The sequence below is a fragment of the Melanotaenia boesemani genome, chromosome 22, assembly GCF_017639745.1.
Source record: "Melanotaenia boesemani isolate fMelBoe1 chromosome 22, fMelBoe1.pri, whole genome shotgun sequence".
NCBI lineage: Eukaryota > Metazoa > Chordata > Actinopteri > Atheriniformes > Melanotaeniidae > Melanotaenia > Melanotaenia boesemani.
Window position 1 is genome coordinate 12,560,344 of NC_055703.1, and position 60,948 is coordinate 12,621,291.

Genomic DNA, 60,948 nt, shown 5'->3' on the forward strand with positions numbered 1-60,948 from the left:
TTGTTCAGACTGCAGGCAAATCAAATTTCTCTCTCAAATCAAATCTTTAGGACAGTGTCTGCACCCTTATTTGAAAGTGATCAGATTGAATTTATGTTTTCAGACACAACCGAATTATCAGCTAAGGTTGTTGAAGACAGGAATCAGTAAACAAGGACAGAGACATTTCCTTTTTAATCCATGACTCATCGCAAAACCTCATCTAAGATTAATTTACTTGATGTAAATAGCTTTTAAAATACATTATGTAATATATATGGCATTATATTGTTAGGGATTTTGTCAATAAATTCAGATAAACAAAGAAAAATGATACAACTACAAATGGCTCTGAAGTAAAAGGATTCACAAAATTTATGGCAATTTATGGCATGATTATGTTTGTTGCAGGATTCTGCCGACACTCTGCCTGTTATGTAACGTGAGAAATAAAGAAAAGTGAAATGACCATAAATAAATAAAATAATCCATTATAGTCTATAATCTAATGAGGTAATTGGCTGGCCCATTTAATTTTTTTTCACTAAAAATACCAACAAATAATAATAGATGCACATAGAAAAATAGAGAGATATCATGGTGGGGATAATCAACATTTGTCTACTTCTTCTTCTTCTTCTTCTTCTTCTTCTTCTTCTTCATGATATTTTCTTATTGGTTGGAAAAAGCTAATTAGTGCATTACTGCCACCTGTTGGTTTAAGTGTGTGGACCAGAATGTTTCCAAGAGTTCGAGTTGGTAAAACGTTAGTTCCTCTGCTTCATCTTCTCAATACCACACTATATATCCTAAAATGAAAGCATTTTGGAATAAAATATTACAATAGAGAATATTTGAAAACGAGTATGGTGTTATCAGTTGCTCCTCCAGAGCTGACCATGACACCTGCACGTCAGTCTGAAACCAGGTTGATAAAGCTCAGTTATAAATTTTGAAATTTTGTAGGGACATCCCACCAGCCTGGCTTTCCCACTGCATGGTGTTGAGTTTGATGTGAGGGCATTTACTTCAAAGAAATTTTGATAATGTTGACTAGTTTGTCCCAATAACCAACTGTTCATATTTTATGAAGAAGTAAAAGTCATAAAACTAAATGATGTGATGATTGTGCAAAGTTAAACAGCCAGTTACGCTTTTTACCACTGTCTTTCTGTGCCTATGTCATGTATTGATCCTTCTGCATATTTATATTGATGCCCAATAGCAGCATCCATGCTGTGGAGAGGCAGGTTATCGTCCCATAATGTCCCATGGGGACTGGATGGGACTGTTCCCTTCTGGGGATGTTTCAGAATCAAGACTGTTCATCTCTTGGCCATACTCAGGCACAGCATGAGGTTGGTTACCTTGTTCTCTCTCCTCCCTTAATTGTACCTCCCAGGTGTACTCTCTCAGCGCTGACAATGGGGAGGAGCAAGGCCAGTATATTAGACAGGATCTCGCTAGTCAGGCTGCATTCCTTCACCCTGGGGGGCATTGATAAACCTCAGAGCCATCAAGGTGATCTAGCATTTCAGTTGAATATATCCGTGGAGTGCAGCAGCGCCCTGCAAGCAGGTTGCTGTCATTGGCAGCAGGGGGTTTCACAATTTGTGGATCAGTTGCTGAGTAGCTTGGTGGCTGTTGGAGCTGAAGCCATTGTTGGAATTATTTGTCAGTATACTACCTGTATACTGATTGTCTACTCCAATAGTATCCGAGTCTCATGGGTGCACTAAGACCTGGCTATCACTAGGGAATGCAACCTGTTTTGATTTGTTGATGTAGAGGGCATTATTGTGTGGGTTTGTTTTATTTGTGCTTTTGTTGCATGTATTAATCCTTCTTTTTGTTTCCAGGATTGTAACCCCAGGTGGAAACCTAGCCATTGCACTTTGGTTCTATTTAAGAGTGATGTGCCAGTTTTTATTTTAGTTTTAACCTATGCATTATTTTATTATTTAAAATATGTTTTTCTTTTTGCTTGTGAGTCCAGGTGCATAATTTGAACCTTCGTTTTGTTGAAGATTACTGGAGGGTAGCTTTCCACCCCTCCAGCTGGCGTTGTCACCTGTTAAGTTTAAACATAACCTTAATCACCTTGCCCTTGCCACACACGGTTCATTTGTGCCACTAGGCACTCGTGGAGTGAAGCCAGCTCCTGTAATCAGTAGGCGTGGATCATGTCTGGGCCAGGTGCTGTCCGGTTCTTCACACCTGAGATTCTTTGTTAAATGTCTGCCACTGTGATGGTTACTGGACCCAGTTCAGAGAGGGTGGTGTGGTCTGCTTTTAAATCCTTTAACCACTGTGCTTCACTGTTATGTGATACTTCCTTCTCCCATATGCCTTTCCAGTATTGTTCCATCTCCAGCCTTGGTGGGTGAGCTTGTGTGGTATTACCTTGCAACTCGAAGTCCACTTTAGCTGGTTCAGTGGAGAAGAGCCAGTTTATTTTCCTGGTTTCTATATTTTATCACTTTTTTTTCTAAAAAGATATCATTTACATGTGTCACCCTTTTCATGTCCTGTTCCCCTGCCTCTCCCATCAAAAACTTTCTAGATCCATCCCTGAGCAAAGTATGCAGAAAGGAGGTGTGGCTCAATACTCATGCACATCACTCTAAATTATTAAATATTAAAATTTTGGCTGGGACTCAATAAAAAATCTAATTAACGAGATGCTTTGTAATTATTTAATCACATTTTAATTGCATAACAATGTTTGCCCCAAAAAGCAGCATTTTTCAATTTAAGTGGATTTTAGTGGATGACTGAAACATAGACATTAATATTGATCTAGATCTAGATCTAGAAATGTCTGGAGAAATCCATTTTAACTGCATTTAATTTCAAAACAGAAAAAGAAATAGAAAATATCCTTGGCTAAAATTGAACAGACCTAAAGTTAAAGTGTGATTTTAAGTAATTTAACTAAATTAGTATAATTAGAGTCTCGACCTGTTACAGTATTTTTAACTGTTTAAATGTTTTCCTCCACACTTTTCAGTAATAGGCATTAATATCTGAAGGTAAACTGGAGACACATCAGCCAGTGGCAACTTTGCATGTTTCATTTTCAGTAGCACCACCCTCAGCTCATTGAGAAGAGTAAACTATAGGTATTTTTGCATCATGTCATTGCACTGTGCGTCACTATTTTTGGGTCAAACGGTCTAAAAGAATGATAGCCTAGGATAGCGATTGCCCGCTGATAGCACATCATTGTGTTCAGTTCATGAGGAATGTTAAAAATGGTTCATAGCTGTGTTGTGAATGGATGTAGAAGTTGTTCCACTGACCACAAACAGCCAAAGTTCTTGTCAGTTCTAGTTGTATGCTTGACTGAGGGCAAGCAGACAGACACTTTCCAGCCTTCTAAACAATCAAAAGTGTGTTCAGATGATTATGATCATGGGGGTCCTCAAGGAAAATAGGTTGGGAACCACTGTGATAAGACACCCTTGACACCCAAGGTGACCTACAAAATGGTGGAAATGGGCAGGGACCAATATATGAAACAAACACATTCTAAATTTGCTTTTACATCAGTCTCCAAAAGCCTCCAATAAAACAAGAAAAAGTTGATAGATTTGTCAGTATTTGCTTTTTAAAAAATAAAGTCAGTGGAAAGGTCTGAAAACTTGCTAAATATAGTGCCAAAGCAGCTAAAGGCCTATTTATGTTCCTCTATGTCTGTAAATACGCCCATTTCAAATGTTGTCATATGTCAACGTCCTCATACTACCTTGAATCTGTTAAATTGCCATCGTTGTTAAGTCAATTTCTTCACTAGTGGGCAGTGCTGAGTTCGGCAGCGGTAACGTACAGCTATAAAGTTGTTTCCAACAACACAACATGCCCTAAACATTTGCATATCCTTTCTTCAAAAACTTGCGCAACCTCAGCAGTTCTTTTTTTTTTTTTTTTTTTTTTTTTTTTTTTTTTTATGCTGGTGGCATGTCAGCTATTCTGCTCAGCACTGTTCTCGCAATTTCCAGCTCTCTTTCTCGCTTTCTGGGTCAAGCAATGGATTGCTAAGCTCTGAGAAAACGAACCAAATTACATGAGTAGCCAACGCAGGAGACAGACGAAACTGTCCATTTGTCTGTGTGTCTGTCCATCTGCATATCCGCCTTCTGCATCAAGCATAAATGGACCTTAAGTTGGGAACACAGTGTTATCCGAGCTCTGACGTGTGCATTAATATAATCGTGTATCAGGAAATTGTAAACTGACAAACGTTCTGCGTCGTTTGGAACGCAAACTGCGATTAAACACGTCCATTTTTTTATAGCGTTAATTTTTCTGTACAGTGGTGGACGCATTAAAGTCCCACCCTTAATTAAAACACTAAAAACTGTTCAAATTCATTTCAAATCAAAATCTAACTTCAGCTTCAAGTCTGCTTTGTGTTTCTTTTTTATTTGAGGACACTACAGTACATGATGAACTCAATACAGTTTAGGTGCTACATCTCCATGTTAGCATGCTGTCATCAGCATTTAGCTCAAAGCATCACTGCGCCCAGCTGAGTGGCTACAGGCTCTATAGTCTTATTTCTCTAACTTTCAGGGGATGTTTTCCAGACAGACAATTGAGACCTGACAGGAAACAAGAGGAGACAGATGGGGGGGGTGGCATGGACCTAACATGCAGAGATGAATTCAAACCAGGGATGTCGAGGTTACACGGTCACTCTCTTAAACCCTGTGGTCACCCCAGTCTTGTTTTTCTGAAGTGCATATAAACAGAACTCTGTATACACCAATTTGACCCACAGACCTTTTCCCAGCAGTTTAAAAATGGATCATGGCATGGAAATACCACAATTACTAATTTCATAAGGATAAAATATAGAGTTGTGGCAAAAATTAAAGCCCATATAACAGCCCACTGAATTTTCTTCCAGGTTATTCGGTATACAGTGTGACATTGCTTCAATAGAGTTGTCTATATAAATAACTGCATCTTCAAATACTGGAGAGGCGTAAAATGTTCTTCTGTCTCCATGTGGTTGCCCTCTGTCCAAAAAGCAGAGGTGGATTAGTAAATGCCACATGGGTACTCAGGAAGAGTGGTGACACGATTTACTGGAATTGGAAAATGGCTTCTGCTGGTGTTTCCAGAGTACCTGCCAGTAACTGCAGCCAGTTAAGTACTCTCCAGTTCAGGGAACTGATTTGCTAAGTTTACTGATCAAATATCTCAAACCTAACATCTTTTTTTGGTTGATTTTTTTCTGTAAAGCAGCTGTCTAATAGTAGAGAACAGTATGAAGCAAAGCAGGATGTTCAAATGTAGATTTGAGACGAAGAGCAAGGAAGCAAATTCTTCGAAAAAAAGTCCATTCATTTACTTCAGTGTGTGTGTGTTTATGTTTGCACCGTTAAGCCTTGTTTAGGTTCACTGGCTGTTCAGGATCCCCCCCACTCCCCCATTTCTGTTTATAAATGCTTATGTGTATTGCCTCATGCAGAAGGCGCAGGAGGACATCTTTGAACTGTCTGCAGTACTTCCTACTTTTCACAAGTTGCACGCCTCAGTCTGTCAGCAAAAGCAACATAAGCAGCGTTTTTCATTGTTAAAAACTGCAATGTTGCAGTGAGAGATTTTAGATTTTTTTTTTTTTTTTAAATGGGGGTACAATGAATTTGTCAGGCATGTTTTAATCAACATCAGCTAAGTGTGCAATCAACAGCATTCACAAACAAGCCCCTAACAGATTATTGTTGTATGTGTACTTTAACTTGCTTGCCAAAATTTGGCCAAAAGAGTTTGTTTTTGACCCCGCAATGGACTGGTAAGTCTGTTTTTGATGAAAAGGAATCCAAAGGAAAGTAAGTTTCTTTAGGCTCCAATGTTTACATGTTTACAGACTTATTTTAATAAATAAATAAATTGGCATTTGTAGCAAGACACTTGTACAAAGGATGATTGTTAATATACAATATCACTATTGTTTCAATGGCAGAAAAGCTTAAAGATATGTAAAATGAATATTAGTTATTTTGGATTGCAGATGGATGCAATGATTGCAAGTGACTTCTGGTTTTCAGTAAGTTCCATCCATTTTCATCTATGGAGGTTTCAAAATGGTAGCCCACCAACCAGTATGTGGCATAACAGTTGCCTTTGTATATTGTACTATGCTAACTTGCTGTCTGATTGGAATTATGTTAGCACTCACTTTGAACTTTCATGTATCTTATTCATTTCACAAATCTGGAAACAGCCTTTAGAATGAAAAAATCTGATTTAAATCATAATTTCTTTGCCAGATAATCTCATATCCTTGTCAACTTTTGCATCTCTATAGCTCTAAAAAGGTCTGTGTACAGATCAATATTCGGCCCTAGTATTTATTATAGTAAAATGTATAAGTAAATGTTTTTGTTTGTTTTGTTTTTTAATTTTGTCTTATGATTCAGGGATGTAAAATTTTATCACAATCAGGAAGGATCACCATTTAAAGTAAGGTAAACCTGGGCTCCATTCACACTGCAGCTCAATTCTGTTTTGTTTTTTTTTTTTTTTGTTTTTTTTTTACATTTATTTATTTATTTTGCCATTAAGGGACTCAGAGTTTGTAATGACAGTCTGAACGGAGCCAATCCAATTAATTTAAATCCGACCCAGGCCCCGTCGCATTTCATCCGGCTTTGGCGTCACATAAGTCAGACAAACATCAAAATTCTACTGTTTTACAATATTTACTGTGTTGTTGTCTTCCTCTTTTTTATTGTAAATGAAAAAGACGACAAAACAACACTATCACTTTAAATATATGAATGAATAAAGCACAGTAAGTAGGAGCCACTGTTCCACAAAAGGCCATTGTTAACACTTGTGTTCTCCTTTTTCTCAGTCTCCTTATTTCATTCATTGATTGGGCATAATTTTATCGATTCAGAGTGGGCAAGTACTTCAAAATGGATAAACAGACATGAAGACGCCATTACATCTGTAAATACTACACACTGCATGACGCTGTGTTATCCTTCAGCGTGATGAAGGGCACATTGATATGATGATGTAAAAGACCACGTAAAAAAATAAATTAATTAATTTAATTAAATAAATACAATTTCAATAATAAATCGGGTTTGAAAATTAAGACCTGCAGTGCGAGCGTAGCCTTAATAGCCTTTGCTTACATAATTAGTTGGTTCATGTGAAACTACCGTTTCCTGTTGCCTCACTAATAGCAGTGGAGTGATATTTTCGCATGCAAACGTTACCCAGAATAACTCCACTTCATTGTAGGTGCAGTAACATTCTCAAGCATCCTGTCTATATGTTTGTAGTTACTGTAGTATACATGTACGTCCGCTCAGTTCCCACATACACTTGCTTGTGTTGTAATGGAAAACCTGAGGGTGATGCTACTGTACAACAACAAATGGAAATGTTCACATACAGACTGCTGATGTAACTTCCAGGCTAAAATATTGACTTTGACGTTTTATTTATTATTACAATAATCACAACATTTACTCTATAATATTTATATTTTAGTTTGTATGTGACATTGATCAGATCATCACTCCACTATGTTATTAACTACAGCCCTGTTTGAAACACCATTTGACTCAATGAATAGTTATTTGCTGGGATCTCTTTATGGTTAGTGAACCATATTTCTGTATGAAGAGGAAATAAACAATTAAATGAGTCACAGACTGTTAATATACTTGTAACATGCTGTAATAACCTGTTAGAGACATTCAATTTTTAGTCATACTTTCCAGACCCAGGTTTGTTGTCCTGAACGATGATGTCCTGATGAAAATAGATTCTGCAGAACAGAAAATCATACAATTTTCACACCTCGTAACAGAGTTAATAAAATAAAAAGTTTAAATTATTTGGACTCCCTGCGATAGACTTGTAACGTACTCCACCCCAATCTTAACCAAGTTTTTTTTTTTAAACAAATGATGCTGCTTCCTTAACCAAACTAGCGAGCGAGAAAAGTAAAACCACAGTTTTTTTTTTTTTTTTTTTTTTTTCCATGAGTAAGCCACTTCGTGGTCTAAAATTGACGTCTTAAAGTGACGTTACTTTGGAGACGCTCACATGATTCAGATTTTCCTTCTTCTGCTTGTAAGGATGCTCTTAGAGGACGCTGCTGTGAGTCATGGATTATGAACAAAATGCCTATGTGGTCAGTTCCACTGGAAAAAAAATCACAAATATTCAAATTCTGTTCCAATAATTGGGTTTAGACCAAACCTATTTGTGCAAATGCAAATATCTACAGTACATTTCCATCTTTCATCTTCCATTCATCTTCCACTTCAATGACTGGGAGTATTAATGGCACCATGAACCACAGTCTGCACGTCCAGCATTTCCTCCATAAAAACTCTGCAGATACAGTTTAGTATTTCTCAGAAAGAGTGGAAAATATGCAGATTAATTTGCTTTTTTTAAAACTAAACAGAAGCCTGTGTAACCGAGAGCTCGATATAGCCTCCGGTGGGCCAACTCTAGGTTTGTGAGGCAGTGTAACGAGTGATAAAGAACTGGTGGGAGACAGACGACTTGGAGAGAACGCTCTATATTAATAAAGGCAAAATACAAAAATATAACAATACAGTTAACAAATAACAGCCGGTAAGAAAAAAAAAGAAAGATTTGAGTGGTAACTGGTACCATCCCAGGTAACCTGGTTCACTGTATTCCGCATCCAGTCAAGTCAATGGTCCAAGTGTCTCGAGTCCAAAGAGTCCAAAAAACAACGTCTCATCGGATACTTGCTCTCCGACAAGAAAAAAAAAAAAATATATATATATATATATATACATATATGTCTCAGGTGCACCCTTAATTTTCCTTTAGTCAGTGTTTGTGTTGTCCAGGAAAACCCTACCACATCGTGGATCTTGAGGGAAAGGTAGTGTCTTTCTCTTCTTGGCAGATGAATCCTAGATTCTGGGGTGGCTTGCCATCTCCTAAAAGAGGAGAACCTCCAAAATCATGAAGTCCATCCGGATCAACACCAACAGGAAGGGGGTAAAAAAAAAAAACCCAGCCAGGACAGTCAGATGTAACAAACTTAGGACCTAACAATCCCTGGTTGTCTTGCACGTTCCCTTTTTCTCCTCCTGAACCAAATCCTCGGTTACAGGACACCCTAGTTTCCTCTGGACAACTTTTTTTCTCAAAAATCAGCGAGTGCGACTTCCCCATCCAATTGGATGAGAGTAACCATAGTTTTTAACCAATAAGTGAAAGAATGGCAAAACATACTTGACAAGCAAATAAGAAAAATGGCTCTGTAAAACAGAGCAAATAAATTAAATATACAAAAATAAATTCTGCAGAAAGGAAGAAAGAAAAAAAACTTAAATCAGGAAGCTTAGTTTCACTGGGCTACACCTGCTTGATGTTTCTCGATCCAAAATTATTAAATTTTATTTGTTTAACATGCTTCCTTGGAAAATAGTTTGTCGTTTTTATTTCCCTTTGGTTAAGTTCATGTGGTCCTTATGTCCAACTGCAGTACCAATATAATGTTAGAAATATATCTTTCAACCCAATTATATAGAAAATTAGTATTGTTCTCACTCCAAGTCATAAATTTGTGAATATACGTCATTATTCTCATGTCTGCAGTGTTTAATAACCTCAGTGGGTGTTGTCAGCTTTGTCAGCACTGTATCGTTTGTGTCAAAGGCATGTAGGTATTACGCATGGCTTGTATGGAACTACAACAACACTAACATTTCACAACACGGCAGCCTGACGTGGTCTGGAATCATATTTCTGCATTTAATTCCTACTAAATTATGTTCATTTGTACTTTCTTTAAAGAAACTTTGAAGTAAAGATGACAGAATTTACACAAGACTGACATCCCCTGTTGGCTACTGGCAGGGGTTGAATTTACATGTCTCACTCAATTCATTTCACCCCATTTCATTACAGTTCCACTTCAGTTATTGAGGTAATTCTGGAAAACTTTAGCCTTTCTCTGGCTTTCTTTAAAGGCAGCTTTCCACCAATGCAGAGTGAATCCAAGACAACATCATAATTTCATGGCAGCACTAATGCATGCAAGGATTAATGCTATGTTCTGCTGATGTTGTGAAGTCATTACCCTCCTTTCTTTGTTGGTAAATTACTTGGCCACTTTATTATTTGATCATTTCATAACTAAAAGTTGTATAATCCGAAATTGTTCTTTAAACTATGCTTAGTGGAAATGGTGACAGTTGGTGCTCTTCCAGACTGGTTTGGCTTTACCATTTGCACAGACCACGAAAAAATGAGTTATAAGTAGTTAGCCTCTGCACTGAAGAGGAAACAAGCAGGTAAGTTTGGTTAGTTGGTTTTGAATCTGTTTGCAATGTGAGAGGCCTCATCACCAGCTGCAGTTCATCTTCAATCAGTCCAAGCATTTACACAAAATGCTCCACTCATCTACTTTCAAGTGCCTCCCATTTAATTTCTAAAACATTTTACTGAACCACGAGAATTGTTTGAAAAGAAAAAAAAAGTTAATGAATGCAGAGCATGAGGAAAAAGCCCATCAGGTGTAAACACGTGTGAATCAGAGAGACAGACATAGAAAGACAGAGAGCTTCATCCACTTTATAAAGCTTTGATCTCCTTAATGGGGTGCTGGCCCTGCTCCAGGTGGGATGTGTCACCATGGGCAACGGGACAAGAGGAGGCTGATAAGGCAGCCAGCTCAGACAAAACACACTTCCAGTGCCCCCCTTACTGTACATCGCTCACTGCACTTAAGAAAGTTAAACATGAAACAGTAAGGTTTAAAACTATGACGAAAAAGGATTCCATGTGCTTTTTTTTTTTTATTTTATTTTATTTTTTTTGCATGCAGTCAGCATTATTTGGAAAACGGTCCAGTCACTGACAATAAAATAACCTTTATAATAAAAAGCCTGTGTTAATCTGGAAAAAAGGCTTGCATAAGAAAAGCAGCAAGCTATGCACAAATTAGAAGCTGTGCTGGTAGTAACACATTACAAAGGGATTTTACTCCCTTAATTTTTTTCTTCACTTGAAGTCCCTCCTGGATCCTCCTTTTCTTTTTCTGCATCTTTGAACTCTCCGCCTATTTCCTGACCTCTTTCCTGCTATGTGTCATGTCTGTCATGGTCAACCCCTTCATTTCTTAGGAGTCTGCACTTTCTTTGATATTCTGCAGGATTAGTTCAGAGCTGTCTGTCGGCATGTGCGGGTGTTTCCGATACAAGGCCTCTTCCATTGACTCAAATCACGAGCTATGACTGAACACACACATTCATACATAAGCAAATGCTGAATAAATTCCTTGGTAGATTTCCTATGGAACAGTTCCATTTCATTAAGTTTTCAATGGAAGTCTTTGCTTCAGCTGTTTTCAGACAGAATCTCAACGTTTTTGACAGATCCACCTTGTAAATCTTTTAGTATTCTGTATTTTTAAATGTAGATTAAAGGAACTTTTTTCAATATGACAAAAAGGACATATGTTATTAAGGTATTTCTGAGCAACAGAAAGTACAGCTAATTCTGATGCAAGTGCTTATCTTCCGATAAACTCAATCTAACTTAACTTGTTGAAGCATCTTTAAGAGTTGGGCAAGAACCCTCTACAATGCATTTTTTCCAAAATAATTCAGCAGAAGTCTATCCTTATGTGATATAAACACCAAGATCTTCATGTTATGTCTGTTTCCTGATGAGTCAAGGTAAACCAGAATGCATTAGCAAGTTAATGGATTTGGTTGTCACTGCTGTCATGTGTACTTTAACCCCAACTGTGTTTACTGGACCATAACTAAACATCTTTAAATCCTGTAATTAAATACAAAATCTGATAAGATTTTGTGTTACTCATTCCTCTATCATCCAGATGCAGACTTTGTTGATCTTGCAAAATCCTAATGTGTTATAGACGCACTACAGAACTTTTGCAGATTTTCTCAGTGACACGCCCCCTATCAGTGGCTAATTTGGCATCTATCTTGCGTCTAACCTGTATTGTAAGCTCTCTCCACCCAGACTTTTATCCTGACTCTTGTCTTATCTCTTGCTCTGTCTCTATCTCTCTTTCTTTCCCTCTCTTCCTCTGATAATATCCTCTTGCATTTCTTTGCAGAATCACTAGCGATCTGTGGTCAAAACAGCCGCTATGTTTATATCTGCTTGCCAACATGTGACTCAGTGTGTAAAGCAAAACCTGGCTGCAGCGTCATGATGAAAAAGTTGTTTAGTGTGGTTTGTCAGCAGTGGGATGCCACTGGGTGGCGATTGCTCCAGAAATGCACATAATAGATGTCACTGTGCCATTGAATCGGGAACATGGAGTTTTAAGGTCAGAAAGTTGCATAATGTGTCTTTAAGTCGACAAATCTCTTCATTCCTCTATTAATCTTGTCAAATTCCCATTGGAATCAGTTTGTTTCATTCAGTTTAAGTAAAACCAACAGAAGTAATCTCAAGACATTTTACGGGTAAAGTGAACAGGTTTAATGTAATATAACCCAATTCACTTCATTCATCTTTTTTCTTTAACCATTTTATTTAATTCCGGATTGCAGGAAGAGGGAGCTTACTCCAAATTTGTATCATGCAACAGGCAGTGTACACCTGTCTTGACAGGTTACTAGCCTGTAACAGGGCCAAAGTAAGCAACACAGTGACAAGTAATCAAAGTCCATTTCACTCCAGTTCATCAAGATTGATTCAAATTATGCGATTTATTTTTACAGTTTAATTTTACTCCTTTAATTTCTCTTTCTCTGACATTTATGCTGCTGTAACACTGACATTTCCCAGTCTGGGATTAATAAAGTACACCTGATATAGATTCTCATTCTGATTCTGAAAATATGAACTTTAAAAGTGGTTCTTGGAGAGTCCACACTGTGTGTCTGGAACTTAAAAAAGCAAATTAGTTAACAAGAATGACAAACTGATCCCTATCTGCTTAATGCATTTGCAAGTAAATAGTTCAAAGTCCTATCAAGCTAATATTGGTGATGAATCAATAGGTTCAAAACTTTGTATTGTACTGTGCATGCGTAATTGTTGATATATCTGTTAAGAACATTTTACAAAAACAGATTTACCCAATTTTTCTAAATTGGTTAGCCAGAATCCTTGCTTATTTCTCACCATGTATCAGTTGTGTTGAGATGTATTTACTCATTACAGATTACATGAATTGAAAAAGAAGAAGAAACAGATTCTCTTCTTTAGCTATAATGACCTTTCTAAAAAAAAATTCTTCATTGAATTCTTTCTTGATCAATTAATTACATGCAAACTGAAGCATATTTAAGCCTCTGTGGAAACACGGCACAAAAGTAAAGTGAACTGAATAAAATGTGGCACTAAAGGCCCTTTTATCCTCCCATACATGGGTAAATAGTGACGTCTGTTTCAAAGTTGTCATATGTTGCCATCCTCAAACTTCAATTTCTCTAGAAAATTGTTTCTAACCACTTAATACACCCTAAAGACTCTCATATAGTCATTCTTCAAAAGCTCACACAATACAGTTGTTGTTCTGGCTTTTTGTTCCCTTCCTGATCCTTGTCTTTCTGTCTGGTTTGTTTCTTTCGTATATCAGTTATTCAGCACTGCCCCCGGGATTTCTAGTGGTGTTGATCCATCTTCTGCATGAAGATGGACAAAAGTAAGAATGTAACTGACACAGGAGACGAAACTGTCCGTCCTGTCTGCGTATCAGTCTTTTGCGTCCAGCATAAATGGGCCTTGCTAGAGCATCTACAGTGGGGTGGGTTGGTGCATGCCCTGGTGTTTAGTTGGGGCCTCGGGACCCAGGGTGTGGCCTGGGGGCATGGGGTTGTAGGTGTTTGAAGGGGGGTTCAGGGGGGGGTTCAGGGAATCGTAGGGGGAGGTACTGGGGTGTGTTTAGGGGTGAAAAAAAAAAAAAACATAAATGTGCCTTTAAGCCTCATTTCCACCAATGGCTGTGGGTCAAAATGGTACGGTTTTCAGGTGTGATCTAACACACCTGAATAAAATCAAATGGATCCAACAGCTTCTTGTCAACTTCTTCACAATAACCCATTGATTTCAGTCAGGTGTGTAATATCAGGGAAACAATGAAAACCTGCAGCATACCGGCCCTCAAGGACCGGTGTTTGACACCCCTGGATTAGGGTGTATATATTATAAACTGTATAATTATTTGAGAGGCGAAGTATGAGCCAGATAGCGATAGATGCCTCAGCTACATAGTAGCATGACGCCAGCCCAGTACCATTCACACCAAAACATGACTCAGTTACAAATGAGAATGGCAATCATCTAGGGGGGTATTTTTCTATCTTCAATCAAGAGCATAATTGTTTGATTTGAGAGAAAGATTTCTTGTTTTCACGCTCAAATAGCATATTGTTTTCTCTCTCAAAACTCTGCTCTCACACACAATAAGTCCCTTCTTGCGCTCAGATATAAAATTTTGCTCCTCTTTTCTGTTTAGTATTGCAGGTTCAAATCTCCAGCACTCAAGCTTGGTCTTGTTCCCTCACACTCAGACACATTCTCTGCTCTCAAAACCTCTGCTCTTGGATATTTTTTCCTCTCTCTTGGGTTGTTAAATGAGCTCATCCTCCAGCTAAAAGAATACAAGATAAATCGAGAAAATAGTCCCCACCTTCTTCAGGGTGCACTTGTTTTACTTGACACAATCCACTCAGTAAATCGATACTTAACTGGGTATAGATAACCCAAAGCAGCAATCTTTAGTAAGCATTATGTTTTTATTATACTTTTCTTTTAATATAAGCATGTGAGTTTTTTTCACTGAAAGAAAAACGCAGTTACTTGCTAACTCACAGTAAATGTACTTATTTAAAATCTATCTGTATCTATACAAACGTATTGTATGGGTTAGGGTTAGGGTTAGTATTCATTTGATCATGAACTAAAGTACTAAAACAAATTTCATTCTGACCTGATGGTGCTTAATGGAAAGAGAAGGGATAATTGAAATCATCTAGAGGTTATTGCTGTCTGCACCCATAAAAAAAGAAAAAAAAACAAAACATTTATTTGACTCTGAATCAATTTTTTTACATTGCAGTCCCTACTGTCATACTGTATTCAGTTTTATCATCATTATCAAACCAACGTTGTCATCCTTTAGACGGGCACAACCTCTCTTGTCCTGTTAGATCTTTGCCAACCACTCTCTCACTAAAATGTTTTTTCTGTTCTCTGAAAATATTATTTTGTTTTCCAAAAAGATTCCTAAGAACACAGAGTAACAGTGCGGGATGTTGCAGAGAAGGGTTAATGGGCCACATGTTAAAGCTCATGGGAAACATATTGCCAGCGCGACAGGAGGCTTTCCTCACATTGATGGAGAGGGGCATGAGAGGAGGAGGGGTGGGAGGGTAGAGCATGGTTCACTGGTTCCCAAACTCCTGTGGAGCTTCAGTAGCCTTCACTGCCACCCTGAGCCTCCTCTCACCCCCTCCTGTCTTGCCTCCTTCTTCCCCTTCACTGCCCTCCACCACCACTCTCAAGCTTTTTGCCTTTCTTTTGTCCATCTGCACTAAACCCCTTACCTACTGGCCTTTAACACCTCCTTCAGGCCTCTTGATGTTGTTTTATTGTCCTCCTCTATCCTTTCTATTTCTTCTATCACTCCTATTCACTCCACTCACATCTTTTTCATGTCATGCTTTTTTTCATTATATAACCATGTGTAATCTTTCCATATACCCTCATATAACCTCCATGTGTGTCTGCTTGTCCATATGGAGTTCTCTCTCTTACATCTCTGGATTTTACTGTACACAGTAAATTACATTAGATCTAAGACTCTGCTTTATGACTGAAGGTCAATATTGACTTTCTACAAACCCAGCAAGGTGGGAGACGGAGACAGAAAGAGCCAGAGAGGGAAAGTTGTGTCTCTAAGGCTTTCTTCTTGCTTTTTCGTTTGGGTGCCTCTCGCCTTTACATTATTGAATCTGGCTAGTTCTCAAAGTCAACATAGTTAGAAATTTCCTCCCTTCAGAAGAAGCTTTTTGCTGCTATCTGTGTGACGCACATGACAAAACAAACAAAAGAAAGAAAAAGAGAAAATGGAAAAAGAATAGTTGAAAAATGATTCAGCTACAGTTGGATTACAGATTCAGAGACCACCAGTAAATCCAGAAAGTAATTTGCAGATGAGTAAGAACACTGCTCATCCATCAGTATGCTCTCTTATACACCTAAATGCTATCTTATCTGAAGTGCTACATCTTTTATCTGGAAATGTTGGATAAATGTAGGATAGGAGACATGAAAGAAAAACACATTAACAAAAAGACTGCATTACTTAATCTCAGCATTTCCTGTTAAACTCTCAAAGAGTTGAGTTAAAGCCTCTGAAAGAAAACTAATCAAGAAATCTACCTCATGAGGCCCACTTTGCTTTATGTGAGTCACACATACACACACTCAGAGACACACAATACCTACGCTCCTCATGGTTGTTGTCTGTCTACTTCACATGCAAGTTTTAACATGCAGCCTTCATCCAGGTGACAAAAAAGTGCAGACTTGTGTGTCAACAACTTTTTCACATATCCCTACCTGGCCCCAGCAAGCCTTGTTTAGAAGTGCATGTAAGCAAATCCACACACATGCAGACACCTTCATAAGTTTCCTCAGACTGAGTGTTTTATATTTGATTTATTTTTCTTTAGCTGCCTTTTTCATGTACTTTCTTGTGAACTTGTACAATGTATAAGTAAAAGATTTAACTAAACAAATAGTTATTTTGTAAAAGCCCCTATCATAGGAAGTGAAACTGTGTGAAGAGACCATTGATTTATTATTTCTTATATTTTCAATAGGATAGCGTAAAGTTTTAATGGCAGTGACACCAACACCAACCCACTGGACATTTCTTTTTCTTTCTTTCTTTCTTTCTTTCTTTCTTTCTTACATATCTTACTAGTAATAGTGTTTTAGAAGAATAATGTGAAACTGTGGATGAATTATACCAGTTCTCGAGGCAACTGGCAGTTGTTTCTCAGTTCCACTGAAGGGATCTGTGATTGTCATGGTCCAGTCAAACTTTCTCAGAAAGTCATGCCTATCAAAAGTTGTGCTCCACCACAACTTGTAGGATGTGGTGTAATGCTATCTCTTCCTGTTGTAGTAGCTTACATGCTTGTCCCAAGAGAGGAAACAATATTTTCTGGATATAACTCAAGTTCTCTGAGTCCATGCATGGCTCCCAGCACAATCAGGGTAAACACAAAGCTACTGGCACTGGGGAAAAAATAAATGATGTTGTAGAGACACAATTTAAAAAAAAAAAAAAAAAGAACTGCATCTGCATTCTGATTTTCAAGTAAAAAATCTGTAATGTGCAAAAACTGGCTCGTGACAGGCTAATGTGAAAGTTACTGTATTGCTGGGCACACCAGGTGCGTGGCATGAGTATCATGTGCTTTGCTGAACAGCTGCATTACAGCTGCATGTTTCCACAACATCAGCCTTTGTCTTGTAAATATCCTGCTATGTCCCAGCTGCTTCCTGCACATTTTACATTACGTAAAATGTCCACAAATGCTGACATAACTATTTCCTATAACTACTACTACAGGCATAAATATAACAAGCAATTTATAAGTTTAGTATTAATTGGCAATCATAAAAAGGTAACGATATTATCTATTAATGTCTGTGACATGTTGCTAATGAACTTATGCTACAGGGTGTATGACCTACCTGAAGGAAGATCAGTCTCCCAAACCATCACCTTACACTGGTTTCAAACTGAACTTTAGCTTTTGAGTAAAATAGTGGACTTCATTCACAACGTTTCAGTCTTCAGTCAAACAAACAGACTCATGATCTCTTGAGCTTTTCAGAAAATTTCCATCCAAGACCACAATAGGTGGTCGTTCATTTGGACTCTGACCCAATCTTATGAGGCCAGATCAGTCTCAATAAGAATGAACTCACGCCAGGTGTTTCACAAATGCACACGCTCTGGTTTGTATTCGTATTTCAGAATCGGAAATGCACACGCTCTGGTTTGTATTCGTATTTCAGAATCGGAAATGCACACGCTCTGGTTTGTATTCGTATTTCAGAATCGGAAATGCACACGCTCTGGTTTGTATTCGTATTTCAGAATCGGAAATGCACACGCTCTGGTTTGCATTCGTATTTCAGAATCGGAAATGCACACAATCTGTTTCACAAATGCACACGCTCTGGTTCACAAATATAATTTTGAGGCACACTTGTAAGATTATACGAATTGCTGAACGTGCATTTACGAACTGCTTCTCATTTGTGAACATCTCTGCATTCGTGAGAGAATTCTCTGCGGTGGATTTTGAGACTCCCCTGACGCCGCAGTGTAACGAATCTCACCATTGGTTGACTAATCTGTCAATCAAATTTCCGAGTGTGATTGACAGATTCATCAGTCAATCAGTTAATTCGATAACATTACATGATCTACAACGAGGGAATGTAAGATAAATGTGTTACTTACAGGTTGTGATTGTTGCGTCTCCTCCATGTCTGCCCGCTAGTTGGACTTTAACTACCATGCTCAAATAGCAGTATTAGCTCTGCGACAGGTCTAAAAGTGTGGAGAAAATGTAAGGAGCAGTATGATTGGCTGAATGCAAACACACCTGATTGACCGATGAATCTGTCAATCACACTCGGAAATTTGATTGACAGATTAGTCAACCAATGGTGACATTCGTTACACTGCGGCGTCAGGGGAGTCTCAAAATCCACCGCAGAGAATTCGTAAATGCACGTTCAGCAATTCGTATAATCTTACAAGTGTGCCTCAAAATTATATTTGTGAACCACAGCGTCTGCATTTGTGAAACAGATTGTGTGCATTTCCAATTCTGAAATACGAATGCAAACCAGATTGTGTGCATTTCCGATTCTGAAATACGAATACAAACCAGAGCGTGTGCATTTCCGATTCTGAAATACGAATACAAACCAGAGCGTGTGCATTTCCGATTCTGAAATACGAATACAAACCAGAGCGTGTGCATTTCCGATTCTGAAATACGAATACAAACCAGAGCGTGTGCATTTGTGAAACACCTGGCGTGAGTTCATTCTTATTGAGACTGATCTGGCCTCATACAATCTGAAAGCACCATAACACACAGGGATGGCAGATTGAGAGGTAATGCACTTTGGATATTTTGCTGACATATACACCGCTTAGTCCATTTTCGGGTCATGGGGAAGCTGGAGCCTATCCCAACAATTAGCAGTCGAGAGGCAGGGTTCACTTTGGACAGGTTGCCAGTCCATCAAAGGGGCAACATAGAGAGACAAACAACCACTTACACCTAGAATTTAGAGTGATCAATGAACCTAACATGCATGTCTTTGGACAGTGGGAGGAAGCCGGAGTACCCAGGCATACACTGGGAGAACATGCAAACTTCACACAGAAAGGTCACCATTCGAACCTTCCCCCAGCCAAGGCTCAAACCAGCGACCTTCTTGCTGTGAGGCCGCAGTGTTAACCACCACACCACCTCCAGCCCTTATGAATAACTGGTGAGATCAAACAATCTCACACTACATTAACCCTTGTTACAATGCTTCCTAATAATGATGAAGGTGCATTTCCCGTTGGTGTCTGTTTGGTGTATGTAGGCTACCATTGTCTGCTTCTCCCTTACTATTTTAGCTTGTTTTCAATATAATTTATTTTTTTCTTTTTAATTTAATTCTCGTGTTAAATGCTTCTCACGCTCCTTGCTGTACTGCTTTTTGTTTAATGTAGAGCATTTTTATTAGTCTGATTTTGTATACTAATAAACCTACTTTGTCTTGCCTTATCAACATGAGCTCCAATTGTAGCTTTTGTGTCCTGCATAATTTCTTTCTCCAGGAGCAGCTACACCTCTGGGTGTTTGATAAATCCTCTTTTTGTTTCCTTTTTCAATTAAATCTATATCAATAAATGTTTAGGTTACTAATCACAACCCTGGTATGATGTCTGTTGTTATGTTTGGTCCATGAGGCAGCCATAACACCCAGAACAACCTGTTATGTAGATTTTGGGTATGTATTACATCAGCCGTTATGTGTTGCCTTTGGTTTCCTGGTTTGTAATTTCTGTAACAACGGTTATCGTGCTGTGGTTGGCTGTTTATTGTTTTGGTATGAGCACAAATTCCCTGTGGAGGCTATGGTTTACTTACTATTTTAAAGAAAACCAAAGCTTGAAAACCCAGCCTGGCATTTCACACACACTTGTGTAGTTACACTTAAAGAGGTCAAGAGGAGAAACTTCTGTGGCTTACCTTAAATGTTTACCATTGTGGTACGAAACCATGTGTTTTTCTAAGCGCATGTGTGCAGTAGGTGGTAGAGTTAACATCCTTGTGTGCCAAACTACCTCACAAGACAAAAACAAGCATCCATCAGACTGCCAGTTGGTTTGGTTATGTATGAGCACTTCCTAAACTAAAGCTTTGCTGGAATATTTGAGGTCCAAGACTACGGTTAGTGCTGCATTGTTTACCTGACCAAGATTTGTTTACTTTCTCCAAAACAGGAAGGATCTAATCATAGCAATGAGAGGAGCACTTTTTAAAGAGAGTTTGAATAACAGAGGCAGGGATTTTATTTATGCTTTTTCTAATTCCAAGAAAGACACATATCTCAGACAGAAACCAGATCAATGTCTGTATTTGAGCATGGTTGGTGAATAAATGTCACTGGCCAGTGTTTTAGCTGATAGTGTTCACTAAAGGGGATCCCTTACTTTAGCAGAGGTCATCCTCAGGTCACACTTGTGCAGGGTCAGAAAGTAGGCTAGTCATTTCTCCTGCTGTGTCCTCAGCCATGTGTAGAATGTGGGCCATCTTCAAAGAGGCTGAAGTATAGCCCTCGTCGTGAGGCCAAAGCAACTTCCATGGTAGGGTAAATTCCAACTTCAGATGAAAAACTAATGTTAGAGGTTGAGGCTGAAACGGGTCAATGGTGGTAATGATCTTTGTTGTGGTGGTAGCTTTTTTGTAACTGGTCACAAAGAAACAGGCCAGTGTGTGTACTATACCTTACACAGATCCTTTCTTTTACAATGAATTCATTCTCTCCTAGTGTCTGAAATTTTACTGAAACACAGAGATTCCAACGTGCAGGCACTTAATTGTATAGTTCCCCAAATCTATAAATTTAATAGGGTAGTAAATAATACTTTCATTGCTCTATAGCACATGATGACCATGTGTGGGAGTACTTGCAGGTGCTTGTATTTACTCTACAGTGTACTGTTTGCTGGATGTATTATTACCTTAACAATGTAGGATGGTGCTGCAAACACATATGTTTTGATCTTCCACAAATCCCAGCTTCTGTGCCAAGCTCATATCCTGTAGCTTTGAAAAGTTTTGAAACCATATTATGGTGGCAGAAGCTGTAATGATTTTGCAGCATTTTTTCAGGATTATTCAAAATAATTAGAATAAACATTAGATTTTAATTAGATTTTATTGTACATAGTACAACCCCAATTACAAAAGAGTTGGGACCCTGTGTAAAATGTGAATAAAAAAGAATGCACTGATTTACAAATCTCATAAACCTTTTTTTTTTATTTCCAATATAACATAAACAACATATGAGATGTTGAAAGTGAGAAATTTTACCATTTCATGGAAAATGTTAGCTAATTTTGAGTTTGATGGACAGCAACACATCTCAAAAAAGTTGGTACGTGTTGATGTTTACCATTGTGTAGCATCCCCTCTTCTATAAAACATCTGGGAAGTGAAGAGACCAGTCACTGAAGTTTCAGAAGAGGAATGTTGTCCCATTCTGGTCTGATGCAGGATTCTAGCTGCTCGACAGTTCTGGGCCTTTGTTGCAGGATTTTTCATTTCATGACGTGTCAAATGTTTTCTATTTGTCAACGTCTGAACTGCAGGCATGCCAGTTCAGCATTCAGATTTTTCTCCCACAAAGCCATGCTGTGGTGATAGATGCAGTTGGTGGTTTAGTATTGTCTTGTTGAAATAATCAAGACCTTTTCTAAGAATGATGTCTGAATGGGAGAAAATGTTGCTCGAAGAAAATGTTCTTCTGAGCACTGAGGGACTCTTTATTTATGTGTAAGCTGCTCACACCATCTGCACTCGTGCTTTTTAACTGCAAACAAGCTGGTTTGTTGTCTACTAAACTCAGACTATAAGCTTTGGCCATGAGAAGATGGTGGTGTTTTTGGATCGTGTTCACATATGGCTACTTTGCAAGAACTTTGTGAATTGTGTTTGAAAACAGTGGTTTCTGGAAGTTTTCTTCAGTGATTTCCAGTAAAGAATCATGCCTGTTTTTTTAATCCAGTGCCACCTGAGGGCCCAAAGATTATGAGCATCCAGTTTCAACCCCTAGCCTTGTCCCTTGCACACAGAGATTTCTCCTGATTCTGATAATCTTTTGATGACATTATACACCATAGATGGTGGGGTCTTCAAAGTCTTAACAATTCTCTGAAATTGTTTTACAGTTTTTTGTGGCAGTTTGTTGCAAATTGGCTCTGCCTCTCTCGAATGATTCTGCCCAGTCATGTTACTGGCCTGTAGCCAATGAACCTAATTAGTTTTCACATCCTCCTGCAGTGGTTTTTTATTAGTTCCAATTACTTTTTCAGACTGTTGTTGCCCCTGTTCCAACTTTTTAAGATGTGTTGCTACTATCAAATTCAAAATGAGCAAATATTTTTAATGAAATGATTAAATGTTCCAACATTTTTGGAATATGCATTCATATTATAAAGAAAACATATTAAATGCTGAAACTGGGAACGTTTAATGAGATTTTTCTGGAAATGATACCAGCAGCAGGGTTCCAGAAATTTGAGACAAAGGCATGTGTAATACCATTATGCCTCACATCTTTTTTTAAGACTCCATTAGTGTTTAGGATCTGAGGAAAAATGCTTTGGTTATAACACATGCAGAATTATAACAGAAGTTATAACTTTAATTTTGCTGAAAGGCAGCTCACAAACCACTAAATATACCACTAAACATTATTCATCATTAATAATTAGCCATGGCATATGCACTTAAATACCACCATATGATCATGGATGCTGACTTTTATTATGCAGTATACTAATGGGAAGATGTGGTGACTGTCATCTGAACTATGGATGATGTCCAAAAAAAGAACAAACATTTTATCTTTTGTTTTTTGTTTTTCTTTTCAATCCATATAGGGATTGACATTTTAATGCCTAATGTATATATTTAAAACATAGCTTCTATGACCTCTGCACCACTTGCATTATCAAAATGTTTCTTTAAATGCTTTTGTAGATTATTGTTATCATTATTGCGTGAGCAGTGGGTGACCTGTTTATGTCTATGATAACTGGCCAATTACAATCGGTTGCGTGTCAAGCCATCTAAATTGTACGAGGCAGTCTCCCGGCCTAAGAAGATAAAAAGTGATCACATCCAGTGTTTGGGGCTCAGAGCCGGGGTACCTGTCCTCTGAACCCAGCACTGCATTGCTTTACCTGTGACCCTGTGATTTGAAGAGTTCTTCTCTTGTCTTTTTGTTCTCTAGCTTTTATTGAGTCCTGTTCCTCCTCAGTAACTTTATTGATGTTCAGATGTGAAAAGGCCTTAAGGAGTTCTTGAAGTTATTAGCTATTTAAAAAATATGGTTGGATTTTGTTTAGATGTCCAAATAATAAAACATGATTTTCCATTTCAGGCTTTAAAGACACACTACAGAACTTGTCTCCAATCAACAGCTATCCATCTTGCATTGTACTTTTACTGTGAGCTCTCAACAGCCAGTAAAAGACAGTCTCATCTTGACTCTTGTCTTATCGCTTGCTCTGTCCCTTTCAGGCTTTCTTACTTTCTTTTCCTCCAATAATGTCTCCTTGCATTTCTTTGATGAATCAGCCACGGTGCATCGTCAAAATGGCTAGTGTGTTTATAGCGGTTGCTAGCGCGACGCAGTGCATAAAGCGCCATGCCGCATCGTAGAAGAAAAAGTTGTGAAGTGTAGTTTCTCAGCTTCACGTTGCTCCTGGGCAGCAACAGCTCCAGAAATGTGAATAATAAATGTCACTATGTCATCAAACGAGTCAGGAACGCAGAATTTTAGGGTAGGAAAGTTATGTAGTGCAACCTTAAGGTAGGGATCTCTGGTCCTCAAGGCCTGCTCTTCTGCAGATTTGAGTTGTTTCCCTGCTCCAACACGTCTGATTTAAATTAATGAAACACAGAACATGTGCATCCATTTGATTTAAATAAGGTGTGTTGTAGGAGCAGGGAAACTATTCAAATCTGCTGGACCATGGACCAGGATTCTACACCCCACTTGTGGATCTTTGCCTGCTTGAACACACCTGAACCAAATTAATGGGTCGTTCTTCAGAACTTGACATAAAGCTGTGGTATCCAACAGCTGTTGGATACCTACAATCAGATGTGTTTGATCAGTCCATGTTAAAGGTCTTCTAGTTATTACTACTGTGTTACAGATTAATCCAATTTAAAAAAGAAAAAAACAATTACACAGGAGAAATATTTAAATATATATATATATATAATTAAAAAATCTATACATCTAGCATACAGTTTGTATAACATAAAATGCTATATAACATTACAGATACTGTTTTCAGTTAATTTAATTAACTGTTTAATTGGTTTGATTTAAATAATTGGGAATACTTACTACATACTGGTTTTACTTTAGAAAACAAGTTAAACTAAATACTAAAACTAGGGTTACAAAATAAGTTAATAATAAAAGAAAAATATGAGAATATTACCATATTTAAACAAACAAAATAAATAAAATAACATGATGTCAGTGGTCAGTCTGCTGTCTATCACATGTTTATTATTTTTCTTTTTTTTTTTAAAGATCACAATTATAATGCTGCAAGAATAGTTAGTCAGGATATTTGATAAGTCCAGTTTTAATTTATAATCAAAGAAGAGTGTCCACATTACTTTTTTGTTTTTTGTTGTTTTTTTTCTCTTGAGAATTCAAATTTATATTCTATGAGTGCACTGACCAAGATCAGGTTATCGTTATTGACACAAGAATCCACATCCAGTGTCACAATATATTTAAATAAGAAAAGAAAAGAAAAGAAAAGAAAAAAAAGAAAAGAAACATCTAAATATAAAAAGTAAAAAAACATAATTGGTTAAGTCATCAAAACTCAGACTACTACAGTCTCCACAGGCCAAATGTGAAAGATTTGTCCATCATTTACAACCAGATATATCTCTCTGTAATATTTCCAAAATTTGTCTAAAACACAAACTGTATTTATTAAAGCCATTACTATGTGCCTGAATGTGACCAATTTAAACAAAGTAAGTTCTTCTCACATCTAGAGGGTTTATCAAGGAACCACTGGAGATTTCCACTTCATCAATAATAGCAAGCATCTGGCTGCAAGGTAAAGAAGTCACCGACCAGATGTTGGTAATACCAAACGATAGCCACATCTGCTCAATACGCAGTGACAAAGTTTCCAATCGTCTTAAGCTAATGATGTCATCACAATTAGACCCTTTCTTAAAACCACAGTTTGAATCATTCTTTTCTCTTTCATTGAATGAATGTGTACACCCACCCCTCTAACTTTGTGTCTGAAAGAGACTCTGTGGCCCATCCTTATTGGCCTGAAATCAACTGTAGTAGGAAAGTATTTTACACCAGCTGATGGACCCACTGATTTCATCTCTTCATAGAGTTGCAACCCTGGCACAAGGACCTCACAAACAGGAAATTGCTTTTTTTTTCATTCCAGTTTCATAATGGCACGTCTTCTTTAGCTGATTTTTCAGCCTCACAATAGTAAAAGTCAGTATCCACTCCACTGTCCCTGCAGATACATAATCATATGGTTTCACTAGGTTTATAGAGCACAGTATTATATTGTTAAGCCTGCAAGCAGACCACACAGACCCGGTGAGGATGTGTGTGTCCTCATTAAAACTCTGCCTGGGCAAACCAGAGACGACCAGTGTACACAGCAGATAAGACACTTAGTTTGCTCAGATTTACAGCTGCTGCCTCAGGGAGAAAACACATGAAAGGTGAAAGGGAACATGGGTTTATATATTGTTTCATGTCTGGCAGCCAGATGAGACTGAGGATAATCAGTGATTTTAAATGATAAAAAGAGAGATATTATTGTAGATTCAGCGTTTTACTGACAGCAGTAATCTCTGTTAGATTATATTTGGTGAATGAGAATAAGTGGCCAGCTGGGACTCAGAGGCTGCTAAATGAGATGTTAGATGAGGAAATTGATATGGTAGAAGTGTGAAAAGTCAGATTTCAAATGGAGAAAATGTAAGTGTAATGTTTAACCCTCTCTGGGCTACTAAGACAAGCTTTTAGCATGTATATGAAAATGTCTTGTAGCAGCTACAATATTTCTGACTGACTGAGGACAAACACCATGGACCCTGAACTCTATCAGTGTAAAATATTTGGTGGGTAAATAAATACTAATGTTAAAAGGTATACAAGATTTCAAGCTCAAAGAACATAATTGTCTCTCATTGATGCTCCTTCTCTCTTTTTGGCAGTTGTCCAAGAGAAGATTGGACCTGTATTTAAACATAATTTGAAGAGACTTTTTAATGCTGCAAAAACTAAAATATTGGATTTTAATCAGTATTACTTATTCAGACAAAAGACCCCATCTTTTGAGTGTGGAATTATTCTGCTGCTATGGCAATAAAAAATCCACTATGACATTTTTTGTTCCATATATTCCTTGTATGTATCATAACAAATTCATGCATTATGCAGTTCATTTCACCATCCCAAACATATTGTATAATTAAAGATAGACGATGCTTTAAAATAGTATCTATGGCAGTGCTGCATCACCCAGTCACATAAGTTTTTTTTTTAAAAAAAACTTTCTTCAGATTCATAAATAAAGAGATCTAAATAAGAATGATAACCAACAAATAAGATATAATAAAAAAAATCAATGAATTAATCATTTATTTATGTTGGATTGTGGTTTTTGTAAACAGTCTGTGTCATGTGTTACATTCAGTAGGCAGCACTCAGATCACTCTCAGTTTGAAGAATCATAAGTTTCCCTGATGGGTGAGTTAAGCTTAAAGCTACTTAAACTGGAGGCCATGAGGAGATCAAATTTTCTCACTGCTGTCTAATTAACAGCACCACTGGGAGCTCAAGTCATAATTCTTCCATTACTTATCAGCTTCATGAAGTCTGGACTTCTCTGTCACTTTATGCTGCTGGGTTTTGTGTACATTTTTAGCAGCTAATATGGATAACTGGTGCTTAACTGGGCAATATTTCTCCAATGTTTTTATAATGGCTGCCTGTGCTGTATGCTGTGGGACATAAATACATGAATTTCTGTAAATGATGACAGCACATTGCATACGTTTACAATTTAGGCATGCATTGTGTTGAAATCACACACTATTGCTTCAAGCAAAGATTTAATTGGTTACCAGAGCGATGAGGTGGAGTTAAGTTGTCCTTAATTTAGTTTTTTTCACCCTTAAAAAAAATTTAAAAACAGGCTGAAAACAGTTACCAAAATACAAGTGAATAAAACTATGTTTACTATTACAAACAAAGTCATCTGTCTTTCATAAGGAAAGTCATAAGAATAAAGTCTGAGGATTTTATTTATAGCCACCAAAACCCACAAATGCTATTTTGCAAAGTTGTGAGAAAATACTAAAAAAAAAAGGAAAAAAAAAAAAAGAAATAAAATATTAACTCTATTGGCCAGAGGGCATGAAACAAAATTACATGGGAATGTACATGTCTGTGCTTCAGATGGTCACAGGAGATATTACGTCCAAATCATGTAACATTAATGCTTTGCTGCTGCTGCAATAATGAAAATCCATTTCCCACATCAACACTGAGTTCAGCACATCATCAGAGCAGCTAAGAAAATACTCATGGGAAGCTGCAGCTTTCTAAAATACATCTCTTATTCATTAGCAAACTCAAGTTTTACACAAAATGTCAAAGTTTCTTGTCAACACCAGAAATCAGCCTCTCATAACCTCAGCCTGATCCCTCACCTTGTTCACATAAATAACCCACCCTCATGAACAGAGGTCATCTTTGTCTCTTCCACTCCACTTTCCCTCCTTGCCTCTTTTCTCTCTCTTTGATTTACATCCACTGTATTAAAAACCTGGGGCATCCTGCTCTGAGAAAACACAGCGTCTTAATTTCTTTGAGTAAATTTAAGTGGCGGAGGCTCGTTTTGGCGTGTTCAGTGTCAGGTTTTGCAGACTCCCCAGCGTGTCGGCCCACCTAGTGTGACACTGCACCTCATAAAGAAATCAAGCCAGAGTTTTGGGAAAGGCTTTTCTCCCCAAGCGAGTGTTGGGTTTCACTACCAGTCTGTGGATTCAGTCACAGCGAAACAAGCAGTGCTAACAAAGACAAGGCAATTTAGCCACCTGAAAGAGGATACAGACACGTACACACTGCAAAGTTCCTCTGCTTTCAATCATAGATACTCTGTACTAACTGTATGCATGTATTCACTTTTCACAGCATTGTTTAACGTCTGTTACATGTTTAGTGTGATTTGACAGTGTTTGAGATCAAACAAAGTTTTGTGGTAAACTTGTGTGGATTTCAAACATCACTTTGGAGCACTGCCCAGAGTACAAACCAGGCTTGTAGTTTTAAGAGTGAGCACACAAATATATTCACACATTTGCACAGTTTACTTGCAGATTGTCCCAGAGGGCTTGGCACTACTGACGAAAACACAAAAATGTAAATTCTTCATATGTCTACATTTAAATATTATGTTTATACTTACATGACATGCCAAAAGGAGATGGGTTTTCTGTGCTGTCAAGATAAATTAATGTCACAGTGATGGATATTATCTTGGTTCTTTCAAAGTACACATATTCAAGAAGACAAACACACGAAGGAAATTGGTATCTTCACTTTCACCTTTTGATTCTTCTTTGTGAAAACAGAGACAAGACATGACAGTATTTCAACCCCTGAGTCTTGCCCTCAGGGCATCTGAAGAGGCGAGTGGTGATGATCATGTTTCCTTAGTTTCCTCTCTCAGCAGGTATCTGATCCATTGAAGTGGCCTTGAGTAACACCGCATCCTTACCAGCCCCAGAGGCAGCTTTCTTTAGGTGATTCTGACCTGAGGAAGGCCAGGATATGCTGTCAATGTTCTCTTCCATTTATGTCCAAGCATGGCCAATACACCTCTGAATGATAAGACTGAAAGATGGATTTTGGTTCATATATATATATATATATATATACTTTTTTTTAGCTTTTTAACCTTCCTTCTCTATCTTTGTATCATTTTGTCTTGTGTCTTACATAATTTCTAGCAATTGTTTGGCAAATTGTCTTTGTTAGTCTTTGTTAGTTTCTCTACTCTGGGGAAATTTGCAGATTTTAGTGAAATAAGTTTTCTATTAGATTACACAACACAGTATTATTAATGTGTCTTATGGGATTTTTTTTTTTTTTCTTTTCTTTTGCACGAGTGAAATTAAGTCAAGGTGAAAGGATTTGGTGGATCAACAAGAGATTTTTATTTTTTTTATTTTTGACCCATAAGAAGGCTTTTACTAAAACCATAAGCAGAGATGCTCGTGTCGTAAAATGATGCTGAACAAAACAAGCTTTCCGTTTCCAGCGTCAGTATTGCTCCTCTCACTCACCCACTCACATGTGACACATTATTCTGGCTAGCATCAGAGGGCGAGACGTGTAATCAGCACAAAGCACAGCCTTATGGGGCAAATAAGTGTTGTTGTTCATGAAAAAGTCAGATTTTTATAGGAGATAAGTGTAGTAATGAAATTATTTCCACATCCTCTCTGGTGTAAATGAGAATCTTTGCCCTTAAACTGAGGTCATCTGTTAAGTAACAGCTACAGAAAAAAGAGATTTCTTAAGTAATACAACATTATCTAAGCTTAGATAATGCAGAGGAGATTTTATAATTAGTTTCACTATGAATTTGTTACTTATTATTGTCGGGAACATGTACGGTCACGCAGCTCAGTTAGCAGAACATTTGTCTCCAATGCGGGAGACCAGAGTTCAGTTCCTCCAGGGGATGAATAGTAACACCTTCCAGTCGGGTCCTTAGGCAAGACCCTTAATACTACTGCTTAACCACTGTAAATCTCTTTGGATTAAAGCATCTGCTAAAATGATTGTAATAATATAATAAATGTACATTTGAATAAAAGATGACTTCTTTCAATTCTAATGTTTGTGTAATAAAAATGATCAAGTTAACAAAAACACACAATGCATTACATGGTGTGAACATTTACCCTTGGATTAACCCTGCTTCCATTGGAATTAAAATGGTACGTTGCAGCCAGGTATGTATTTATGCAATATGATTTATGCTTTGTCTATATCAACAAGTGTGGGCATCTCCATAAAGATTATGGCATTTTCTGGGTCTGAAGTTTCCAAGTGTAAATTAGCACAATGCTTATGAAAGACATCGATCATGATCTGTTGCTGTCCATCAATCTGGAAAGGATTACAAAGTTCCAAAGAATTTAGAATCCATCATTTCTACTGTGAGAAAGATTATTCACAAGTGGAAAACACTGAAGACAACTGTTGATCTACTCTGGAGTGAATGTCCCAGAAATTTACCTCAAAGTCAGTCTATGAGATGCTTGGAGAAACTGGAAAAATCGAGAGCCACATCTCAGACTTTACTGGCCATAGGTAGAATGTTCAATGTTAAAGTTACATTACAGTAAAAAAAAAAAAAAAAAAAAAAAGAGGAAAAATTAGTTACTTCATTCAAAAAGTAACTCAGTTACTTTGTTGATTACTTACACTAAAAAGTAGCATGTTACAGTTAAAAGTAACTTTTTAGTTACTTTTGTAAAAGAATATTCTTAAAAATTATCCCATTAATATCCTTTTAACTTAATTACAAAGTAATTTTTCAACACTAATGTATTTAAGTCAGGCCATCAGATTATTTGAAAAAAAAAAAGAAATATAAACTTTTTATTATATATTTTTATTATTAATACATTTGCTTGTCACTGCATTGTCTCTTAGTCAAGCGAAGTTGTGCATGTGTGTGTAGGCATGGGTGTGTTTGTATGGACTGAAAAAAAGGACTGTTGTGTTCACGTTTCCAGTTCCACAACCAGGGGTTATTGCTCTTTGGACAGCTGTGAGAGAATCAGGAGGACTTCACAAAGGGAGCAGAGGAAGCCTCAACCACGACTAACGATTTTTATAAGTGGCTGCTGGCCAAAATTAGTTAATTTATCGAGTAACACACAAAGGCACAGTAACTGAGTTACTTTATTTAAAGAGTAATGCATTAGAGTATTAGTTACTGACAAAAGTAACAACATTACACTAACGCATTACTACCCAATACTGTAAATACATAATACCAATTGTCAAGCACGGTGGTGGAGGGTGATGATCTGGGCTTGTTTTTTCACCCAAAGGAGTTGAACTTCTTAAAGTCACTGAGTTAACCATGAACTCCTTTGTATACCAAGGTATTATGAAATCAAATATGAGGCTTTCTGGCTAAGAATTAAAGCTTTGCTGAATCTAATATTTATTTAGCAAGAACAAGATGATTTTTTTCACATTGTCATGAAACATAAAGTGTATTTTCTTTTTCACAAGGCAGGAAATATTTCAAGCAATGAAACACCACAAATTTTGTATTTTTTCTATCACATTTTTCTCTCTGCTGTAAATGTCAGAATGAAAGGAGCATGTTATAAAAAATAAGGATTAACTTCTGGAGTGGAAGTACTGGCACACTTTTTTTAAGGAGGACTGGAAATCCTACTCTACTTTGGTAAGAATAAAGTATGCCTTTGCACACAAAGAGGAAGGCCCTTTAAAAACAGATTAATTCTTCTAATACATGCGCATGCGCCTGTGCACATGTGAATTCTCCCATGACCTGCAAGTCACTACAACAGTAAGCGAATTTGTACTTCCCCTCATCAGTCAAGGAAAATATTACTTCACAACACCAAAAAAGGCATACATGACTGGGTACATTCGACTGGGGGAGAAATTGTGTTATGTGATGATATATTTGGTATTAATTGCATGGTCCTTCTTTACAACATGGCTTCCACAGTTCTAACAGCAGGATGTGCTCAAGCTGTGATGATTGAGGGCTGAGCCTCTCACTGAGAGTGAGAAGTGTTATATTATTGCAGTGTAATGCAACATTATGTGCAAAGTAAAGTGGTGTGTGTGAATGACATGCACAGAATTACTATGTAAAAAAGTGTTTTTAAAAAGTGTCTCTATGAGATGTATTCTTTAAGACTTTGCATTTAAACAGTGGGTTTTGATGATGTTTGATTGGTACAAATTCATATGTTTGTATGTGAATATTTGTGTTCACATATATATATGTGGGGCTTCACATTGACTCTCTGTATTGTAATCTCACTCTCTTGTACTCAGGAATGTTGTGAATACCTTTCTCTGGGGGGAGGAGTGAAGGGGTGGTGCATTTGATGTGCCTCCAGTCTTTGTTGGTTAATTTCTATGCTTTGATTCAGTGGAATTCCACTTTACATATTGAATGCAGTATGAACATGTTTCAGCAACATCCACAGCTCCAGATTATACATAAGTCTCACGACTGACTCACCAGTGACGAAGTGTTTCAAAGTGCGTTAGGTGGGGCACTAAAGCGCGGCAAGGCTTACACAGCTAGCTTGTGAATCAGGAGGCCTATGATGCAATTGTGGACTGTGTTGCATACTATGGGCAAGGCCATTTTAAAGTCAAGTGTGTAAATACTTGTAGTGTGAGTTCACAGAGAGCATGCCTTACAGTATACGCTATGTTGTGTCTGAATCAGATGAATACAATAATTTGATGAAAAAAGAAAACAACTGCTGCATCATTTTATTTCTGGATCAAAGCAGTTCTTGGCTGTCGCAGGCAATGATTAGGAAAAGACCTTGTTCATTCGCTGTTAGTCATGATTAACATTTTATAACCAGAGGTCCCCTATTGATGGGAATTGAGAACAGATGGCCAAAATGTGCCAAAAATAGCCATTTTAGACATGAACTGTGTACTAAAACCTGCCTAATTTTGTTGTGCGTCACTTTATTAGAGTTGGCCTTTGCAAAGATAATGTTCACATATTATATTGTGATTTTATAGAGTTTAGAGCTGCATTATTCCAAAAGTAATATTTCTATTTATCTTGAAAGTGTTTGTTTTTTAAGCAAGCTGGAAACTTTTTTCATTGATGTTATGTGCAACCTTCATTTATTCTTTAAGAGTAAAACACATGCTGATATTTACACATCTCAACAAAACGAACAAGTGTTTCCTTTTGCCATGACTCCAAAAGTATTCAAACAGACTTTGTGGTTGCATAGTCATTTAATGAAGGGTATGTGGCAATTTTCATGCAAATAGGCAAAAAGCTCAAATAGTTAATTATGGTTTTTTTTAAGATGATACAAAAGAAGCGATGGTCAATTTAATTATTCAAGCATAGTTACATTTTTTTAATGGAAAATGGTGGTGGCAGAAAGGATGCTTTACACCAAATTACAACATAAAGCAAGTACCAGTCAAAATAGCCTGTGCCCATGATTGAAGACATTAAAGTTTTTTTTTGTTTGTTTGTTTATTTATTTATTTTTTTTAGGTAAATTTGATTTGAGAAATCCGTCAGGAAACAATGTTAAAAGTTTGAAAGTTACAGTTACCCAGTTAATCTAATTCATGGCCCTGTGGAGGTTGGAATTCCCAGCAGCCATTGGGTGAAAGACAGAGTATTCCCTGGATGGGTTGCCAGGATTTATTTTTATTCATGAAAATGTTTAGTTAAAGTTAACAAATGTTTCCTTCCAGCAAGTTTTGATTCGACCATCATAGTCAGATCTCAGTTTCTCGTAACTGCTCACTGGGATTTTGGATTACTTCTTTATTACAGGGGTCTCTAGAGCTTTGATAATTGAAATATCTTGGTCAGTCCTTTATAGTTTCTGGATGGGTTAAAAGCTGCTATTATCGATCCTCTGAATGTCAAATTTCAAGGGAATCCATTGAAGATTTGCTGGGAGATTTAATTAAAAACCAAAAATGTAAGCTAACCAGCCAAATGAAGCCAGAGGCTCTCCAAAGTAACCAAGATTCATGGAACCACCAGTATATATACAATTTAGCATGGCAATCCATCAACAGCTGAGAAAATAAGTCTATGTAACGAGTAGCAGCCATCAGACCACCCACCACTGCCATCACTACAACTTTTAAATTAAATCCTCATACATGTTTTGGCCTGTATCATCCATAATGCATGCAATATATAATTACATCTCAGAATGACTATTTCTTTGATGGAAAGAACCTTTCAAAGTGATCCAGATGTATTTGGTTGTCAAATCAATTAGCATCTTTCTCACCTTCACTGGGCACTAATTAACCTAAGGTCAGACCCTGAGGTCACAGGTCAGTGTTCATGAGGAATTGGGCACTCTGATAAATGCATTGGTGTGTTTGCATTTGTGCTTACGAGAATGCTTGTGTGGTCATCAGCAGGCCGGATGGGATAGTTGTGACAGGTCCACAATGAAAGGTACACACAGATAAGACATGCATAGGGAAAGCGACTTTAACCAAGAGCTCCCAAACACACCTGGGAGATGTTCCTCCCAGAGATAAAAGCTCTTAAAACATCTTCAGCAAATACCATTCATTTAAAGGTTTGACATTTGGGACTGGATAAGATTTTAGTTTGTACACTCAATAAGGATTTGTGCTTTTTAGTGTTCTATTTGAACAGAGTGAGGCAAAGTCATGGATGCAGTTTGGAGATATGCTAAACAGAAAGATTAGACTTGCTTAGCTCAACAAACAAAAACAAAAGACTTACCTCCACTTTCCTACTAATGGTTAACACTGGTTTTCTTTTGTCATGTCTATTCCAATGGCAAATGCAGGGAAAAAATAGTTAAAAGGGTGGTTTTCAGTGAAGAATGCACAGATAATGGACAAGTACTTTATTAAAACTTTTCAGCTGTGTGGAGATTTATTGCCCATTTTGGTATTTCAATTTGTTTTTCCAAGTTTTGTATTTGTGTAAACTCTCTCCAGTCGTGTCTTCTGATTTATGGTCCATGCTAAAGAAAATTGTGATGGAACACAAAAATTCGGGCATTTTCTTGCACTAATCTAAAGATAAAGTGTTTCAATTTCGAAGTAATGCGCTGATGAAAGACCCCAGCTAGTTTAGTTTTGGCATGTTCACATATTTTGTGAAATCTGCACTACTTCGTCAGATTTTCACACTTTGGCACTCCCTAACAAAGGCTAATTCAGCATCCATCTTGCATCCTTTGTCTTTTCTGAGCTTTTTTTCAGTCACTAAATTTCAGTCTGATGTTGATCTCTTGCTCTTTCTCTTTCTCTCTTTATTTTCCTCGCTTCTTCAAATAATATTCTTGGCCATGGTGCATGTCTAAAATCACCAATGTGTTGATATCTAGTTGCTGGCATGTGAGGCAGTGTTGTAAAGCAAAACAAACTCATGATGCTCTGGACTGGAACAGAGTTGTGAAGTGTGCTTTCTCAAGCCTGGCGCAATTGCAATGCAATGATGCCCCATAATGAATGTCAGTGTGTCATTAAAACAAGCCAGAGGCACTGAGGTTTAAGATCAGAAATGTATGCAGTATTGTTTAAAAGACAAATAATCTTTACATAAAAGAACTTGAGAGTCCATCAAACTGGCAGGTTTACGCCTCCCTTTGATATGGACCAACTTGCTGCCCTGCATTGTAGGATGAAATCCACAACATGGAGGGATGGGTGTCTGAAGGCTGTATCTGATCCAATCTTGGCAAGGAAATGGTGCATTTTCACTTATTTTTTTCCTGCACATACAACAGAGTGGATGTCAGAGATGATTGATGATCTGCTTTTAACTGCTGCAAGCTGATGTTCAGTTTTAGGAAGAGAGATAAAAAAAACTTTATGCCAGAAATAAAGTCTGATTTTGCTGTGTGACTTACTCAGTATGTGTTCCTTCAGCTCTGGTCCCAGCATTTTTAATATGATCAATGTTGACAGAACTAGCCTTTGGTGGGGTTAAAGGACACTATATTCACCTCTTTTACTCTTTCCCTTCATTTTTCTTTTTCACTGCCCACATAGACTTGTGAACTCTTTGAACTGCTTGACTGCAGTGTACACAAAACGCCGTTCTCTTACTGGAACTGGCTAAAGGAGATAAAGTGAAGACAGAAAGAGAAGCGATGGAGCGGGAAAATATGCTGGAGAGAGAAAGTTATTTTCTTGCTTTTTAAAGCACTTGAACTTTAGCTCTCATTTGATCTGAAAGCTTCAGCTCATCTTCACATCCTAATAAGAGAGTAGGATGAAGGAGGAGGTGGGAAGGGTGATGGAGGGCGGGTGGACGTGTGCTGCGTCTGTACGGCACGCTCCCCACAGCTGGGCAGGGTTAACAGTTGTGACACTGATTGGCTGATGACTCATACAGTCACTATCAGGGAAGAGTGAATTCATCTGTGCTCCGTGAAATCCAAGTGGCTGTTGGATATTTGCCATAGAGAAATAGAAAGACATTTAAAGAAATTAATTTCTCTTTAAAAAAAATACTTTTAGCAGCTTCGTCCTTATCTGATAAAACTCAGGTTAAACAAGAAAAGAAAGTGAGGAAAGAAACCAGGGAATGACACAAAGCTTCTATTTGTGTTGTATGCAAAGACTTTGGTGGCAAATCATGTTAATGTCTTACTGCCGAGAAAAAGACATCAAAGACATTTTAAAGAGAATTGCCAACCAGTCTGTTGAGGAAATCTGAAACATGAACAAACAAAAATCACTGTATTAGCTGCATGATATGATAAATTGTAATCCGCCACAGCTTTCAGAGCAATGTGTGGGTGTGATGTTTTGTGCCCGCAGCATATTTCTGTATTTTGCAGAGGGGGTGGGACTCATCAACCCCATGAGCCAAAAATGTAGAAATGATCAAGTCTAACAGCAGATGAATCCAGATCTTTATACATGACAGTAATCTTTGGAAGTCAACTCCCACTTTCTCCAGCCTGAAAAACAGAATGCCTTCACCTGCAAAAACTGGCACACTCATTTCATTTCATTTTATGACATCCAAGGAATGTATTCTGATAGAAAGCTATGTTAATGGCCATATACATGAAATAAAAACTCTTTTAAAAAGAGAAAGAAAAGAAAAAAAAATCGCATCCCAGAGCCCAAATCAATACTTAATGTTTTGTGGAAGTTTTGAGAACTGCTGTGAGACTTTTCTTGAACCACACATTCCTCTCTGAAAGCCAAAAACAGTAGATGGTTATAATCTTTTCCTCTCATTTTCAGAGACATTCACACTTCTTCTTGCAATAAATGCAATGTAAATAAGCACACAGCTCAGTCAGACAGTGTCGAATAATAAGTGTTGTTAGGCAAATTGAGAGAGGGGAACAGCCAAGGTCAGTTCTTGGATAATTAATATCAGTATAGAGGTTTGTCTTTGATAACCCAGACTACAGACAGAAGCACCATGCTGCATAAATCACTCTCCTCTGCAAACTTACCAGCAGCTTAGAGTGACTTCTTACAGAACAGGAGTGTACAAGGTGGAAAGGAGGTGAGGGAACAAAGAAGAAGAATGTGTAATTTTGTGCCAGATGATAAAATGCTGTGGCAGTCAGCCATCGGGCTTTCGGTAACAGGATGCTTCTGTTACACTATACGTATTTAAACAGTGTGACTTTCATTTAAACTCACTCGTACTATTCTTTATACGTAAGGAAATGATTCTTTAGGAGTTTAAACAGCATGAGTTTGAAAACAAAAGTTCTGTTCAATTAATTTTCCTTTAAGTGGTACTTTTTAATCATTTTGGAACTGAGCATTCTAATTGTTGCAGTGTTTTTAGAGAAATGTGTCCATTGTTTCTGGATGCAAGTTTCCAGATGTTTAGGATTCCATTGTTGTTGTTTGAGTCTCCTCTTTATGATGCTCCATGCATTATAAGAGACAGAAACAGTTATGAGCTGCAGGCAGACCTGCATTTTTGCTAATTGCAGCTTGGAAAGACTATCACATTTTTGAACATCTAGATGTCTTTTTTTTTTTCTTCGGTTTTTCAAAAATAGCAAAAATAGGGATTCATCTGACAACAGAATGTCTGCTCTGTCCATCTGTGATGAGCTCGTGTCCTGACAACTTGGCAGTGTGGCTGCACAGAGTTGATATGCACCTTCGTCTTTGCAAAATACAGTTTAAGATTAAGTTTCTGAATGCAGCAACAGATTGTGTTAAGTGAAAATTTGTTTTTCAAAGTACTGCTGAGCCTATGTGAACATGCTGATCATGTTTCCTGTGCAGCCAGCAATGCTTTATATCCTTTACTTTTATGCAGGTTTCCTGAAACACCTTGAAACTTTTTGGGATATTGTGTAGTGTAAATTCTAAAAGACAAAAGGTTTTTTTTGTTTGTTTGTTTGTTTTTTGTTGTTGTTGTTGTTGTTGTTGTTGTTTTTTTGTTTTTGTTTTTTTTTTTGCAATTTCCATTCATTTATTTATTGTGGAGATTTTATTAATACAAGATTCTTTGAGTTTAGCTCAAAATTGTTACCCATGACCCATCCTTGCTTGAGGCAACTGAGTCTTAACACTCCTTTTATGCCTAATTCTGTAACCCTCGCCTGCCACCAATTCTGCTGACTGTAAAACCTTCCAAAACAGAGTTACCTTTATAATTCATTAACTTTTCTGCCTTCTTTTTGCCACTGTCCCAACTTTTTATGAGTATATTACTGGCATCAAATTCTAGATGTGTTTATATTTTCTAAGTACAATGAAGTTGGTCAATGTGGATACTAAAATTAATTGTCTTTGTAATTGTCAGTTAAATAAAGATCCAAATCAATTAATAAATCACAGATGGAAATTTTTATGCCAACACTTTCCAACTACTGGGACATGTATTTTCAAGGTGACAGGAAGTAATGGTACAAGACCAAGCAGCTGCAGTTAGTTGTTGGGTAGAAAGAGCCATGGGGAACGAACTACACACATCCAACATTTAAACATCACCAGGCCTTGTGACTCTGTCCTGCACTTGTGTGGAAAATTACTCGTGTAGTCGCATGAAATCAGACCGCGGGCACTTACGGCATGGTTGCTCATAGTGGAAAAAGGCCAAACATTGACTAAATTAAACACTGGCTACACTGTAAACAGCCGTGCAAATCACTCCTCTGTCTTAGCCCTGACAAAGTAGCTGCTTGGGGAGTGTTTGTTGGAGGATTAGAGCACACTCACTGTCCCCCACAGCACACACAGGAATCACCCTGGTTTCCTGCTCACATAATAGTGTTTACAAAGCTGTGTCAATGTGCAGATCGATGCAGAGGAGGCTGCTTATTGTACGCTTAGGAAAGGGCCTTCATTAAAGTGTGTGTGTTCGGATATGTATGGAGTCAGCATAAAAGCTGAGATGTACACACTTCCACCGTATCCACTGCAACCTTGCCCACTTGAGCACAGACTCTGAGTCAGCAGAAACAGGAGCTTGGTGACACCGCTAATGAACCCAAGTGTTATTCTTCAATTTACCTGTGGACCAGACTGAGGAACTCCTCTCAGCTCTGCTCCGGTTGCACGAATCCTTCTCGTCTCATAAAAGCTGTCTTTCTCCTTATCTATCACTCACTCTGCGTCTCTGCTTTCTTGCTTCATCATGCCTCAGTTTTCAGCACTGTAAAGTCTCATTGTTTGCCTTGTTTCCCTCTCTCTCTCTCTCTCTCTCTCTCTCTCTCCCTCTCTTATACCACTAAATGCATGATAAGGTATGAGTTGCAGCAGGCAAGTCCTGTATGGCAGACACATAGCTGACACCTTATTACTGTGTTTATCAGTTTTTTCCACTTCCGTAGTGTCTATCAATCTGTCAATGAGCACAGGAGGGAGACTAAACATCTTACTGCAGTAGACTGTTGGTCCATTAGAGGGCATCACAACTATATGGAGATATTCAATACAGAGACAAGATTATGTAGAAAAAAGCAGCTCAAAGAGCATTTGAAATGAGAGTTTTTCTTTTAAAAAAGATTGATTAAAGGTGTTAAACATGCTTTTATTCAGAAATAATAAGTTTAACAAACCATTTAGGTGATTTTTTTTATAATCTCAGCCAAATTGACAATATAAGTCTTTAAACTCATGGCATCTCATGTATTTAAACCCAAGATTTAAGTTATTATTTAAAACACATTTAGGCTATAATTCAGCAGTAAACAAAATAAAAATAATGTAAAAGTCTTCCAGCAGCAGAAGCATATTTATCTAAGTTGAATCTCCTTTCTCTGATTTCTTTTTATTCAAGCTACTTTATGTTTCACTGCATTGCTTTTACTTATGAGGTGTTATACATGATCTTATAATAAAAACTCACATTTACAGCCTGAAAAAAAAGTATTACTTTAGTACTATTTTCTTAGATTCTTTGCCTCAGTACTGAAGGGTATTTTATTACTTTTACTTCAGTCTGGGATGTGTGAACTTGCTCCATCACTGACATCAACCGAAGTTGACAAGAGGAGGATCATTTTTCATTATCATCATGATCATAATGAAGAAAAATCCCAGTCAAGATGAAGAGCCAGCAAAGCTGCTTCTCTTCAGTCGCTTCCTTCGCATCCCAGTCTCCCTTCTCCCCCTGACGCCCCTTTTCCCTCCTTCCCCTCCTTTTTCCTCTCCCTGATGTCTCAGCTGTTCCTCGGAAAGGACAAAGAGCCCGCGGTCAGCTTCGACCTACCAGGTGGCCTCTCTGACGAACAGCAGACCATACAGAAAATCCATTCTGCAGGGAACTAACGGGCAGGAAGTCACGACGCGCTTTTCCATGAGTGTGTGCGTGAGATGCGCCATCAGAAAAACTCCTGACTTACAGGCGCACGCGGTCTGGATCACTGACACAAACGTTTCGCGCCGCACGCACGCAGTTGCCGCTTACGTGTCCGGGAATAAACGCTCCCCGACTTCTGCAAGTTGGGAGTCCTCTTGTGGAAAAGGCGGGGCGCAACACGGGGTATAACCACAAGACTGGAAAATATTTGCCCCGCATCGGGTGGAGGAGGAAATGAGACTGTGTGGCGCTCATTACCCCGACCTAAGCGTTTGACAATTTCTTTTAATGATGTTCTGTAACATCCTTCGCGATTAAATCGAACTGATCAAACAACAGCAATAATAATAATAATAATAATAATAATAATAATAATAATAATCAGTAATTTCCTCTTAGAGATTGATCTTCCACAGCCTAATAGGTCATTTGTTGCGGAAACCCTGTTTGGCGCTGTTAAATTCAGCAATAATAACCCACAGCACAATTTCTGTAGCCTATATTAATGGGATTTGATATATCCGTAAAGTGGCTTTCAGAGCTCCAACCTGTACATGATGTAGATGATGGAAACGATTAACAAGCACAGAAACATTGGGTAAAATTTAAGATCAGTTTGAAATACCACAATCACGACATCAGGGCGCATTTGTTTGGTGCACATTAAGGAATCAAAAGTCAATAAACATTTTTATGTTGTCACAAGTCAACCTTTAAAATTAAACTTTGTCTGAAAACGACTTTTTTTAAGAGTGTGCTGTGTTTTCTGTCAGCTCGGAGGACACACCTACCTTGTGATCCTCCAATCATCCGTCTCCGGGGACTCGACAACTACACAGTCGCAGTAAGGAGACACCGAGACAGAAGAGGACACGTTCTGTTTCCGCGCAGTCGGACCGCTTTAGGTGCAGTGACAAGAGGGAAAAAACAGCCTGAGCAGAGCAATTAGACAAAACTTTTACGGGGCGATTATCTGTCAGCGCGCCATTCTCTTGCTCTCCCGCACTCTCTCTTTTTGAACGTCATCCTGAGGTTGAAGTTACACATTATAGGAGCAGGCTACAAGTTTCAAATGGACAGGCACTTGGAGACGGCTGGCTCAACAAGCATGGGATTATTCTTGTAATGTGGATTGCTACTCCTTTTAAAAAAAATAAGGATCTGCTGCGGAACGATGTGAGAGATTGTGCGTCTTGGATTCTCGTGTTTCTGGATATCTTGAAAATTATTGGCAACAGTTGAGAAGAAAGAATTAAACACGTATTAAGGATTGTATGCTGCAACCTTGGGACCAGCATGGATCTGCTATTAAAACCCCCTTACTGAAATAAGTTTTAGTCGGTCCACTTGTATTGTTGTTTTGCCTCGTTGTTGTAAACTTCATGTTTGAGAAGAAATTGCCACATTCGGCGGTTAAGTTTTGAAACGTCACTTTACCTTTTGGACTAGATTTCCAACACCATGAACTTTATTGACAGTTTGACATTATTATTTTTGACGCTGTCAGCTGTCAAGGTGAGTGTGTTCCTGAGAGCAAACTGAACCTAAAATGAGGGGGAGAAAAAAGATCTATCGATCTCCATTTGCTAAATGTAGTCAGTGGTCATTAATGTGTAGCTTGCCCTTGTCTTTCGTCTGGCTAGGTCACCGCTCATGTTTAAACAAGCCTAAATGTTTAGTGGCTTTGGGGAGATTTAAACAGCCATTACGCAAAGCTGACACTGTATAAACCGAACCCACTTAGTCGTGGGTGGTGCGTTTTTTGTGCTACAAATGTGGCATAAATGATGATTTTTTAAATAATGTTGAGAAGTTTGACGCTGGGTGATTGTAGGCCTGCTCTAAAACCACCTTGGAGATATTATTACGCTTTAAAGGCGCAGTGGCTCCATTCTGAATCAGGACATGTGAACAGGTTCACTCCCGGCTCTGAGGCGACTCATGGTTCGTCTGCTCCTCTGAGAGAGAGGTTCTAGTTTTCAAAAGTGTATTTACTATTAGATTTCTGAACAAACCGATCACGACTACTTAGACAGATCTGGTGGGCTGGAGAATTTTAGTGGGTGGCTGAAAGCACGTGGAAATTCTTTTTTTTCTATATAATCATTAATGAAGTGCTGTATGATGTTGAGCAAAGGTTTCAAGGTGGAAAAAAGCAACACTGCACCTCAGGAGGCTGCGTGTTTTCCTGCGATATGATTGGACTTTGACAGATAATATCTAACTCTTTCAGTGCAAAAAAAGCATGTTATTTCTCCGATGTTTTAGGCTGCAACCAAACGAAGTGTGTCTCCTCTCGAGTCTAGTAAACTGTTTATTTAAATAATCGGATAATTTAATGATAACTGAGACACACTATCAGCGCTGAAGGGTATCAGGATGACGCTTCTACTGCTCATTTATCTGTCGACGTATTATCATTTGGTTAAAGGGCCTGCGTTCGTAGCTTGACACCCACCCATTAATAATACAGTATATAGCGTAGTGTTTTGGGGGGGCTGGGGTCTCTCAGCCCACAAGGTTGGACCCTCTCACGCCACCAGAAGGGGGTGGAGCCTGCCCCACAACCCAACCTTTTTTTCTTCCCCCACTCCTAACTTTTCATTAAGGAATTGAATTGAATGTCTTCCTTCAGAATGCCGACTCATTCAGCGCATGCCGGGTGCCACAGAAGCAGGTCTCATGCAATATTGGCGAGGTATTGCAAGAGTTGCGCGCGCTTCTGAGTGAATAGGGGAGAAGGAGAAAGGGTGTGTGTGTGTTGTGTGGGGGGGCAGAGCCTTGAGGACGACAGAGCCTTGTGCGTAACGAACAAAGTGGAAAGTTGCCAAAAAAAAAAATAATAAAATCCCGCGGCTGTTCTGGTGTGGTGACAGCTACCCCCTGTCAGGCGCAGGCTGACATTCTTAATGGTTTTAATGGCAACGGTTATTAATCCGGGTTTAGGCTGCAGAGCCACACATGAAAGGTTTGAGAACTGAAACAAAACCAGCAACGTAATTACTAAGTTCATGAAGATTTGCCACGTAGCCTTAGCTGATGAGGCAGAACATAAGTCAGCTTCTTTGGCACATTGTACCTTTGCTCAATTGCTTGGCCATATAAGGAATTATAAAATGTACATAGTAGGCTAATATCATACACCGTTCTGAATTGTACTTAAGTACTGAACACTTATTTTAGAGTTAGAATTCAGAAATTTAATTACAAAATTATTATATTATATCTCAGTGTTAATAACATGGAGTGGGCCTGTGCATGTGACTCCAATGGTGTGTGCAGGGCCAACTCAGATAAGATTTATATTGTGGTTTTCAAGTTTTGGCAATGGTCAACAGAAATGTCAAAATGCAAACATCTTTTGCACAACTGGATAAGTACAGGGCATGGATTGGGTTTTACTGACTTCTTGCACAATCTATCATAACTAACAACATGCTCTTTTCCCTTACAGAGTGCCCACATACCGAAGGAAACAGAAAGAGGTCCACATGACGGTAGGTGTCCCTCAGGGCACCGTGGGAATACAATCTACATTGGGCTCACTGCTTGGCACACAGCCAGACAGGGGAGGGCTGGTTTGAATTTCACTTTGACATTAAAAGAAAATTATCGCCCCCTAGTGGACATCTTTCTGGATTGACCCTGCAGAGATTTATCCCCCTCAGACTTTTTTTCTTCATTGTGAAAGACCACAGTTTTCACCTTAAACCTCATCTACTAAATGTCTTCACCCTGAGCAACATTCAGTTTTACTTGAGGTTAAGCTAGGAGAGATGTTTTGGTCACCAGTTTCTATATTAGAATAGAATGTCACCATCTTGGTCCACAAATTCATTTTGCACAACCCCATTGCCCAATCTAATTTGGACAATCATAAGCTAAAGTTCTTGATATTGCTCAGACACACTGTGTTTGGTTTGGCTTCCCAGAGGCCTTTCAGGCTGGGTCTGTTTCAGGCTCACTCATGGCCTCTGTGATGTTTCAGAGGTGTTGTCAGTCTGTGTGCTAATGTCTTTCTCAAGAGCAGAACTCATACAAGGAGAAAAATAGGAGGTGGGGGGAGACTGGACTTGAGCTGAAAAGTAGACTCTGGGCTGGTATTGTGCAACTGTAGACAAGGTGAATGCCAACAGGCCAGAGACAGAGCTTAGAAATGAGGTGACATTCAAGTTTTGTGCAACTGATGGGGGTCAAGATATAACTTGTTAATGTCAATGAGAAATTGCATAAGTCTTTGTTAAAGTAGGCCAGTCTTTGTTTGCTTATGTAAACCAAGTGTGTTTGAATTGGACAAAGGGAATTAAAGTGTGTTTGCATGTTTATGTATGTTGGCCCTCCATCTCTTTTGACTCTTGTGTGCCTGCCAATATTTTATTTAGACCTCTGTTTAGGTGTGTGTTGCTGTCAGAGAACTGCTCCATTCAACAGTGAGTGATTGAAACTGGAGCTCCATTGTCATTTTCTAACTGTTCCCTGTGACTCTGTCTTTCAGTGATCCCCTTAATGGAGGTGTACAACAAGAGTTTGTGTCAGCCTCGAGAGCTCCTGGTGGAAATTCTTCAGGAGTACCCGGAAGAGGTGGAGCACATCTTCATCCCGTCCTGTGTGGTGTTAAAGCGCTGCGCTGGCTGCTGCTTAGACGAGTCCATGCAATGCACACCAACAGTCACCTATAATGTAACAATGGAGGTCTGCAGTGTTTTATGTTTGTTTTTTCACAGAAATACTTGATTTTTTCCTCAACCTATGAAATATGTGACCTATGTAATGTGTATGTTTCCTAACTGGACACATAAATACTTTAATTTTGTCCAAATATTACACATTAAGGGCTACAATTTGCAAGTCTTCTTGGCTACAGAGCCTCTTAGGTGTAAGACTTTGGGGATTCAGAAAAGGTCAGCATTTTCATTTTCAGTATTGCTCCTTATTAGGATCAGTTTGCATGATTTTGTATGACTAACTGGTAAAAAATGTGCAATATCTGCCCTGAATGAGATTAAATGTGTCCAGTAAGGAACAAAAAGCTCTTGAACTTTGCACTTATTGTTTCAAATCCCTGTTTTTATTAAATTATAACAGCCCGTTAAACAAACTGAAAGTTGGCAGCCAATCTCACTAACACCATTTCACAATTATCTTCATGCTCGCTATTCTCTGCCCTCTCTTCCTCCTCCTCTTCTCACACATGATTAGCTAAAGTAGAGGTTATCAGCTGATCAGGAGTTGGCAGCTCCCAGCTTCTGATTGGTCAGATGGCCTTGAACCATCTAATCATCCGAGAAGGAGGGTGGAAGACTTTATGTGAATTCCTACATCACCTGAAGTTAGCAAACACAGTGCAGAGAGAATGAAACTTAATCCTTAAACCTTAAAAAAGCTGAATATGAAACATGTCTGAAGGTTAAATTAGCTGACAAATGTGACTTTTCTTCTTTGTAAATCTTTCTTTTTTTTTCCTTCTGCAGATTAAAAGAATAAAACCCCAAAGGCAACAAAATGACATTTTCATGAGTTTTACAGAACACAGCGCATGTGAGTGTAGGTAAGAAACCTCCAAAGTCACACTCTTGCAAACACACACACACAATGAAAAGCAAATTACTGCTCTATTGTGTAGCAGAGCAGAGGTTGGCGAAACACGTCATGTAAAGTTATTGTTTTCAGCTTTTCCCCTGACACATTCAACAGATGCAACTCATGATGACTTACATCTTATCTCAGCTTCTTTCACTTGACTGATGTTTTTTTCTGAGCATGTTTAAACATATCGCGGCAGACATCCTCCATGTTTTGAATTCATCCTCATTCCACAGCATAGCTAAGGATCTGTGGCATGTAGAGGTCTTTCCTGTAACTCCTAACCTCGGTTGCAATTGCTTCTGTTATCGATCTCTGAGAAGACTTGTGACTTTTATTTATCGCCTTCCATCAATCAGGAGATATCTGCGATTAGACGCTCAGAGGACACAGATACGTTCAGGGTGAGAAACATGTGCTGTCAAGTAAATGTGGCACAAATTATTACTGGGAAAAAAAGAGAAAAATGTAAACGATAAGCAGCTACAAGTTTGCCACTTTTAAGATTACTCATGAAAGCTACACGTGTACTTGAGTTATACCTGTTTTGTTAAATCAATACTTGAAGTGCTTGTGTGTTTTCCTTTGACTCTTGATCAGGGACAGATTCTTCCTCCGCATTTTTTCTGAAAGGAAATTCCATATCTCCACCATCCAGTATTTCTGGATAGTGTGGTGGATCAGGAGGTTGATTCCACACCAGGGCAAGCTGTCCCCAATTAGCTGCTCCAAAGGGACTGAGAGTACTTGATTTAATACCATGAGCTTTATTAACTTAAGCACATAGTCTTATTTTATAATTTTGGCACTTCTTTGTCCTAAGTTTTATGATGTATGATGGCTCTTTAACGGAAGTTAATTTAGTTTTCTTAGATTTTACTGCCCCAATAAGAATTGAGTGTGTCCAAAAGTGAAACAAGTGACATCATCTACAAGAAATGATGACCTGATCTCAGCTAATCATTAACTGAGCTGTCAGCTTTCCTTGACTTCACGTTGCTTCCTGTTGGACTGTTGTTAAAGTCAGATCGTTACAGTGCCAGAGGTTTGGGCTGTGACGCAGCAGCTCAGAGGGGAAGCATATCATCCTCCATCATTTCAGGAAAGTCTGAGAGGAAAACAAACATTTCAGGGATAACAGCAGTACTGCCTGAAGGTTCAGTTTACTTACTTAGCTGTGGTTTTATGACTCTCATTTGTGCTGTTTGTGGAAACTTTAACATTTCTCTGCAGGGAAAATTCACCAGTTTGTTTGTCCAACCCTTTAATTTTTAGAAATGCCAGTTTAATGCAGCTGTCAAAAAGCAATATTACCAAACCAATTAACTGTAAACACTGTAATCAGTTTAATAACTCATTTTTAAAATTTTTACATTAATTCAGTTCTCAACAATATGCACAGTTTTTTGTTTTTTGTTTTGCATTACCTTGATTATCTTACTAATTTGTATGGTGTTGCAACCATCAGCTGTATAACAGCAGCAGATCTGTTATCTGTTATCAACAATATATGCCAATGCTGCACAACTTTGTGGTGCAAAGGATAGGAATATAAAAGCAGCATAACAATAGCTAAATATAAGTAAAGCGTTAAAGCTTTACCCTTTTGTTTATCAGGAAAGAAAGAGTTGATACAAAAAAGAGCTAATGCTTATCTGGGAATGGAAACAACTTTGTGAATCTTATGACTGGCCAGCATCTTCCCAGATTCAACATCCCATTCAATATTTCTAGAGATTTAAGTAATTTCTGAAGTAAAAGCTCAAATGTTGCAGTTGTCTTTTTTTCCCTCATTAATGTGTGTTTCTATTTAGGACAGCTACTACTTCTTCTGCTGAATTAGAACCATTAGCAAAATATTTCATGCTGCCACCCTCTCGTGACCAGAGATGTCAGTAATGTAATATGTAGTCAGTAATCTGACTACATATTTTAACAAAATATAATCTAACGCGTTAGGATGTCCTACAATGTAATCAAATTACCGTTACTCTTCATATTCGTCCTGCGTTACTTCGGCACTCCCCACTCCTTTCACATATGATTTGAAATCAAGCGCCGTGGACGAAAGTGTATTTATCTAACTCAACACACCTTCTCATTAACGGTGGTACAGAAATTTTATGTACTCGTAAGCATGCAGCTACCTTTCTTCGCTGAAACTTGACCTTTTTTAAATCGACAAACACAAATCATTCACTGCACATGACTTTAGAAAAAAATATGATATAGAAACTTATTACCCTGGTGCATGATGGGAGGTCCGCCTCTCCACTTCCCTCATCAGAACCTATTCCAAACCGAATTGATTTTTTTTTTTAATAAGTCCGTTACTATTTCATTATTTTCTCATGTGTAAACGTAAAACATAATGCAGATTTGTCTTATGCTTAACGAGAGATGTTGCTTTATTTTATTGTTATTCATTTGAATTAATGTATATGATGGTAGGGAAGAAGCACTGAATGATTTACAAAGTTAATAAGAGACTGACTATGTTCATAGAAGGTGAAAAACAATTAAAAGTTACAAGTTGCAAAACATTGTAAAGTCACCATTCGTAACTAATGCACTTTCAGTAAAGTATATGCGAAAAAAAATCGATTGTCATTTTTTTGTTTGGGGGGTTTTAACTAATAAAGTAACTAGTAATCTAACTTAGTTACTTCTAAACCTTAGTAATCAGTAAAGTAACTAGATTACTTTTTAAAGAAGTAATCAGTAATCAGTGGTCAGATTATTTTTTCAAGTAATCTGTGGCATCACTGCTCGTGACATTATGCTTCCAAAACATGTCAGATTAACCTTTTTTCCAGCTTTTAAAACTACTGCTCTAGATTTTTTTTAAAAATCTGACAGTAATAATGATCCAATATCGCATCAAATGATCCACTTTGCTTTAGTATATTTTACCATTCAAAATATGTCACACTAGCTTTAATATAATGTAGCTCTTTTGATTTTAAACTGAGCGTTGGGATTATTGCAGTTTTTCCTTTTGTTATCCTTACAGCGTGACAACTCAGAAACTAGCAGGCTGAGTCTTTTGAAACTGTAGAGAGGTGCAACCTCTCAAAATAAGAAACCTATAACATTATTGTGTAAATCCAGATTGGTGAAAAATGCAGATAGTGGATATCTGGAGCAGGAGGTATCAGTCACTTTTAGTTTTATTCTTTATTCTGCATGCTTACAATATGTAGAGTTTTTCCTGTCAAACAGAAACTTGGCTGTGAGTCTATGACGTCTTAAAAGAAACATTGTTTCCCAAAACTATTGGCAAACTGTCACCCGTAGAGTGTGCCAGCAGATTTATTGCTCCACTCTCTCTTATTGGCAAAAGCTGTCACATGTACAAGAAGTAAAATGAACCTGACACCTTTCTATTGTAAACGTTTTTGTATGTGTGTGTGTGTTTGTGTGTGTGTGTGTATATATCCATCAATGAGCTCAACCCCCTCTGTGTAATTGTGTATGAGTGTGTACACTGCATTATTTCCCAACTCTGCTTCATTTACTGAGCCAAGTATTTGAAAGTGAGAGTAATTTTGATTACAGTTTCTAGTAAAGGATGATGCCATAACATGATTTGAGAAGCTTAATGTGAGCCCACCCATGTTGACAATCAGCACTTGGTCTCTGATGGTCCTGATGCATATCTGTTTACCAGCGGCTGTAATCTAATGTCATGTTGTTTTGTTCCTGCCTTTCAGGTCAAAGATAGAAGTGAAAGAACCGAAAGAAAAGTGAGTACAGCAGCTCTTTCTGCATGGAGATTTGGGATATTGAGGGAGGGTGGGGATAATAGGGACTTGAGGTGTGATATTGCCTCGCAAAAAAACTCACTCTCAGTCGTTTTTAATATACTTTAGTGTACTACTGTACCCACTCTTAATCAATCTGGGTGAAATATTTTCATTCTTTTCTTTGTCACATCATCCTTTCACATAGATACACACAAATTTACTCAAAGGCCATAAAATTTTAATTACAGCCTTAATGGACAACTTACACATGATTATCTCATAAAAGGCATGGATAAGCTGCATTCAGCTGATAAAATGGGGAATACCAACTAAATCATCAGGTGAATGACACTTGATGAGGTCATTGTCCTGTTTTTCTATCTCATCTTTACATTCCTCCCCGCTCTTCTTACCTGTTTCCATCCCAATGAATGTATGTTACTCTTGCGTCTAATTGCTCTGATATAGATAAGAGTTCTTGAAAACCTGTTAAACTTTTCAGTTCATGGTCCTTTCTTGAGTGAAATCCTCCCTCCCTTGCAACATTGAGTCGTCGTTGTGCGGTTCATTAAAGCTCTTTAACCCCCTCCTCTGCAAAGAAGTCGTTAATATTTTTCCATTGCGTGGCTGTTGTTGTCGGTTGTATTTTGGTTTTATGTCAGGTTGTCTGTCATATAGATAAGGCTCAGCTTTGAGACCTTCTCTTTAACCTTGTCTCAACTGTTTACGAGTCTGGCTTTGGTGGCGTGCCTCTACAAAGCAATGGTCCTGGAGGTCATTCAACTTCTTTTTCTGAGGCTTTCATATATTCATATTAGTTTTAGCTCTGGTTGCTAACCTCTTAAGAAGTCCTCGAGCTTGTCAGGGTGAGTCATCCTGCTGAGGTTGTGAAACTAGTTAACTGTCAACGTCCTCAAAGACATTGAGCCTGATCTCTGACAATCAAGAGGAAGTCTTTAGATTTACACACATCCTGTTTCATGGATTAGTTGGTGTTTTACTTGGACTCCATCTGGGACTTCCGCACCTTTTATGTTACTATATGATTAAATACTGTACATCGTGTTTCCTTGTAAAAGAAAATATCACTTTTGTTATGCTAGCACACTGACTGTTTGGATGGCAGTGTCATTAGTCTGTCAGTCAGTTCAGTTTGTCCAGACAAAATGATTAGAGGATTAATCCTGACTTTAGTGTGCACTGATTCTTCCTTTGCTGTGCGGTTCATGGTGAAAAATTGGGTTTTGGTCATCAATAGCCATTTAGTTTGCGACATATGTTCATGGTTTGCAGAGGATAAATTGTAATAACTTGATGTCTTGATCTCCAAATAAAAACAATGTGATTGGGTCAGAATTACTTTAAGAATTGCAAACTAGTGATTGTTAACATGCTAACACACTAAACCAGGATACTGAACATGTTGAAACTGATTGCTTCTTGACATCAACATGCTAGTGCAAGCAAATAGCTTTAGCAAAACCTCAAAGAGCCACTAGCATGGCTTTAGAAAAACCATCATATTGTCATGACACTGATATCTGCTTTGGCCATCTGTGTGGTATTTCAGTGGGCAGGTAGAAGGAGAGGCGGAAACGAATTAAGGATTCACTGAAAATTAAGTGTATTCAGATATGGTGCCAGCTTGCAATATTTCCATCTACTAATGCAGCTTGTGCATCAAACTTTATGCTAAACTTGCTTTTATTTTCCCAAGCAAACATGCAGATTTCAATGAGGGCAAAGATATACCTTTGTTCTTTAATCTAACATGCTGTAGTGTTTCTTTTTTATTATTATTATTTCTTAAAAAAAATCAAAATAATGGAATAACAAAGTTACTTGGGTTATGTACAGTTTGGAGGTTATGTTCAAAATGACCTATTTAATTACAATCTTTTTATGTCTATTTTATAGCTTGGACTAGGAACTGGTTTATCATGTTTGTAAAATTTTATGATTGAAAGTAGAAAACTGTCTTCCACCTGTAGGAATGAGAATTAATGTACAATCAATGCACCATAAATATACAATACAAACTTATAAATGTGTATGCTGTTGTGTGTGATTACAAAAGTAGTAATATACTACCAAGGGAGTAACATATTGTCTGACTCCATCCTCAACCTGTGAATCACCAGGGGCTAGATGCATAAAGTTATATTTAAAATTGTAACTAAATCTGTATTTGTGAACAAGTATGCATTGATTTTTTTTGTCTTATTTATAATTCTGATCTTCTAAAAAATGCAATCATTGCAAATTTGCACGCATGCACACTAGCTTGAATTATCTTTCTGTCAAACAAATACAGAAAATACTCCTTTGATTAATGATTTGCCTTTAAAAAATTCCATCTTGCACCAAAAATGATTAGTTACTGCAATGAAAACAAATGGATGGAAGCACAATCTCACTGAAAGTGAAGAGGTGTCTCCTTGAAGAGACGTTCAAAAATTTCTTTTTTTTTTTAACAGCCCCCACTTTAAAAAAAGGAGGGGGGGTTAATGCTTCACTCTTTTGAGTTTAAACCCTAATGACAAAATCATTTGCACATATAGTATAAAGGATACCTTCCTGTATAAATAACAGCCTCTGTGCAGGGTAAAAACGTGTATGCATGGTTGTTTTGCACACACATCGTTTATGCATCCAGCCCCTTGTGTCTGCTTCATAAGCACACTTCTGTTTGTTCTCATTGTGCTCTTTTCTAAAACAAGTTGAATCAGCTCTAAAGAGTTGACCCAGATATGTTGAAAGATGCAGTTTTGGTGAAGTCCAAGTCTTTTGTCCTCAATTCATCTGGGAAATTTCCGCCCACGGCAAGCCTCACACTTCTAATTGGTTTCACTCTGCAGAGTCATTGTACTGATGTATAAAACAATCTTTTTGAAAAGTCCTTTGAACCTAACCCGGGCAATGAAGTCATTTTCTCACAGATCATATGATATTCATCACATTAAAAAAAAAAAAAGAAGGATATGTGGATAATATTGGGTGTGTCTCTTGCTTGTTTCATGGTTTCAGGGTAATTTTTGTTAATCAGCGATTGGTATTCATGTTTTTTCTTTTACTTTGAAATACACATTAACCTTCACTGAATGCATTGGGATATGGTCCACTCTGGCATATGTCTGATGCTTTCCTCATTCCTCAGTTCAAGTTGTAATCCCATACAAATCAATCAGTCAAAAAAAAAAGAAAAATTTAAAAAGAAAAATCAGATCAACCTTTTTTTGAATGACTAATTACCTCAATTGATTAATAATTTAAAAAAAAAGATTGCTGTTAGCCGATGTTGGCTTTAGCTGTCACCAGTTTACGATGTTGACGCATTCGTCCATTTCTCTCGTCAGTCTCTCAGGCATCTTTCTGCGTTGTTGTCCTCTTTCTCTTGCAGAAAAACCCGGAAAGGCAAGGGTAAAGGCCAAAAGAGAAAGCGAAAGAAAAACCGTGACAAAACAATTCATGATGCGTATGTCAGCTCCGCCTTCTCCACCTACCTGCACCTGAGTGTCGCGCTTCTCATAATTAAGCTAATTTGGGAGGAGCTCTTTTGCCCATTTTAATTTGTACCATTTAATTTATCCGTCAACCACATCTATTAGCATGTCGCTTTCGTGCATTGTCCTAACTTTGTCTCGTCAGCCATGCTCTACATATGGAGAAAATAATTGTTTAAGCTGGCCTGTTTGCCAGGGACTGTTGCTAATGTAGCTTCTACGATTTCTTTTTTAAAAATAATAACTTGTAAAAGTGCTGCAAAGTTTGGCATATTACATTTTGCAAGAAGTGAAACATAACCCATCTCAACCTTTCAAAATCATCAACTAATCTCAGTACAGTGTTTGAAAGAATGTCACCCCTTATGGATGAGTTTGGACCAACGATTTGGATGATATACGACAGCAGAAACCTAAAGGTTCAAATTCTATCTAACATCTTGTCCGATAGCTAGCTGTGTGATTGATAATGGACACGTTTAAAGAAGCTGGAATAAACAGATCTCAGATCAGCTGTTAGCTGTAACCCGAGCCCTCTACTGAAACAGATCACACATCCACCAGCATGGCTTTGCAGACTGGTTCATACTGTTCTGGTATCTGTGCTGGGATCACCAGGATTGTAATCATGGTCCTGTCTTCAGTGTTGAGTCTGTGCTGCTTTGCTGTGTCTCGCACCCATGTCCTTGCCTCTCTTTGTTCTTTTCATCTTTAAAAACTGGTTTCGCTGTCCTGTGTCTAATGCTGGTTCTTTTTATGTAATGTGAAGATATGAATGATGGCTATCTATTTTTTTCCTTTGTTTGGCAAGTATTGTTTTTGTTTCATTGTTTTCCTATTTTTGTGTTTGAAACCATAAAATTAACTCGTATTCAGAACTAATATAAAGATGACCTCATGTTTCTTCGGTTATTCTACTGTGAACATTTTCCTGTATGTATGTATGTATGTGCATTTGTAATTTGTATATTAAGATGTCAGTGGAATATCTGAGCCTTCATCAATGTTGAGAAATGTAATTTAGATAACTTTGAGTATCTGTGAATCTCATGTCTCTTTGTGGGAAACAGTCTTTAGTTTTCATTCAATAAAATGAAAATATTCTTAATGGTGCATCAAACAGACCCTTGAGTCTTCTTTATTAGGAGTTGAACATTTGTAAGAGTGAGAGCGAAGTGTGTTGTCATTAACCTGCAACTTCAAGCTATTTCATGTTATTTTATGTTGCATGAATTGGTGCAGAGCTTTGCTCACTGCATGTCTAACCCAAGTTGTTTGTGAGTGATCTGATCAATGTGGATGGGATGGGGGTGGGTGGTCATTTTAATGCTCGAACCTTTGCCTGCTCTGTGGGAACTCTGTGTGAAATACTACCCGAGTGTCACATGCAGAGCAACTTGGCAGTGGCTCTGAGGGGCAAACTGCAGCATATGAAAGTTTTGACCAAGAGGCAACCTATCTTAGATGGTAATGGTACACTGTTATAATCTGCCTCTCCCTCTTCCTCCCCATCTCTGTCTGTTTGTCTCTCTGTCCAGTGTCTGTGAGCCATGTTGTGATCACTGCTCAGTGAAGAGAAAGCGTTTGTTTGTGCAGGATCCTTCAACCTGCCGGTGCTCCTGCAAACACACAGACGAATACTGTAAAGAACGCCAGCTAGAGCTCAACGAGAGGACCTGCAAGTAAGCGTTACTGCTGAAGCTAAATTCAAACTACACCTTTAAGGTGTTATTGGACAAGATGGAAAACCTAGACGGCATTTGTCATAACAGAACTAACTAAAAATTCAACTGTTTTGCAACTTTCGTAGCAGCTACCGTAGTTCGCTTGTTACCCCTTGTTTCCATCGGATGTGGTTGTGGCGAATTCTGGCTGCCGTATGTGCGTGCTCTGTCTTTTTGCGCGACATTGTGATTTGGAAGCAAAGTATAGCGTCCACCGGGAATTAACTTACACAACATGTCCTCTCTGCTATTGTCTTCTATGTGTTTGGGGTGTCTTGTAACACCTTGTGTTTCTCAGCTACTGAGCCTGTTCTTATCTATGGTTGAATTTCTTTGGCTGGTTGATTTCTGGCCTTATTCTGCCAGTAATGTTGATATAAGAGTCTTCATTGGGTGTTTTTTCTTTCTTGGATTTTCTATGGTGTCCACATGTCTGGCTTCTTGTCCAACTCATTTAGCCTGTGCTAGCTGGTGCAGTCTCTATCAAGCACAGATTTTCCACATATTCTTAGTAAAACAAAACTTGAGCCTCTTTTGGGCCAATTCTGGAAGGTGCCATGTTGCATCCAGTGGAAACACGAGCAACACTCAGGCAGGATTCACATAAGCATGTTTGAAACATCAACGATCGCACTTCCATTTCACTTAGAATGTTCTGACATTTTGTGTTGCCAAATTAAATTCATGGCTCTTTGCTTTGCTTTACTAGCTCAGCTGACATTGAAAAAGTCAGAATATCTCAACAATTCAAGCTGCAACGCAGGCACCAGCCAATCAAATCAGCTGGCTGATCTCGTGATCTATTGCTGCAGTCAAAGCATCGCATCAATCTGCTGCTTATTGTTTGATAAATCCTGCTTTCTAGTGGCTGCAATCAGCACCAGCGATGACGCCAGAACGTGTCGCAACAGCATCTGGTGGAAACAAGGGGATAGACTTAGAAATGCACTTCTGTTGCATGTCACCTCACTCTCAACACTTATTACTATTATTACTTCAAATCCCTTTAATTTTTATGCAAGCTGAGTCCCGTCTTGTAGTAATCTCAAAAGGGAAAACACAGAGAAATGTTTAAAAAATACTATACTATACGCAATACTATGCTGGAAAAATCATTGTTTAGAGTCTTTAAAGCCTTGAATGGTCAAAAATGATTAAATGACTGTGCAATCTACCGTTTATGCATGTGTATTTTGCGCGTTTCTCAGTTAGCCCTACTCCTCATTCATTACATGGCCTCAAAACTTCTAAACAAAAGAAATCACAAACAACGATGGCAAACTTTTAAAATCTCCAAATCACCGTTGGGTTAGGTGCAACAGACTCCATAACACCCCCCCGCCAAAAAAGATCTACTTTGCTCATGAAATACTAAATTTAAATATTTTCCTGACAGTGTCACTAGCCAAATTCACACTTTGGTATTTTTAAAAATATTTCCTTTTCTCATGACCTTTTGTTTCTCTTGTCTTTTCTTCTTTTGTAGATGTGACAAGCCGAGAAGATGAGAGAGGTGGCAGCACCAGATGTACAAGATGAAGGAGTATTCTAGAAATATTTCACAGCACAGCACTTTGACCTTTGAACCGTAAGCTCTTCTTTTCTGTGGAAAGCATTCCCCTTGGACTGAGAGAGAACAAAGAAAGACTGAACTCAAAGTTTCCTCCCTCTGTATATCTGTGTGTATATCGACCATGATAAAAAGAAAAAAATTTTAAAAAAGAGTACAGAATTGTTATGCTGCTACAAAAAAACAAATACTAAACCCATCATTTGACTAAAAGCAAAGTAGCCGCCATGTGGTTTTGCATTTCTAACAGGCTTGCGAAGCAGGTGTAGTCTTACTGTCAATTCATTGTATGCAATTACTTCACTGGATATGAGTCTACTGTGGTTCTGTGTCAGTCATAACATGCAAGACCTCTAGATATATTTAACTGCTAAAACAGCGGGTGAGACTGAAGAGGACATTGGTGTGCTCTGCTTTCAAAAATGATGGATGGACCTTTTTTTGGCCGATGTCTGCTTAAGCTTTTGGCTTAAGCAGGACAAACGGGACAGCTGATGGAAGACTGTCTCTGCTTGATATCGCTTCCTTCCCTCTGAGGACATTGCAGGACTGACGTGGACTTGGACAGCGTCTCTGCCGTGATCAGAGGGGACTCTGGAATGGTGGTGCCATATACTTTTAAAGGGATACTGGTTATCAGTATAGCATTAAATGTTTTGCTATGTCCTACAAGAAAACCACTGAAATATCCTATACTGTAGTTTGATTCCATTTGAAAACTGTGCCTCACATAATGTACTGAGAAATCTTTCGAGTGCTTTTTAAATTATTTTTGTTTCCTTTTTGCAGGAGAGGGGATTGTCAAAGTAGTTTTCTTTGCTGTTTAACTGAATACACAATTCATTGATTATGCATCTTCTCTAAACTTGTAAATACTTAATATCCCTTTATGCCATAGCTCATTGTAGATAATTTATAATGTTAGAGAATATTTTACAGTATTCGGTCTCAACACATATTTAATTTGGTCTATTTATGTATGCAGTGTAATGTACCTGTAGCTGTCTCTTCTCCCTTGTGTGTAAGGTCACTGATGGCTACTCTCAGCAAGGAGGCTCCCTGTGCTTTTTTAAGAAACAAAAAAAAAAAAAAAGAAAGAAATCTAAACTGATTTGTTAACATTCCCTAAATGGAACGTTGGTACTGATGTACTGATGACGTCTCCATTTCAACCCCTGTCATCTAAGTGTGTGGGTGCCATGTAGAATTTAAACTTGTGTGTGTGTGTGTGTGTGTGTGTGTGTTTGCGTGTACATGTGAATATGAATGAATGCGTGTTCACCTGCATTTGCTATATGCACATCTGTGTGTATGTGTTAGTAAATTGTATTTAAATATTTAAGTTAGAAGCAGACCTGTGTTTTGTCCATTGTGCAAGATGCAAATACAAATAAACTACTGCTAGCAGCTCAGCATCCTCTACCGCAGCACGACCATTTTCAACTTGGATAACAATCTCCATCCTGTCTGCCATCAGTCTTCGAGCCTTCATTATTAGTTTTCTTTTGTCTCTTCTCCACTATTAACATGTTTTCTGTGTATATGTAAAACATCATATTTATTTGAAATCATATTGTTTTTATATAAAATAAGGAAAAGGTTGCCGTGTTGTGAATGCTGTGTTTCCATGAAATTTAATTAGGCATCAGTTCCATGTTTTTGTGCAGCAAGCTGTTATTCACACACCTAACTGGAATCTCTGTGCAATGTAATGTGAAAGAAGGCAGAGCAGAGAAATTAAAGAGAAATTCCTGCACAGTTTTCATGACAGACACTCAGTCAAATGAATAAACAGGCACTTTGACAACGTGTGCAGTAATTTCATCTATTAAATCCAATCGTAAATGGCCATTACGGGAAAAGAAAACCTTTTTCAGAGAACTCTCCTCTTCATGAATGAGAAAAAAATTGCATTTCATGCTTATAACAAATTTTGCAAGAGTAGAAAAAAAAACTGGTTAAGAGAAAGAGGATGCATGTAGTAGAGTTGCACAACTGAAGCAGTTTGCTTTGGTACTGTGGGTTAAGTTTGGAAATGTTCAATAATGAAAGTAAAGCTTATGATTCAAAGTGAATGTTTTTCTGAACATTCTGAAACTGAGTAGGCTAACTTTTATAACCTTATTTTAGGCTGAGTGGCACCGGATTCTGTTCATAACTTTTATGGACAGAATTTCTAGGCACAGCCGAGGTGTTGAGGGGATCTGGTTCGGTGGCCTCAGGATTGGGTCTCTGCTCTTTGCGGATGATGTGGTTCTGTTGGCTTCATCGGGCCGTGAACTTCAGCTCTCACTGGAGCGATTCGCAGCCAAGTGTGAAGCAGCTAGGATGAGAATCAGCACCTCCAAGTCCGAGACCATGGTCCTCAGCCGGAAAAGGGTGGAGTGCTCTCTTCGGGTCTGCAATAGGGTCCTGCCCCAAGTGGAGGAGTTCACGTATCTCGGGGTCTTGTTCACAAGTAAGGGAAGGATGCGGCATCTGCAGTGATGCGGACTCTGCATCGGTTTGTCGTGGCGAAGAGGGAGCTGAGCCAAAAGGCAAAGCTCTCGATTTACCGGTCGATCTACGTTCCTACCCTCACCGATGGTCATGAGCTGTGGGTAGTGACCGAAAGAACAAGATCACGAACACAAGCAGCCGAAATGAGTTTTCTCCGCAGGGTGGCCGGGCTCTCCCTTAGAGATAGGGTGAGAAGCTCGGTGATCCGGGAGGGGCTCAGAGTAGAGCCACTGCTCCTCCACATCGAGAGGAGCCAGATGAGGTGGCTCGGGCATCTGGTCAGGATGCCTCCTGGACGCCTCCCTGGTGAGGTGTTCAGGGCACGTCCCACCCGAAAGAGGCCCTGGGGAAGACCTAGGACACGCTGGACGGACTACATCTCTCGGCTGGCCTGGGAATGCTCGGGATCCCTCCGGATGAGCTGGTGAATATGGCCAGGTAGAGGGAAGTCTGGGTTTCCCTGCTTAGGCAGCTGCCGCCGCGACCCAACTCCAGATAAGCGGCAGAAAATGGATGGATGGATGGACGGATGGCACCAGCCACGTAATTAATGTTCTAGGAGATAACTGTGCTTGAGTAATGGTTTGATGAAGTTCAATGAAGGTAAGAGGGTGAGTTGGACCATCTCTGTCCATATTTGCCTGAGAACACAACTGTATCTATACAAATGCTCATTAACCTTTGGTTAATCTTTTTAGCATGTTATATAACAGATGTTGCACTACATTGACTTTTGCATTTTCAGAAAAATTGCTGCCAACTCCTTCATTTCAGCAAAATCACCTTCTTGGTATAGTGTGGGTGTTGATGCAATCTTCCTGGCACAAGAGTGAAATACTTCCTTGTAGTTTTCTATAAAGAGGTGTAGTTTTCTTGCTTCTGAAAAGCCTTTATGAATCCATAATGCAAAACAGACCTCCTGGATCACATTTCATTGGCTCACTAGTATTCAAAGCAACACCATATAATTTTTGCTTTACTCACTGCGTTTGACAAACTAAATATCAGCAATGAATGCTTTCAAAAGTCAGGGTTCATCATTATATAATATGTCTCATAACTGGTGGATTATTTTGCAGTTTATCCTTCACCAATTGACCGACATTTACACCTGCCTGTTCAAATCTGTTTAACAAGGTGAAAATTCTGGTTTGACTACCCTTTTGAATCACAGGGGATTTTCCAGGGAGAGCTTTTTAAGGAAATCAGATCTGTTCCCTGCAATTTAAGTCTCAGGAACACGTTTAAATTTTTGGTTTTCTATTTCCTGCAACCTGAAAAAAAAAAAACTTCTTCCTGCAATTTCTTTTAGCTTGGGACCTGCATTTGCACACATTATATGTGTATTCTACAGCAAACCTGATTACTGAAACCTCAT

At 38.3% G+C, this 60,948-nt stretch overlaps 1 protein-coding gene across 2 annotated transcripts; it reads left to right on the top strand.

Moving 5' to 3' along the window:
• The first annotated feature begins 41,802 nt into the window (after window positions 1-41,802).
• Window positions 41,803-57,204, top strand: vegfab (vascular endothelial growth factor Ab). Of its 2 annotated transcripts, XM_041975690.1 has the most exons (8): window positions 41,803-42,460; window positions 44,400-44,442; window positions 45,441-45,637; window positions 46,417-46,493; window positions 50,242-50,274; window positions 53,675-53,749; window positions 55,316-55,459; window positions 56,988-57,204. In XM_041975690.1, exons 1-8 carry the CDS (start codon window positions 42,407-42,409, stop codon window positions 57,007-57,009), a joined length of 645 nt encoding a protein of 214 aa, XP_041831624.1. In that variant the 5' UTR covers window positions 41,803-42,406; the 3' UTR covers window positions 57,010-57,204. The 2 variants fall into 2 exon arrangements, with proteins under 2 accessions (XP_041831624.1, XP_041831625.1); XM_041975691.1 differs by lacking the exon at window positions 53,675-53,749.
• The last annotated feature ends 3,744 nt before the right edge of the window (window positions 57,205-60,948 follow it).

What these genes read in the sequence shown, in the direction of transcription:
- vegfab (XM_041975690.1), top strand. Translation starts at nt 42,407, where the DNA reads ATGAACTTTATTGACAGTTTGACATTATTATTTTTGACGCTGTCAGCT. An exon ending in CCTATAATGTAACAATGGAG is followed by an intron (nt 45,638 to 46,416) that starts GTCTGCAGTGTT and finishes TTCCTTCTGCAG; the next exon opens with ATTAAAAGAATAAAACCCCA. An exon ending in CACAGCGCATGTGAGTGTAG is followed by an intron (nt 46,494 to 50,241) that starts GTAAGAAACCTC and finishes CCTGCCTTTCAG; the next exon opens with GTCAAAGATAGAAGTGAAAG.